This window comes from Myotis daubentonii, chromosome 7, assembly GCF_963259705.1.
Source record: "Myotis daubentonii chromosome 7, mMyoDau2.1, whole genome shotgun sequence".
NCBI lineage: Eukaryota > Metazoa > Chordata > Mammalia > Chiroptera > Vespertilionidae > Myotis > Myotis daubentonii.
The window spans coordinates 73469346-73541434 of NC_081846.1; the positions used below are offsets into that span (position 1 = coordinate 73469346).

Consider the following 72089-nt stretch of genomic DNA (forward strand, 5'->3'; position numbering starts at 1 on the left):
AGTGTTGAGTCCATGTTCCCTATTGAGGAAATCAGGAATCAATGCTGGTTGTGTGGCTCAAGTGAGTTTTTTGCTACTGGTTCCTCAAGGACATTCCACTTACCTAGGTTTCACCAATAATCCCGTAAGCCAGTTACATTTCAAATTCTAAGTGTTTGTATCATAATTGCTTTCAATTTTACTTTTCTGTACCTTCCCCATGTTCTTTCCAACCATTGCAGATTTCTTTACAAACACGTGTTATTTGCAAGCTACTGTCTTAGGAAATCCTTAGAGACAAGGGCCCACAAAATGCATCTGTCATCATGATTTTTTTGTTAAGTCTTTGTACCAAAGAGTCACCCCATGGTGCACACATATTGTTTATTGTATATCCTTGCATATTTTAAATTAGTGCACATCCCCATGAATGTTTCTAAGACAGGCTGAAGTCAGTTTCCTAATCATTTCAAAGCAGATGTAATTTAGAAACACAGAACTTTATTAAAGGAGAAGAATATGAAGATTTCTCCCATTTAAAAAATATATTTGTTATTAATTTCAGAGAGGAAGGGAGAGGGAGAGAGAGAGATAGAAACATCAGTGATGACAGGGAATCATTGATTGGCTGTTTCCTGCATGTCCCCCACTGGGGATCAAGCCCGCAACCCGGGCATGTGCCCCCGACTGGAATTGAATTCAGAACCCTTCAGTCTGCAGGCCACGTTCTATTCACTGAGCCAAATTGGCCAGGACCCCATTTTTTAAGGGTGAAGAAAATATGCTCTAAAAATGGTCTAGGTCTAACATCCTATAGGCTATAATTAAAGGGCCTCAGGAATAGAGGTCGAAGTACCGCTATGCAGGCATACCGCCTGACGTTGTATGCAGCACCTCCACTTATTAGCTGTGCCTCCAGCTAGTTATTCAACCTCTATGTGATTTTGTCTTTTTATCCATAAAATGGGCTTAAAAGCTATATACCTGTTTCACATGGTGATTAAAATAAGAAAATATAAATAAAATACCTAGATATTTTTTAAAATGCTTGGAATGTGGTAAATACTGAAAAGTTAACAATTATCATCGATGTCATTCAAAGCGCTGCTACTGTGTTTAGCGACTCCTCCTAGTTCCTGAATGATAGCTTTCAATGTGCATTCAGAGTGGAGGGGCTCGGGGATGAAGTTTTAGAAACTGAAAAAGTGAGAAGGATTAGAAAATCTTTTGAGAGAGTTATCTATCAATGAGCAAAAAGGATTTGTGTCCCAATACAGTTTATATCCTTCAGCATCCCTTGGGACCCCGGCTATGAAAGCTATGAACCTGTTCAATTTTCCACATGAAACATTATGAGGAGCCAGGCTGGCATGGCTCAGTGGTTGAGCATCCACCTATGAACCAGGAGGTCATGGCTCCATTCCTAGTCAGGGCACATGCATTGGTTGCAGGCTTGATCCCCAGTAGGGGGCATGCAAGAGGCAGCTGGTCAATGATTCTCTCTCATCATTGATTTTTCTATCTCCCTCTCCCTTCCTATCTGAAATCAATAAAAATATATATATTTTAAAAATGTTATGAAGAAATAATAGAATACACAATATTTGCTTCATACTTAGTGTTACAATGTAGTTCTAAATATATTACTCCCTTTGCATCTAATGATATTAAATGAGGTAATACATAAGGGGGTACCTAGCACAGTGCTAGTTACTAAGCACATGATTAGTATGGTGATAGTTTTCTACATCCCTTCCTAGAAGAAATCAGAGCCCAGAGCTCACACAGGAGGCACTGCACTTCAAACAGCTTTTGTGTATGGAGGAAGGATAGCAGGCCCCGATCTGGGGCCTTGGACATTCTAACTGTGCAGACAGGTGCCATAAGTTTATATGTTTCATTAAAAACCTGAAGTTTAAAATTTATTCTATAAAAAAAGTCCCATATGATATTTTTTCAAAGGAAACCCCAAACTGAATTAGAAATGAGGTGGCTTGTGCATACAGCTACCTTATTATATTGTGTTATTTTGCAAGTGAAGCAACCGTGGTCCAGAATAGAGAAACCCAGTAGAGATGAAAGCTGTTGTCGAGAGACACATGCCCTTCATTAGTTATTTGTATATTCAAACTATTTCCATTAATTTTGATGAATTAAAATAATTATCTACTCTTAAAAATATACTGTATATCTGTGGGTATGAAATCCCTTACCTTGTGGATATAAACAACAAATAGTTATGTAGTAACTCAACATAATTCTCAGTGCCACTATCTGTGAATAAAAACAATATTTTCTAACAATGTATTTTTATTTTATTTTTTTATTTTATTTTATTTTATTTTATTTTATTTTATTTTATTTTATTTTATTTTATTTTTGACAGTGTTACAGATGTCCCCAAATTTCCTCCCCCCCCCCCTTCAGCTCCCTCCTTCCAGCTCCTGCCCCACCCCAGGCCTTCCCTATTTCTGTGTCCATTGGTTATGCATATAGGTATATGGTTCTTTGGTCAGTCTCTTCCAGTCTCCCCTCATTCCCTCTAAGATATGTCAGTCTGTTCCACGCCTCCATGCCTCTGGGCCTCTTGTGTTTGTTAGTTTATTATGTTCATTAGGTTCTATTTATAAGTGAGTTCATGTTCTAAAGATGTATTCTTAATTGTTATCAACAACAAACACCAATGATTTTGGGTACTGAAAAAGTTTCATTGTGTGCCCTAACTTTGGGTGGTGGGCACACAGTGCAATATGAATCATGTATCATAGAAGTGTACACTTGAAACCTATATAATCTTATTAACCAATGTCACCCCAATCAATTTAATTAAAAATTTATCCAAAAAGAAAAATTATTTTGATTAACAATTATCTCTTTAATGTATTTACAGCTTCAAAACACTGGTCATATTTCCATATAGTCCTGCTACCATAAGATGTATCATAATTGTGCTTTGTTTCATCATAATGTAGGCTGAATTCCCAATTCTTGAAAAGTGTTCATACATTCATTTATCTGGTTCACATTCTTTGACTCTTCACCTTATACCAGACACAGTCTTTCTTGAAAATGTTTAGTCATTCAGGTCAGAGCCTTTAAAATCCTATTTCAGTAAAGTTATTTCACAGAATAAATTTGTTCACTGCTGTCTTCTAGAGAGTGTTTGCCAGTAATATCAGGTCTTATCAAGTTAGTGCCTAAACTTTCATATCAGCACACCAGTGTATCTGATAGCAGGTAATGAGGGGCTGACCTTGTTCTGCTAAGACTTCCTGAGGCGCCTTTGCTGAAATAAACCATAGCCTTGGATACACATTTCCTTTAGGCAAAAAAACCCAACAACAACACAAAAACAACCCAACCTAAAAACAGACCTAAGTCTCTGAAGGCATGAAAGGAAAACAACTTGAAAATAGAGGTCAAAGGACAGATGAAATATCATGAGAAAGACCTGACAGAGTCGCAAAGATCAAGTGATTCCGTAAGACCTGACCTATGGCTAGGTAGATTTTTGAGTCTTGGGGTATCTAACACAGCTATATGAAGTTGAGGGCCATTTCCAAACAATGTCTCTCACAAGATTTTACTGTAAAGTTGAAATTTAGAATTTCAGGGGAATTCAAGCTATTATTACATTGAACAATTGCTCAAATCCTGCTTACTGGTATATACAAAAAGTAGTGTTGTTAATCCTATGTCCTATTTATTCCACAAAGATTTATGATGAAGCAGTAGTTCTCAAAAGTTACCATGCATGAGAATCAAAGAACTTGGTAAATGCAGATTTCTGAGCCCCATTCTGAGATTCTCTGACTCAGTAGGTCTGGGGAAATAGGGAATTTGACTTTCTAGCAAGTTCACAGGCTATGCTGATTCTGCTGGTTCGGGGAGGGCACTGAGAACTACCAAAGTAAAGTGACAAATAGATTTCACTAGAAATTGATTTCACAAGAGCAGGGAGAGTGGACATCATTGTCTTGTTCCTGATTTTAGAGGAAAAGCTTTCAGTTTTTCACCATAAAGTATGATATTGGCTGAGGGTTTGTTATATATGGTCTTTACTATGTTGAGGTACTTTCCTTTATACCTATTTTATTAAGTGCTGTAATCATAAATGGATGTTGTATCTTATCAAATGCTTTGTTTGCACCTATTAAGACCATATGCTTTTTATCTTTTGATTTGTTAATCTTCTCTATTACATTGTTTGATTTGCTTATGTTGAACCATCCTTGTGCCCCTGGAAAGAACTCCACTTGATTGTGATGTATTATTTTTTAATGTGTTGTTGTATTTGATTTGCTAGTATTTTGTTTAAGATTTTTGCATCCGTATGCATCAGATATATTGGTCTATAGTTTTCTTTTTTGTGTGTTATCTTTGCCAGGTTTTGGTATCAGGATTATGTTGGCCTCATAAAATGTGTTGGTAAGTATTGCCTCTTCATCAATATTTTGGAAGAGTTTGAGAAGAATGAGTATTAAATCTTAAATGTTTATAGAATTCACTAGTGAAGCCATCCGGTTCTGGACTTTTATTTTATAGGAGGTTTTTGATGGTTGCTTTAATATTCTCACTGTTTATCAGTCCATTTAGATTTCCCATTCCTTCATGATTCAGTCCAGGAAGGTTATATATTTCTAGGAACTTATCTATTTCTTCAAGGTTATTGAATTATAGTTTTTGATAGTATTCTAGTATGATCCTTTGTATATCTGTGATGTCTGTGGTAACTTTTCTTTCATTTCTAATTTTGTTTATATGAGTTTTTTTCTCTTTTTTTCCTTAGTGAGACTAGCCAGGAAATTGCCAATTTTATTAAATTTTTAGAGAACAAACTATTTGTTGTATTATTATTTTTTATATAGTGGAAAGTAGTAAAGGGTAAAAGGGGCCAAATAAATAAAGACAGAAGATGATTGGTGGTGGGCACACAATGCAGTATACAGATCATGTATCATAGAAATGTACACTTGTAAGTTATATAATCTTACTAACCAATGTCACCCCAATACATTTACTAAATAAATAAAAATAAAATTTTAAAAGAAGAAGTTAATTTTTGCCATAGTAGAAATCAATCTGAAAGATTGGAAAGATCATTTATTCTGAAGCCAGAAGAACCTGAACTAGACTTCTAGATTTGTCATGTTTCAGTTGCTGATGACCTTGACCTCAAAGAATGACAGTTACCTCACTGAAAATTAAAATTACAGCGCAGGCAAACCATGAAGATATTGCAGGTTTAGTTACAGACCACCGTAATAAAGCAAATGCCCCAATAAAACAAATCACTCAAATGTTTTGGTTTTCTAGTTCATATAAAAGTTATGTTTATAATATATTATAGTCTATTAAGTGGGCAATATCATGATGTCTAAAAAAATGTACATACATTAATTTAAAATTATTATATTGCTAAAAAATGCTAACTGTCATCTGAGCCTTCTCTTATTGCTGATAGAGGCCCTTTCCTTCAGTTTGTAAAAACGTGCAGTATCTGTGAAGCACTATAAAGCAAAGCACAATAAACTGAGGTAAGTGGGTATTGTAAGAATTAATTAAATATTATGTGCAAAATGCCTGACATATATCAAGTGCTTAATACATAGTAGTTATGATTATCATGGTTGTCATACTATTATTTTTATAAAATATGTATGCATTAATCAGTTTGAAAATAGGTGGATCTTATCCTATATAATAAAAGCCCAGTGATCCAAATGGTGGAATGACCAGAACAACTAGAGACCAGAATAACTGCAGTCCCTTGCCCCTGGCCAGCCTGCCCCCCAGCGGAGACCCCCATCCTTATCCGGGGCCCCCATCAGGGCAGGCTGACCAGCACCCACCCATGCACTGGGCCTCTATCTTATATAATAAAAGGCTAATATGCAAATTGACCCTAATGGCAGAATGACACTGATGTGGGAGAGAAACATCCAATGGTTGCCCCCAGAACTTACCCCAACCTGGGATCAAACCCACAACCTGGCTATGTGCTCTGACCAAGAATAGAACCCATGACCTTTCGGTGTATAGTACAATGCTCCAACCAACTGGACCACACAGGCCAGGGCTGTATATCTTGACTGCCTTAGAAATAAGGATTATTTCTTCTTTTCCCACCAAGTCACCTGCTCACACGATGGCAACCTGGATCTTGTCAACACCAACAATGGCACCACATACAGAAAGTGTTTCCACCTTTTTTATTTACCACCTTATCCTCATCCTCTCTATTCTGTGCTGTCCATTTATGCTCATTCCTACCCAGCATTGAAGTTCTGTAAAAATAAATTTTATAAAAAACACTAAAGCTTTCTGAAGATAGAGCCTGTCCCATCTTCTTACTTAATGTTCCAACTGTGGAAGGAATTTGGAGAAAAAGCTCAATTAACATGCAATGAGCTGACTTTACACAACCCTTCTTAGTATTTTATGGGAGAGGTTTGGAAATCAGAAAATTTGTTTATGTTTTCAACAACAGAAATCAGGAAATTAGATAGTTTTGTCTCTGGCTGTATGTCCCTGCCTTATTAAAAAATTGCTGGCCAATTTTAGAACTTCTAGGGGAAAACAAGCAAAATAAATATGACCCATTAATTCTATATCTCTCCCTCCTTCTAACCCCAAATAGTAATAGGTCCTGGCTGAATTAGATCAGAAATATCAATCACATAGATGACTTTTAAAGGAAAGGAAAAATAAATATTTTAGTTTCTATAATCTCCACTTGTTTTTGTTGTTGTTGTTTTCTTTTTTTAAATGCTTACCCAAGGATGTGTTTTTTATTAAGTATTTGTCCTGACCAGGAATCAAACCGGTGACCTTTTGGTGTAAATGATACTTGAACTAACTGAGCCACACCAGCCAGGTTTCCACAACTTGCTTTTTTATACAAAGCTCTCAAGACTAACCATGGATATGATGGAAATCTTTACTGCTTTAACTCAGCAATTAGATCTTTAAATCATATAATTTCTTAATTTCTGTGACTAAATTAAACCATTCTGCACATGGAAATGAGTTTCAGGGCTCACAGAGGAAGATGATCTTTCTCTTTCTGTTTGTGCCAACTATAGGTCCCATAGCCTTGAGCCAGAGTAAGTGGTCACAAAGATTTGCCAGAGAAAATGACAATGACTTTTCCTTTGTTTGAATCATGTGGTTGAGACCACACACATGACCAAAGAAGAGACCAGCACTGCTTCTGAGGTTGCTGTGGAAGGAGGCTTTGGCACATCCCGGAGGGTGATTGACTGGACCACAGCCTCTCTTATTACCACCTAACCCCTTTCCACTTTTTGTCAAGAAAACAAACAAGAATAAAGACTACCATTTTAAAGCTGTCTAGTTTCCTCAGGAAAAATTATTGGGGGAAAAAATAAAGTTGTTTCTTCTTTATAAGAAGGGGTAGATCTGGGAACAGAGTTTAAAGTGACCTCACAGAAATACCCAGGAGGACAGGTTCCTGGTGGGAAACCACAAACCGCAGCTCTGTCAGGGATTATAGACCAGGAGGGGTGTGTGTGGGGTGGTGGGGGTGGGGGCCTTGCCCCAGAAAGTCATGGTCAGGAGTGAATCTTTTTTTCTCTCTCCACTCCCCCAAAAAACACCCCTAAACCCCTAAACTTGGCTCCAACAGGGGAAAAGCAAATATGCACCACATCATAGGATACATCACACACTCCTCCCCTACTCCAGCTTCCCCGTGCCATACCCTTTGGCCACCATAAAGATTTCTTCCCACTCCTCCCCCTGCTCAGGTTTGAGTCTCTGCCAAGTGCCAGCAGCGGGGCGGGGCTGTGGCCTACTACAGAGCCTTGCAGTCAATCAGTAGTTCTTGTTCTCCTGTGGGTGACCTTTTAACTCCACACAGGCTATTTTTTTGTGTACGTGGTGTTCAGGGAAAACAAATAAAAAACACTTGGAATAAAAAAAAAGAAAGAAAGAAAGAAAGAAAGAAAGAAAGAAAGAAAGAAAGAAAGAAAGAAAGAAAGAAAGGAAGGAAGGAAGGAAGGAAGGAAGGAAGAAAGAAAGAAAGAAAGAAAGAAAGAAAGAAAGAAAGAAAGAAAGAAAGAAAGAAAGAAAGAAAGAAAGAAAGAAAGAAAGAAAGAAAGAAAGAAAGAAAGAAAGAAAGAAAAGAATACCTAGTAAGACATATGCGTGGTGATCAGATTTGGTTTTCCGGACAATAGATTGTTCGAAAATGTGCTAGGAATACAAAGTAGAACTCAGTGCTGCTCAATAACGATCAAATACTTCACTGGACTGAGGGAAACAGCACTGAAGAAATTCCTGAATCTATTAGAGCTCATCTTAGGTCTTCTAAAATAACCCATTCTTGAATTTAGCTGAGAGCAACGAAGAACTGTGCACCTGGATTGTATGACATCGCTTTTGCAACCTCCCTCCCACCACACTGCCACCACCACACTGCCTGGGAGAGCAGCCATTACCTACTCATGACTTGGTACATTGCCCTTTTTCTATGTTGAAAAATGTGAAAAGATGTAACCCAAAGAAACATAGAATAATGCCTAGTGTGAGGACACTGTTCATAGTGCTAATTAAGAATATCCTTGGGAAATAAAAATCTTTTATCTCAGTGCTGAGAAAAAGTTTGCTTGTGTTGAGTCACTTACATTGTTTTTATATTTTGGATGTTATGGATCATGCAATGGATTTTATTTTCCTTTTTACATAGCCTGCTAAAAAGCTTAGAATTAACTTTGATGTTTACCTGTAACAAGCATTGCAGAATTGCCTTATTTATTTAAAACATCTTCCTTGTGGTCAATAATCTGTTTCTGGTTCAAAAGAGAATAAAAGTATACTAATATTTTAAAATAAGATAAACTGTTTATATTGATAACGAAAGTATTTCAGGGTGCTATGCAATGAGATGAGATGATCTCCCATCCCCCTTTGTATTTCTACACAATCTCATAGGAGGTGGTCTGGCCTAATAGTTCAGAAATGTGCCTGGAATTGGACAGGATTTTGATTCCCAGATTCTTGATGTTTTAGCTGTGTTACCTTGGATTGGTGTCCTATTTTCTTTAAGTATCTGTTTCACAATACACTCAGCCACGCCACAATCTCCTTTCCTCTACTCAACAGATAAAGCTCTGCCAAAGGTGATTAGTGGCCTTCTAATGGACATATTTAAAACTTCAATTCTTAAAATTATAATCTTCACTATTAGGAGATAGTGCAGATTATAATTTGATTAAATGAGGATCTGATTCAATGAGATTTTTAACAAGTACAGTTTCAGGGCAAAAGTAAGTTACAGTTGTTTGTATGAAAATAATGCAATAATTAATAAGTAATAATACAAGAATAAACTGTTTTGCATACTCACAAATGTAAACCTACTTTGCCACATCCTATATTCAGTATCCCCTTCATTTATACTTATATGTAACACAGTGACTGATACACACACACCATAGATTTAAATTATGAGATGATATAGGGTAACATAATACTATAAAAATTATTCAACAAATAATAGCTTCATTACATTATTCCTCTTCCTTGCCATTGTCACTCTTCCATGCATGAGCACTGGGTGAGTTGAATCCATTCCCAACTCATCCAGATGGAGCCCCCTAAGGAAATTCAATCTTCATTGATGGGCAATTGTATTTATGTATTTATTAATTTTTTATTGATTTCAGAAAGGAAGGGAGAGGGAGAGAGAGAGAGATAGAAGCATTAATGATGAGAGAGAATAACATTGATCAGTTGCCTCCTGCAAGTCCCACACTGGGGATCGAGCCTGCAACTTGGGCATGTACCCTGACCAGGAATTGAACCCATGACCTTTTTGGTTCAGAGGTGGATGCTCAACTACTGAGCTATGCCAGCTGGGTGATGGCCAATTTTATATACAAGATAATAAGACATGTTTTATGGGGAAACCACAGGTTATGAGATCAGATATTTTGAAAAACACTATACAAAACAAAGTAAAAACTAGTCTATTTTTAAAAAATATATTTTTAAAAATATATTTCAGAGAGGATGGGAGAGGGAGAGAGAACTAGAAACATCAATGATGGGAGAGAATTATTGATCAGCTTCCTCCTGCACACCCCTAACTGGGATTGAGACCACCTGTGCCCTGACCTGGAATCGAGCCATGACTTTCTGGTTCATAGGTCAATGCTCAACCACTGAGCCATGCTGGCCAGGCAGAGTAATTTATTTAAGAAAATGTCAGTGCTTTTAATATGTTAGTATGTACATGAATTCTTCAAACCAGGGACATAGAATACAGCTTTTAACAAATTTATTTTATCATAATAATATTTTCCCCTTCCTAGAATCATTTGGGAGGCTGGATTTCTGGAGAATCAGTTTTGGGAAATGCTACACTATTCTAAAATTTCTCTTTTATTGACTTATTAAGGTGCTTAAAATTCTCACTTTATTATGAGAAATTGCTACTTGAAGAACTGATGAATCACACCTATTTATATCAAAGCTCTTAGGCATCAAGTGTAATCACCTAAGCAGTTTACAAGCTTCTATGTAGGAGAAAAAATAGACTCAAGCAGATGGAAACGCCCCATGTTGTCCAGGATAGGGACCATGGTCAAGAGAGCAGATCCAGATGGAGGAACTGCAGAAGTTGAAGCACAGCATGAGGGCACCCTGGGAGGAGGTGGTTGAAAGAGGGATGGGGAGGAGGTACTGAAGAAAGCAGTAGATAAGAGTGTCTTGGGCAAACTTGATGAGTCTGCATGGTAGGTCATGGACAGATGTGAAAGCTAATATATCCCATATTAGATGGTAAGAAAATGGCTAAACATCTATCCTTCATCTTTTGAGAACTCCTCATGGCATTAGTTTGAACTACAGATGTTAGGTGACTAGTAGGGAGAGTCTAAGATAGCAGTATTGAAGCCAATGTTTGTTACCTCATGCTGCACATCAACATCACCCAGGGCATGCTGGGAAAGAACCAACTCCTGGCTCCAGTTCAAGTCATTTACACCAAGATTTGGAAGGTCAAGGCCGTGACACTGGTAATTCTTTAAGCTTCTTAGAAAATTGTAATGTGCATGCAGGGTTAGAACTACTGCCTTAGAGAAAGACCATTCAGGCAATAGTGGGAAACAGAAGATAGTTTCTTAAGCTACTGCTTAGGGGCGAAGTTTTCTTCCCACAAAAAGCAGTTCCTAAAATACATTAAGGATAAAGTTACCATATGACCCAGCAATCCTCTTCTGGGTATCTACCCAAAATACTCAAAAACATTTATTTGAAAAGATATACGCATTCCTAAGTTCATTTTAGCATTATTCACAGTAGGCAAGACATGGAGACAACCAAGGCGTCCTATGACAGAGGACTGGACAAAGAATGTGTGGTACATATGTCTGGGTGTGGGCCTCTTTGGGGAGTATTATGCTAAGCAAAATAAGCCACATCTATACGATCTTTTAACGAATGTTATTCCAATATATTAAATTTAAAACAAAGCCTATCTATGATTGATAAATCCTTACCTAGGGCCAGGGAGAATTATGAAATTCTTTGAACTTATTCCATAAGCCTTTAGCTAGTTATATCTTACTTTTATTCTCTTACTATTGTCAAGGGCAATTTCTCGGTTGAGATTAACTATTTCCAGTCTCATGCTCTGCAATTAGGGATCCTACTTGCCTTGAGACTAGTTGCTGGAATACAGATAGAATTTCTCTCCAGAATTTTGTCATCAGCCTTGCATGAGTCAGCTTGTTTGATTACTCAAGTTGATTACCAAGTAGCTTCAGTTTTATTTCAGATCTTGCTGGATTTTCTCTTTCCTTCTCCAGATAATGTTCAGGTTTCCACTAAGAGCACCTTAATGGATTTGGGGACAGTATTCAAGTTAAGGTAATAGGCACATCTAAGAGGAATGGGAATCTCTGTCAAATATAGGACCCTTTTTGCAAGTGTGCCTAAGGCTGTCATCAGGGCTGATTTGATGATAGTGAGACTTTTACTGAGATTTACATGGCTGAGTTTCTTTGACACCTGGAGTGTTGGCCCATCTGTGTAACTTCACCTTCCTCCAGTGAACTTTCTCCAGCTAAATGATTACTTTGTTTATCAAACAATCCAAGGGGAAAGAGGAAAAAAATATTCCCAAAGCTAAAGGCAATGAAATAGTCTGCACCATGATGACAGTCTTATGCCTATTATCTAGATCAAGCATGTCAAACTCAAGGGCTAACATGGGCCAAATGAACAAGGTTTAAGTTTATATGGGCTGCAAAAAACCAAAAGCTTCAATTTTCATAGAAATGTTGGGGTTTTTTAGATAGAGACCTGCTGAATACAAAGGGCTGAAATAAATGAGTAATCGTTAACATAAAATAATAGAACATTTTAATAAAAATTACTTTTTTTCTTGAACATGAACTTATAAGACACTGAATAACTGCACAAATTAGTAAGTGTAATGCAAATCAGCCTATTTTTTTTTTGTTCCTCAAAAGTGAAATATTTCCTGTTGTGCACAGCAAACAAGTCAGTACAAGACTAATGACATGGCAATTGGCTGCTAAAATAGTCGCTGCTAGTATTAGTGGAGAGAAATGTTGCACCTGCGCATAAGGGAAATAAATGCAACACGATTATAGTAACCAGTCATTAGCAAACGTTGGAAGTTTGTTATTAATAATTATGTATAACAGGATATTATGAAAATTGTTATGAAATTTTTATTAAAACGTTTCTTACATACCGTTATATTGGCAGGGCTGAAAAAAATATTCATTACCGGCCACATGCGGCCCGCAGGCTGTGAGTTTGACATGCTTGATCTAGATGAATTTTGATGTGCTGGGTTTCCAGCCAACTGTAGTGGAATCTGTTCTCCCTGCACCTCCCCCTTAGGCCCCCAAAAAGAGAAACATAGCAAAGAGATAACTATACAGAATTCTATTACTCAACATTTTGAATAAGAGAAGTATATTTTTTCCACTTCAGATAGTCATGGAACTTTATAGAGGCAGAATACTCATCAATTTACATCACTGAAAGTTTGCACCATGTCTTTTTATGTTTCTTCTGAGTGATTCCTACCATGGCAAGTATTTCTCTTTGGGAAATGGACAGAATGTCAGTATAAATACTACATTAGTTGAGATTAAAAACATTTTTAGTTGGTATTAACATAAATGACAATCAAGTGCAGAATGGCTCCTTTGATAATTCCTAAGTAGCCATGCAAACACAGAAACTCCAGTGACTTGTTTTCCCCTTTAGAATTATCTTCACATCTTCCTTATTTTAACATATGACCTCTTTAGTCTCTTGGCAGCAAAGTGGCATGTTCTATATTAATAAGATGTGGCCAAGCGAACCATTTCATTAGTATGCTCAGACAATTCAAATAGCATTTCTATCTAGGCTTCTCATTTTTAATTTTTATCTTAGTACTAGCATCCATTTTATCGGACTGACAAGATACTCCCATCATTTCACTAGCTGTGATTTTTAAATAATAAACATTTTTCTCTTTCTGTTAACAAAAGGAGAAACATAAAAGGAGAGAGAAGCATGATGATACAATTGCTTTCTCATCTTTCATTACAAAGCACTGAAATGGTATAAATCAATTCAGAAATATTTATTAAGAGCCTATGATATACTTGGTACCATTTAAAGTCCTGGTTTCAAAGCAGTGAACACAATTGAGCAAAAATGCCTACCTTTGAAACTTACTTCCTGGTAGTATTTTTTTTAATGGGCGATCAAGTTAAAGGAGTTGAAGATAACAGGTCTCAAGAGAAGTGTTGAAGTTAAAAGTATGATGCTAATGGTATGATCCCACATTTTAAAGGATAATAGCATTGTCAATAATAGTCAACTGTTATTTAGTACTTACTGCGGGCCGTGAATTATTGAATGAAGTTTCTTACTTAATACTCACAACTTCTTATGAATTTGGTACTTTTAAATTCCCATATTACAGATAAGAAATGTGAGAGAGTTTTAGTAACTTGCCCACAGGCACACAACTGAGAAGTGGTAAAGCTAGGACCCAATGCCCTGGAGACTGGTCTCCAGATCAGTGCTCCTCACCCCTTCGCTTCATGCATCTCTTGTACACAAGATCATGACCAAGATACAAAACTAAGTATTTTAAAATTAGGTGTGTTTCATCTTCAGTGCCAGATCTCAGTTATTTAAGAAGTTAACAGCAGAGTTCTTAAAAATTTGATGACAGATGAGGATATGGGCAATTAGATAAAGGGTTCATATATTTTACCCCTAAACATCAAAGAAATGCCTGAATTATTGTCATTATTTTTTGGAGTCCAATAACATGACAGAGAGGACAAGCTTTTTTATATAACTTAGTATCATATGAAATAGGATTACTCTGTTTTTTCATTGTTATTCAACTTATAATCCAAATATTGAGACTGTGAACTAAAATTGATTAGTATTTATATTGCCACTTTGCACCTTTCAGAAGAGATTGTTTCTTCCTGCTATTTACTTGCAGAATGAAGTGAGGGAAAAATTATAGAATGATTATGATTTATGCAATAAGTTGCCTATGCTGGGCAGCCCTGCTGTTAGCCAATTCTAGTATTTAGCTCAAATTAAACCCCATTTCATTTTTCCTACTGGAAATTCCAAACACTCCCACACTTATTTAGCTCTCAGTCTAATTTTTATCATTGTTGTTCTCCCCAACATCATTAATTGAAGTCATTTGACATAAATCATAATCTATTTATTTTTAAACTGTTTTCATGGTTTTTAAACACATCACCTTGCATCATCTTCTGTTTGACACCACATTCTAACTATTCTCAATTATTTTCCCCTAATTCCTTTTTCTTTCTTTCTTTCTTTCTTTCTTTCTTTCTTTCTTTCTTTCTTTCTTTCTTTCTTTCTTTCTTTCTTTCTTCTCTCTCTCTCTCTCTCTCTCTCTCTCTCTCTCTCTCTCTCTCTCTCTCTCTCTCTCTCTCTCTCTCTCCCTCCCTTTCTCTCCCTCTCCCTCTCTTTCTTTTTCCTGATATTGAAACAGATTTTGGTGGAGTTACTCTTATTAAAGTAAAGTAAACAGATATTGGTGGTTCTGCCTCCCTGGACACTTTCTTGGACACCCTCTTGCATCTTTCATACTAATCACATGCCCTTGAGTCAGTCTTGTAGAACCCTCTCATGCTGAGGGCCAGAGTTTGAACACCACTGCATCAGACCACATTCAGAGGTAATCCAATAGGCTTGCTCTAGCTTTCCAGAGGAGCACAGTACGCAGTAAATGCATTATAAAGGGCACAGTGACAAATTCTGGGGATGAACAGGAGTCCAATCCAATTTCCCGGGAGAGAGCATCCTAAAACAATCCTTTCAACAAAAGTACTCTATTTAGGATGCTCAGTCTTTCTATTTCTCTACTATGTGCCATTTGATTTTCAGAGATGAAATTCTGCATGGATCTTCTCCATTAGGATGATCATTTAGAAACCAAGTTGAAGTCCCCTCAAAATAGCTGGAAAAGGTATACATGAACACAGCAGGGGGAGGCACTGTTTAAATTATGTTTGCCTCTTGACCTTTATTCTGAATTTTCTGCAAACTTGATTGCTACAATCCCCTGCATTTGTACAAACCACTTCAGTTAACCAAGTGGATTTTCAGCTGCTGCTTAAACTAACTGATCCTGTGAGATAAGTAAAGCAGAGTACGAAGCCAACATAAAGTCAGTACATATTACCAGCTAACTTGAAACCAAGATTCTGTGTTTATCCAACTCAGTGGTTCTGCCTCCACAAGAAAGAATTGTTTTTGTTGGCACTTGCTCATCTCCACAGTGATGTTCTTCTTGCTCACTGTCAATTTTCTGGTGCCTGGACTTTCCTGGGACATCCTATAAGCAAGTATTCTCATTAGAGTAGAATACCATTATACATCATTGATGGTTTCAAAATGAGACTAAATCATTAGAGAGGATAAATATGTTTTTTCTTTATTCTCAAGAAAGGAAAAATTATATGTTACATATTTTAAAAATTAACATTTTAGCATTTCAAAAGGAAATCCTCTCTTCCTTGAAATTCATTTATATGAACTTCTATATTTCCTAATAGCATGTAAATGAATTACATCCTTTTTCATATTAATGATACGAATAATAGTTGCCATTAACCACCAAGCCTTACAATAGGTCCAGAATTAAGTATTAATGTCCTTGACTTACAGATGGAGCTTGTATTTTTCTTAATGTTTTCCACAAAGTTTTTGTTGGTTTTATTTTGTTGTTGTTGTTGTTTTCTTCATTTTTCTCCAGTTTATCTTCCATAAACTCTTTACTACTTGGCCTAAGACACAAAGCTTTTAAAATCGGACTTCTCTATGCTAAAAGATCCTTTTCCTGATTCTACTTCACTTTCAAATGACTTCCTCCTTTATTGCCAGTATTTCAAAACAGGACCATTTCACTGTGGTTTTACAATACACCCAGCCACACCACAATCTCCTTTTCCACAGACAGAGCTCTGCCAAAGGTGACCAGTGGCCTTCTAATGGACATATTTAAGACTTCAATTCTGAGAATTATTGAAACCACCTTATTCTTTTCTTTCTTAATACCCATACTAGTCGGCATCAAATTGTTCTACTTGTATGACTATTCTTTTGAAGATGCCTTTGTTGCTTCTTCCTCTAATTGCTTAAGTGTAAGTTCATTCATTAGTTGAATACCAATCTTGTCTATTTTTGCTTAACACTTTCCCCTTGAAAGTATTTACCTTCAAAGTTTCAACTTTCACCTTTAAGTTCATGACTCTCAAGTCCGTACTATCAAGCCTTGATGCTTAGCTAGTTTCTAAATATCTCAGTAACCATGCTGCCCGCTCCACAGTCAGCCCAGGAGTGACCTCATTATCTCCCTTTCCCATGCTGCTTTCTGCCTTTACTTCGTTTTGAGTCACCATCAGCTTTTCTTTCTAACCCACTTCTTAAACTCTGTCACTTCTATCTTAACCATGCTGCTTGTTTCCATGATTTTTCATCTGTTCCCCATGCTGCTGAACCAACGGTCCTGAACTGTGTGCTAGGACTATTGCAATACTTCCTGATTGGCATATTGATTTCCAATCTCTTGTCTTTTTCAGTCTATGATTCCTATCACCATCACCCTTCCCTTCCTAAACAAAGACTGCATAACAATTTCCTTTATGTAATGCCTACACTGCCCTCTATTATAAAGAGAGTGAAATACAAACTCTTTAGCCTGGCATTTTACTTACCAAGTCACCATAAACCTCGATACATATCTAACTGCAGTCATCAGAGTCTTTAACCATTATCCCTTATATTGCACTTTCCTACTTTGCTGATTTCATTTACAGACATGCCCTGGGTAACGACATTTTGGTCAATGATAGGCCATGCGTATGACAATGGTCCCATAAGATTATAAAGGAGCCGAATTTCCTGTAAGAAATGGAATGATGTGTGGCTCAGGAAATTGTGTTTTTCTTGCTGATGGGAACAATATCTATGGGACTCGGCAATGGATTATCTCTCACTCATGGCACCTCAGCTTTGAGTACACAAATCACAGGTCAGTCAGCCACCAACCTGCTCCAGCACAGAGGAACCTGCTCTCTGAGTGCCACCTATTCAGAGGGGGCTCCAGCCCTCCCAGATCTCGCCTATGGTCTTCAGAGTACATGGCCGTAAATTTTTCATTGAGGGACCAAGATCCTATGCAATAAACAGGTTCCCAGAAAGCCACCTTTACAAGCATTAAGGGTCACTGTCATTTCAGTAAAAGCTTTCTGTGGTAGTGTGATGCTTGCCTGTCCCTGTACTTTGGAAATATTTTTAGATTGTAATGATGTAAAACACTTAGTTTATTTCATCCATCAATTTAAAACCAGAGAGAGCCCTTTGTGCCAGATAGGGTTAATGGAACAAAAAACCAATTTTCAGAGACATAATATTGGGCCCTCAGTGCTATACCTTTTCCATGTTTAATGCTCTCTTTTTAAATACCACGAATGTCCTTAATCTGACCACTACTCCAACATGTAATAGCTAAAACCAAATTGCCCTGCCAATCCCCTATGTTTCTTTGTCTCTCCATCTTGATTATTTTTATTCCTACTGAGCCTCAGGCCACCTTTCACTTTCTCTTGACAGTCTCGATTACAGTGACCTATGCCTATCCATCCATCCAGTGTCTCCTAGCTATTTCCATTCAACCCAGTCTACATCCCTGTGAACAGAATCATATCGACAGTTTTGATGGTCTTTTTCTGATCTTCTCAGAAAGAAGCCATGGGGAAGGTTTGTGGGATAGTGTTTTTAAAGTCCTCAGCAGTGTCCAGCAATGTCCTAGGCCTTCACATTCATTCACCACTCACTCAGTAACTCCCTCAGAGCAACTTCCAGTCCTGCAAGCTCCATTCTTGGTAAGTGCCCTACCTTTTATACTGTATTTTTACTGCATGTTTCTATGTTTAGATATTTTTAAATATAAAAATACTTTTGTGTTATAATTGCCTAAGTATTGAGTACAGTAACATGCTGTACAGGTGTATAGCCTGGGAGCCATAGACTATGCCTATAGCCTAGGTGTATAGAAAGCTAGACCATGTTGGCTTGTGTCAGTGCACTGTACGATGTTTGCACAGTGCTGAAACTGCTTAACAACATATTTCTCAGAACAATCCTCATCATTAAGAGACACGTGAATGTATGTTATTTTCTCATATGGTTTTATTCCCTTAGCTCTTCTCAATTTTCTGTCATACCTTTCTCATCTTTTAAGACCTAGTTAAAGCTCTTTGACATTAACTCACTTTTGACCTCATTATATTTCATATTTTGTTGAATGAAATTGAACTAAAAAATTCTTGAATACATTTTGAACAGTGAAATATTTTTTGTCACAGTGATAAAATTAGCTAGAGGTTAGTTGTCAATGAAACAGTTGTGATTTTAAAAGCACTTTAACAGTAACTGTAGTTGCTCTCCACTTGAAGCCTTATATTACTACAAATAATAGTTCATAACAAATAATTATTGCAAATGTATTAATTTTAGATACTGTTGTGAAAAATGCAGAGAATGAAATTTAAAAATTATATATATGCAATTAAATACTTCTATATATAGTCGTGATATATTTAAGATTAATAATAAAATTGCTTTATTATAAAACCTAAATTTATATGTTAAAAAGATTGTTTTCTACACTTTATTTTATATGTATATATTTTTGTTAATATCAGAGAGTAAGGGAGAGGCAGAGAGAGATAGAAACATCAATTATGAGAGAGACTCATTGATCGTCTGCCTCCTGCATGACCCACGGGGCCAACAACCTGGACACGTGCCCTTACCAGGATTCAAACCTTGACATCCTGGTTCATAGGTAGATGCTCAATCACTGAGCCATGCCAGTCAGGCTGTTTTCTGCACTTTAAAACTGAATTTGAATTTTCAAAATGCTAGTAATTATATGCTGAGATAGAGTATACTCTGAAGCAAAGTTTTGTTTTGCCATAAAAATTCAGTCTATCTTAAGTTTCAGTAGTGCTAACTCTGTTGTACTTATGTTCCTCACAAATCACAGAAATACATGCAGTACTTTTATTATTACAAATGTAGATAGATATCACAAAAAATAATTAAGTACAAGTAATCAGCACAACTGGAAATTTATTCACCCGCCTTCCTTTTCCCCTTACCATTAGGCAATTAAAATTAATAACACCAAATAAATAATTCTTTCCCTTAAATTTTATCTCCATGAATAGAGATTCTCTGTTTACCACTTTAATCTTTTTCCTCTGTCTTGCATTCATTTAATATGCATAGTTTCAGCTTTTTGCATAGCAGTCGTAGTTTACAAGCTTGGGTTCTAATTTTAGATTTGTCACCAAGTTATTCTGAACAAAGCATGTCTTTAGTCTGTATGTAGGTTGGTTGCCTCATCTATGGTAAGTCAAATGTGAATATGAGGCTATGAAGAATAAACTAACTTCAATAAAAGTCTTTAAAATATTTAGTCAAATCGTGTGTGTGTGTGTGTGTGTGTGTGTGTGTGTGTATCAAAGACAGAGACAGAGAGAGATAGTCTGGTGGAGACAGAGAGATAGAAATAGATGTTAGATGATAGATAGATAGGTAGGTAGATAGATAAATAGATAGATAGATAGATAGATAGATAGATAGATAGATAGAGGTAGATATCAGTGAGAAAGTTATAATAAAAATGAGGTGTTTATAAAAGGAGATTAATCAGGTAAATTAAAAATACATATCTAACAAGAAACACCTATTAGTATATCTTAGACATTCTCCCAGTATTTTATATAGTTATGCAAAGTCACACTCAAGCATCTACTCTGTCACATCTATCCATAGCTTGCCTTCTCATATAAATCATCACGTGCCCATTTTACACAGACTCCCAGTCACAGTGAGATGAAGTGCTAGAAGTTGAGTTTCATTCCTCATTTACTTTCTACAAGGACTGAACCCACTACTTTTATGAAGCAGGTTCTGTTTCTTAGTAGGAGGACTTGCATGTAGCTATAAGTAATGCAGCGTTAGCTGACATTAAAAGGCACTCTGTGTGTTGTCTAAGCACAGTTTAAGTTGAAAGAGGGCTTAGGGAATAATCACTGTATGGACTATGTTTTCAGGACATTACATTAAAAACTTTATTAGTACTTTAAGGCCAGAATCATGTTTCCATTTGTCTTTGTAGTTCTAGTCTCATTTATGGGAAGTATAATAACAATTTCCAGCATGATCACTTTCAAAGAGCATTTTTAGATTCCTCCTATGCTAGTTCTACTCACAATCTCTTCAATAGCTCTGTTTGCCATTTCACAGGCCTTTCATGTTTTAAGGAAGTCATAACCCCATATTCTCAATTGGAAGTCAAGGATTGAGAATAGAGAAAATGAAGCTAAAAGAATTAGAAATGCATTCTCCACAGTCTAATTTATACAATTGAAATGATTTCTTCCTCTAGTCATTATGTTTTTAAACCCAGAGTCATATATTCTGTTTTCTACCACAGAGTCATCAGAATTCCTTCCTTGTTGTATGCACTTACTTCTAACAATCTCCTGTCCCCATTCCCTCAGACAATGGTAAATTTTATTTGAGCTCTATGCTCCCATTTTTTGTGTGCCAATTAATGGCTAACAGCAAAGGATCACCCAGGTCTTTTTATTCCCAGATAAGGCCCACTTTCATACCTGAATAACTCATCTACATCCATTTTCATGACTCCCATGACATTTATAGATGGATCACTTTTTAGAAATATATTATTTACTAATTTCAGAGAGGAAGGGAGAGGGAGAGAGGAATAGAAACATCAATTATGAGAAAGAATCATTGATTGGCTGCCCCCCCCCCCCTCATTGGGGATCAAACCTGCAACCTGGTCATGTGCCCTGATGGGAATCAAACTTAGACATCCTGTTTCATAGGTTGGCACCAAACCACTGAGCCACCCAGCTGGGCAAATGGCTCACTTTTTATCTGCTTTTCTATAACTCTGGGTCTCTGTTTTTGTTGTTGTTGATATGTTCCTCATTAATAAGTGTTTTCTATATTGCAATAGTCTGAATTACTAAGTGCGGCATTTGATTTTTTATAGCTGCAACAAAGACAGATTTTTTTTCAAAAATAATTTTTAAAAAAAGGTTGTCTAAACACATCTATAGGCAAAAAGATCTTTGTCTTTTGTCTTCATGAAACTTATCAGGCTGCTCTAATGGCATAAGAAAAAATGTCATTGAACCAGTAAAATATAGACATATGGGAAAACATACATATTTTTGCATATATATTTGTGGCATTAGATAATATAAAAATAAGTAGATGAGAAAGTGGAAAGAGTGAGCAAAATTCACATATTAAACTACTACACTATTGTTTGAAAGATACATGCTATTTTTCTGAAATTAATGAGCTTTAGCAAGTTTTAATGCACCTTGAACAGGAAAATTAGATGAAAATCTTGCTAACTATAGGGGGTTTATGACTTCTTATTCAATTCCTTTGTAGATTTCTGAAGCCCATCACAAATGTGAACGTTTATTAGACATTTTTTAAACCTAATATGGAAGAGATGATTTTGTTGTTAATCCTTATTTGAGGATATTTTTCCATTGATTTTTTTCATTTCACTATTTTTATTTTACACTATAAAAACAGCAACAACAACCAATAACATACTGTTTTTCTTCACATTTGTATGATTTTGGGAAATTATTGCCTTTTTCCCCCAGAGAAATACAACCTACAGACAAAATATAAAGTAATACCACACTGCAAAATGTACAAACCCTAGAAGTCAGCATCTTGAAGACAATCTCTAGAGGTAAGGGGGAAAAAACGCATGTCACAAGAGATGAGACAAGCACATATAAGGACAGCCAGCAGGGGGGCCGGGGCGGGGGAGACCCAGATAGTAGGTACCCTTTTCTCCTGGCTACCACCCCAAACGGGTTTTTTGGTCTATGGTCTAAGGAACTCTCTTCAAAATGATACAAGAATTGTTTTTGAATAAAGGTGTAACAATACAGGTTCAAGTATGAGTAAGAGTCGTGCCAAAGTCAAGTCATAGCCCACAGTGGAAAGGCAACCCAGAGTGTCAACATCTGGCTACTTCAACAAACTGCCTCTGCAGGACCCAAGAGGGAATCTCAAAAAGATATGAGGGTTCAAATCAGCATGTACATTGGGTCCCTACGAACCCTGTAGGGCTGCTTTCCTAACTAGAGGATCAGCTTAGTCCCCGAAGTGACTGAGACAGACGCGGAGACTGCCAAAGTTAAGAAAGTAAGATGGAAATTGTGCTTCCTTCAGAATGAATGGCTTCTTACTTGCCTTTTCTCCAGGTCTGGCAACTGCTTTCTCCCCTGTTGCTGCAGGTGTTTACTGCCTTACGCTTGAAATGAAAGGTGAACTTTGAGGTGCCAGGAACTTTGAGCAGTCCTGAGAGGGCAGGGGGTCTGGAAGTGTAGTCATCAGCACAGGCTGTGCTCTCATAATGGCTTCACCTTCCTTCGGTCTGAGAACCTACCCTGAGGTCAATCTGAAGTTTGTTTGCAAGCCTGGGGACCCCTCACTATCCCACGGGGGCAGCGGGACAGAAGGGGGTCTTCAGGATTGCCCAGGTCTGAAATGTCCACATGTTTAAAAAAGAAAATCACAGCTGTTCTTGGGGCTGGGCGGGTTTCCCACCCAGTTTTAGCAGGATGTGGCTGCGGCCACAGGGCCCCTGCTGAGCTCTGAGCCCATGGAGTGGGTGGGCACTGGCACCAGCACCCAGGTAGGGAATGTGCAGTAGGAACCCTGCACATCAGGGCTCAGTGTCTGCAAATGGGCTCTGAAGGAAGAGCTGGCTGCCTCCTCTTGGCAGGAGGGAACCTGGGGAGTGGGCTGGAAGGCAGGATCTCAGATTCATATGCAGGAGCTGGCCCAGGAAGCCAGAGCTGGGCGAGACCACACTCACTCCTCCTCTGCTTGATGCAATGGGACATGTCCTTCAGGCGCAACTGCCTGGTCTTCAGGAGGTAAGCCTTGTAGATGGCGGGTGACCGGGAGATCCTAGCCTCCCGGTGGACCAGGACCTTGCCTCCCTTTTCCCTGACACAGTCAATGAAGTCTATTGCTTCTGGAAAGTGGAATTCATGTCAGCCGTGTGGCTGTCTTCCACGGGGATCCGTTTGTAGTGTAGGTGGCGCGGCAGGCCTCGGAGGTCCGAGACATCCAGCAGCAGGGCCTGATGTGCAGCTTGGAGAGGAGCTTGCACTTGGATGCACGGTAGGCACTTCCAAGGCAGAGGAACAGAAGGATTTCATATGGGCCGCCCTGGTCACAGGCTGGCCTGGAGCTGATGCTGAGCACGGGTTTCCCACACTGGCTGACCAGGGCCCTCTCGGGTTCAATCTTCTCTTAGAAATGGGTGCCCGCTGGCGACATACAGGAGACCCGGCCTCCTGAGCCGGGAGTCAGAGGAGTTTCTCTACTCTTCTTTCTCACCCCTAACACTTGCTGCCCCTGAAGCCAGGCTCCATTGATTTTTAGAGAGAGTGAAAGAAGGAGGGAAAGACACACAGAAAATTGATGTGAGAGAGACACAGGGATTGGTTGCCTCCCGCACGGCCCCAGGGCCGGGGATTGAGCCTGCAAGGAGGTATGTGCCCTTGACCTGAATGGAACCTGGGACCCTTCAGTCAGTTCACAGTCTGGTGCTCTATCCACTGAGACAAACCAGCTAGGCTGGAAGAGATGATTTTATATTTAAAGCATATATCATTAGTACTTGATAAAGAATAGCGGTTAATTCAATTGAAATAACAAAGTGCTGTAGAAATCCATTAACTTCAGTAAATGTCAAGAAATATGAAATGCTCTTATTTCTCTTCCTAAAAAGGTGTATCTAATTTGTCAAGTGAAAACAGCCACCTGAGAATAGATTGTGTTTGAAGTGGCCTCGCTGGAATTATAAAATCCCTAACAAAATTAAATTGCATTACATCATCTAACCACCTGATTGATATAATGAAAAGAGCCAATGTTTGAAGCTATCTATAAATTCTAATAGTCTTTGGCTGATTGTTTTTGATATAATGTTATTGGTCACCTATTATGTTCAGTTCCCTATATAAATGTTCTAGAAACACCAAGGAAAATAAGAGAAACAAAATCCTTGTCCTTCATATTGAGCATTTAAAGAAACAATAATGGTAAAAAGATAAACAATACAGAAGGGTAAGATGTGGCAATTGCCAAATGGTTGGCATAGAATAAATTTGAGGAAGTGAACTGATATATGATATTGAATTTAAAGAAATGAGCAGAATGCCTGGCAATAGGTGAGTAGTCAATGTATGATATCTGAGAAAATCATCTCCTCATCCTAGAAAGACGAGCTAGGGAGAAGGAATGTAAGTGCTACTTTGCAAAAAAGAATTTGACTCATAAACTAAGAGGAAGCACCAGACGACAGTAACCTAGAAAGTAAGGGTAGGAAAAGCAATGATATTGAGGAACAATGACTATAACATTAACGTTTAGAGGTTTTTAATTAAACCTATGCCCTTCCTTGTAGTTTGAGGTGAGCCATAAACCCATCAGCAACACGGAAAACTAAAGCAGTGCTTCTCCAGGGAGTGCTTGGGTTTGAGGTGGACTCCGCAGAGTAGACATGTGGCATTAAAATGACCCTGGAGATTCTAGTTCTTTTCTCTTGAAATTCACAGGATGTAGTAAACAGTTTGTAAGATTAGTTGGAAATAAATGTGTATGTGGAGGTGAAAGAGCATGAGGTCAGTGAATATCCATCTAAAGATTGTGGGACACGTTGCAGAGATATGTCAGTTGTGTAACTGGGGCAGGGGTGTGTGTGGAGAGGGTCAAGGCAGGACACCAATTAGGAGGCTAGGAACACTAGAAGTGTCTAAGAGTAAACATCCTCGCCTGAATATTTTGACAGTTTATGACTGACAATGTGATTGCAGTTTATAATCCGATTCTGGCGTTCCAGTTGCCAATTTCTGAGTAAGAAACCAGCCCTCTGTACTTAGCGGTTCTGTGGTTGCGAATTCCAAAAGGGCACAGTGAGGCCTCAGCTGGAAGGTTTTGCATGTCTTGGGTTGATAAGATAAAGTTCTCAGATCTCCTTAATTAAACTACAGTGGGCCTGAGAGTGAGAGAAAGAAACAATAGTTAACCAGTTAACAGCTGTGGGCCAACTAACAAAAGACAGCTCACATGCCCGAATGTATGTTAAAGTTTTGAATCAACTTCTGTAGAAACCACTAGAAGCCACCACATTCTGCTTATGCTTGAAGTTTCAAGACTGTCGGCCACCCCAATCAAAAGTAGTAAATATTTCTTCCTAACAGACTGCATCTGTCAAAAATTTGTCCTACTTAAGTTTTTCCCTCCTGCCCTGCTTATCTGTAGCCAATGTAAATTCTTTCAAAATAATTTATATCTTTACTTTTCTTTTCCAAACTTTTAATGCATAGAAGTGCCTGTCAACTCCAGGATGGTGAACATGTTGCCTTTTCCACTTAGCACTGTATTGGTGGGGAGAGGTCCTCGTCCCCACCGGGTGCCGGGCGGAGTGGACTTCTTGCAATACCCCCCAAAAATGATTTTTCTGAGGCTTGAGGATGAAATATGGTAGAAAGCTTTATTTCTGTGGAATTAAACCCCTGAGTTCCCAAGGTCTCATCTCCCTTTGTCCTGCCGAGGAAGAAATCCCATTTGCCTTCCGCAGGGCTAAGGTCAAAGCCAGTGTCGAGAGTTTCTGTTCCCCGTTGGAGCAGTCCAATCCAGCATCCCACTAGCTTACTCAGTGTTCCCCACTGCCGTCCCTCAGTCCATTGCATGTGGGGTCTCCGTAGCTACGGGGCTATAGAAAGAACAGGGCAGAAGCAAAACCAAAGGAACCAGAGGGCCAAGAACTAAGGACCAGGAGTAACAAATGAGATAACTCCTTTATTTTGGGATTATGTATCCCCAAGTTTTCACAGGTTTGTAGTGGCCCCATCCCCTCCGGCCAATGATCTCTGTTCCCAGGTTCGACTGACAGGCAAGTCCCTTCCCTATGCCACTGCACTCACTGTGCATGCTTCTATCTCCCCTTTGTCCAGGCCCTTCCCCCAGTAATCTGCAAGGAATGGGCCAGTGGTTCCCTGGGGAGTGTGAAATTTCAGCTTCCTGGTGAAGCTGCCCAAGTGACATGCCAATAGTGTCAGGCATTCCCTTTGCTCCTTTCCTGTTATTAATAACTAGCTGGTTACAATGGTATCAGTCCTGCTGCTGATGGTTTACCCTTCATGCCCTGGGACCGGGTCTTTCTCAGGCTACCATCAACTCAATAAACCCTTTCTTTTTTAAAAAAAGCTTTTACCTGTGAACATTTTTTTTTTGTTAAACACGGTGATTCAACATCTGGGGACAGGAATTCTTGGAAGATTTTTATTCATTTTGGTACCTAGGCTAGGATAACTGAAAGGCTAGCCTTAGCTGGGACTGTGACCCAGAGAACCTAATCAAGGCCTGACCTCTTCATGCAACTGGGACTTCTCAGGACGTGAGATCCTGTGTACATGAATCCTGCGGGAAGGAAGTGAGCAGGATTCCGAGAGACCAAGGCAAAGCTTCAAGGCTTCTTATGATTTTGTCTTGAAGTCAAAGTCATGCAACATCATTTCTTCTGCATTGTATCAAAGCAATTACCAGATTCAAGAGAAAAGGGCATAGACATCACTTGTCAATGACAATGTTACCAGGACTCCAAAGTTTGCATCTGGCTGCCTGCGTGCACTGGCCCAAAGAAATGCATGAGCAGAAGTTTGCAGTTTAGAAATAAAAATAATTTAATATTGAATTGGCCAATCTGGAGAACAAGGAGCTCATGCTCTAACAACCCCACTCCCGATGGTGTGCAGGTTACCAATTTATTATACAGGGCAAAGTCACTAGGCACCAGGGGTTACAGTTGGAGGTTGTGCTGGGAGCTGATTGGTCAGAGGTGAGATAAGGATAATAAATTATCTTTCAGATCCTGAAGATAGTTCTGAGGTGAGTTCCAGTGTTCCTCTGTCTGGTTTCATGGGAAAGTAGCCAGGAGGTCATTCCATATTAGGCTCAGGAGCTGAAACATAACTTAGGTCAAGATGCTGTCTTTATCCTGCCAGAGGTTTGGACCCCCTCATCATCAGTCAGATCCAGGCAATTGTCCTCTGCTGCCTCCCGGGGGTTGCTGATCACTGGGGGAAAGGTTAGGTCCCTGACGTGAAGATACAGAGGGAAATATGCTTTCTAGATTAGGATTTAGAGCTAAATTTAGTCATAGTCAGAGGACCTTCAGTTTCAGTGCGAACGTCCAAGAATCTGAGGCCATGTTTAAAACTGCCATATATAGATAATAACAGGGGGGAAAAAACCATGTGTCAATAGAAAATAAAAGCAGTTCTAACAACTATTTTCAAAGAACCTACTAAATATTAGATACTAATTATTTTTGAAATTATTCATGCAGTTATGTAACTGTCAGGATTAGGGGGCATATAAAGGACTTGAGATGTTAGCAATGCTGATGGAAAATAAAACCAGAAGCACAATTGTTAATCAACAATGTAAAAACATTTCCAACTCAAAATGAAACTATTAGGAGGTTTAGAGTTAAAAGGGATACCATTTAAAAGGCTGAAAGTTCTTAGAAATGCATGCTTGAAAATATGGCTGGCCCTCAAAAAAATCACAGAGACTAAAAATGATGCAATCAATTATTCAGATGTTTCAAATGTCAGTGTTTGCTATTGCTTTCACAATATCACCAGTCATTTGGTTTAATTTTTTTTCTTTACATTTAGGTGTTCTGAGTTGCAAATTTATATAGCGAGTGTTGATCATCCTTAAGACAGCCCATCACCATATGGTTTGTCTAGGTATGAAAAATGAGAATAACCTAAACCTTTGCCATGAGACAGGTAAAGGATTCCCGTCAACAGCCATTATCCCTGAGTGATGAGGTTTTAAAGAGACAACGTGTAGTGTTGCTCTTTAGGAACCTCAACAGCAATTGTGCTTTAGCTGCAGGTTTCCTGATCCAACAGAGTAGCTTTGGCTCCACTAGGCCCCTCACCTGTGTCACCACTGTTTGAACCCCTCTATGGTATCATCTGTTACCAATTGTCTTTCAAAGACCATCTGCCACCAGTAGAGGCAAGCTTTTAATATGTTGATTTATCATTGTCAGGTACTTGGGGGGTGGGGGAGTTTATTGCTTGCATTTGAATATTGTATTTAAGGTGCTTTTGTGATTACAGATGTTTTACATATAAATTGCTTTACATTAGAAAAACCTTTTTTTTTCAGTATTTTTTAAGGAAACTTCACATTCCTGTGTTTTACATTTTAATATCTTCTGCATTGCTGAGCTCTTTTGAATTGCTTTCTGTCTGCACTAGCAGTCAGCATCTGCCTCTGCTTCTGTTTCAAAGGAGAAAATTAAATGTGGGCATAGTTATTTCCAGGGAGACAGAACTTATTAATTACTAAGGAAGGCTTTGATTCAGGGGTCCTCAGACTTTTTAAACAGGGGGCCAGTTCACTGTCCCTCAGAACGTTGGAGGGCCGGACTATAGTTTTTAAAAAAAACTATGAACAAATTCCTATGCACACTGCACATATCTTATTTTGAAGTAAAAAAACAAAACGGGAACAAATACAATATTTGTATTTGCATGTGGCCCGCGGGCCGTAGTTTGAAGACCCCTGCTTTGATTGTTATTTTACCCCCAAAAGGGACAGAATAGGTCACTGCATGAAAGTAGCTTCCCACTCCATAACCTTTGCAAACCAGAAAACTATGTTAAGGTTTCACACTTTTCTCTCATTTGTTTCTGTAGTTTTAAAAAATTCTGGAAGTTTTTGGAACTGTATAGTCTTTGAAATAATAGCACCATCTACTGTCTGATCCTGGATTCATTTGTCATGCTAAGGAAATAAGGACGACCACAGAGAAATTAGGGGGCATTCGGAGTCATTTAATAATATGGCCCTAAAATAACATATAACTGAAAATTATAAAAATTCTTACCTAATAGGAAAATAAGACTAATTACATCTGGCCTTAGTCACATTAAATACATTGTAAAATACTCATTTTCCTCAAGAAAGTCTATAATGTAGTATTAAAACTTACGAATAAGATAATATTGTTATATTGTCATCATCATCATTCTTATTTTAGTTTCCCAAACTACATTATATCCATTTCTTAAACTTACATTATGTTCATTTAGGTAAAGGGGACAGGTGGGTGAGATAGGCTTAAAAAGAAATATTTAAAAACTATTCCCCTCCTCTCAGCAGTGCATGATGATGTAAGTATAATTGCTTCATCTCTGCCTGGAGTGCCAGCCAGCTCACAGGGAACACCTCTCATAGTGGGCGTTGCTAGGAGGCCTGATTGCTTCCTGTCCTCAAATTTCTTTCCCAAAGGAGTCATGTTATTTCATTAAAGAAACTCAACTGTCTGGATAAATGATCAGTGAAAGTAGGTCTCGGGGCTCTCATAAAATAAGCTACCAGCTATTTGAAGAACATAGTGTGAAATTTAGGACATTCTCCAAACCTCCTTCATGCTGATTCCTTTCAATGAGCAAGAGAGGTCAGTTGTCACTCTGCCTCATGCACAATTATCCCCTTAACTTTACAGCTCCCAGGGGACGGTTTTGCCTCCCACACATCCATTACAGGCTGGATATGGCTCTTCCTTCCTCTGGAATTGTCATCTAGCTATTCCACCTACAGCAGGACTTTTATGCTTTCTGTCCTGTTTATCATCTTTTCTTAAATCAATTTGGAAGGTTTATTTTCTATATCTTGCTTCCCACTACCTTTCATTCTACTTCCAGGTTTTTATTTCAAAATGAGGCCTCAATTTAAATTTCTTACATTAAAAAGGTTTTATTTCTACAGTTCATCGTTGTTAATCCTCACCAAAGGATATTTTTCCATTGATTTTTAGAGAATGGAAGGAAGGGGGAGAGACACACAGAAAGAGAAACATAAATGTGAGAGAAGCACATCAATTGGTTGCCTCTCACACGTGCCCTGACCAGGGTAGGGGATCGAATCTGCAAACAAGGTAGTGCCCTTGACCAGAAATTGAACCCTGGACCCTTCTGTCGGTGGGCAGACTCTCTATCCACTGAGCCAAACTAGTGAGGGCTACAATTTCTTTAAGTACAATTTCCATTTATTTTTTTCCTCCATAGAACTCTTCTTCGGGCCTTAAAGCTCAACTCCTTACATGGGCTTTGGTGGAGGTTGTGGGGCAGCACCCACAGGTCTAAAGCTGGGTGGGGGTGTTCAGACATTCAGGCTTCACAAGAACGATTCCTGACCACCTTGCTGTGAGTGGCACAGCTCACACAGTCATGTGGTTTCACATACAGCTTGGGAAGCACATATGCCTCGAAGATACTTGCTTCAGAAATGCCCCTAATGGCTGAGGCCTCTACTATGTTTCAAATGACAAATTTCTTTTTTCTTCTTCTAAATACAGTTTATTTTTTAATTTTTATTGGTTTGTCAAATTTCTCAATATGTTTTATTCTCCAAGTGATCTTCAGATTTATTTATTTCAATCACAGTTGCATTACAATATTATAGTTTCAGGTGTACAACCTATCTTATGAAGTGAAGTGATCACCCTTATAAGTCTAATGCTCATTACAATATTATTGACTACTAGATGCATGAAATTCGTGCAAGAGTAGGCCTTCACAGCCACGGCAGCTGCCTGGATCCCTCCCTTGCAGCTGTGGTGGCTCCCCCCCCCCCATCTTTATCTGGAAGGTCATCCGGAAGGATGTTCAGAAGGACATCCGGTCTAATGAGCATATTATGCTTTTATTATCATAGATAATCTTTTTGTTGTACTTATATCCTCATGATTATTTTTATAACTGGCAATTTGGGTTTCTTAATCCCTTTCAATTTTTTCATTACCTCCCCTCCTTCCCCCGCAATACCCTCTCCCAGGGAATGACCATCAATTTGTTCCCTATATCTATGTTTCTTTTCTTTTGTTCATTTATTTTGTTTTTTGATTCCACATATAAGTAAAACCATATCGAATGACAAACTTCTTAATGGCCTTGTCCTTGGGCACATACTGGGCGCAGCTGGTGCAACGAATAGAATGAATAGGCTGCACATGGCCACGGCCTTTTTTTGGCATGACCTTTGCTCCTTCTTTTCTTGGTCATCTTGTAAATGAGGCCCCAAGAGCTATTTCTGCAGTTGTTAATAACCAACAGCCTTTGCATAAAATAGTTGGAGAAACATGTTTTCTTATGATTCACTTTTCTTATTTTGGCCAACTTTTTTAGATGCCACAAATGTAGTAGATAGGAAATAGACAATGCATCGTTAAATGTGAACTATGATCCTATTCTTATTAGCTGAATATGTGTTAACTCTCCCTCTCTACCAAAATACATGAAATACAATCCCTACCTTCATAAGAGCTAACATTCAACTAAATATTTTCGCATCTTCATGTCTTTTTAAAAGGGTACTATTATCTGTTCATCTCCATTGTAGCAGCTAAATACTGGCAAAGTGCTCAATTTTCTACCTGCCCAACCTTATCTTAGTTATTATTGTAAAAGTATAGAAGGCAGTATTTTGAGATATCAATTGTGTTTTTAGTCACTAGGCAAAAAATCATGGCTTTATTTTTGCAATATATATATATATGGAGAATGCATGAAGGTGGCAAATAATAGTTGCAGTAATCATAATAATAATCTTTAATCTCATGGAAGAAAACAACAGTCACGAAAGTCAGTACATTTAATTCACAAGAGAAGGACATCTCTTTTTTCCTCCTTTTTTTCTTTCCTGAATGAGGAAAAAGCATTTGCATCAAAAAAACAAAAACAAACAAACAAACAAACAAAAAACAAGCTCCAAAGGAAGGGGAGTAGTAAGACATCTATAACAAATGCAGCTAATGATTAGGCATGGTAATGCAAGTGCTGGTTTCCCACTCAAATGGGGTTACAGTTCACTGCCTTTGGGGAGGGAGGAGAAAATAGGCCATATGGCTGGGATTAGAGTGAGGTGAGCAAGGCCCTCACATTGGGTGTAAAATGTAAGGGGGTATAAAAAAATCAGTTAGTGCCCTAACCAGTTTGGCTCAGTGGATAGAGCATCGGCCTGCTGACTGAAGGGTCCCAGGTTCGATTCTGGTCAAGGGCATGTACCTTGGTTGTGGGCACATCCCCAGTAGGGGGCGTGCAGGAGGCAGCTGATTGATGTTTCTCTCTCATTGATGTTTCTAACTCTATCCCTCTCTCTTCTTCTCTGTAAAAAATCAATAAAATATATTTAAAAAATCAGTAAGCACGATAAGTAATATTTTAATGCAATTCTTTTAAAATAAAAAGAAATGCAAAAATAAAAAGTCCAGGATGGAACATGTAGAAAAATTTTAAATAAAGACAGGACTATATGAGTTCATGAATGTCTCTGAAAGGACCATAAGTCATGACTTTATCCTAGATGAGTCTAGGAGAGGGATGGTCATAATGGAATTTGTAGTTTGGCCTAGACTGGGCTTGGCAGCAGTTCACTTTTCATTTCCTTACAGCCCCTTCTCGTTCCCATCACAGTCCAGGATACGGAACTGGTTTTGGAGAAGCCATGCATGGTGTGAAGGGCTAGTGTGTTGATTTCACAGGAAGCCTCCACAAGATCCTAGCTACATCATCAGGAGGTTACACATCTGGGGCTTGATAAGGTACAAAAGGGTGAGAAAGACCAGATGAAACAAAGGTTCTGAGCCTGGGATAAGGAGGCCTTCGGTAGGGTGGACTAAGCAACTGGCCTCGCTGCAAGGACACCAGCCTCAGCAGCAGAAGCCCAAGCAAGTCAAACCTGAGCAAACGTCATCAGGATACAGAGAAAGGCGCGCAAGCAACACGGAGACACATGTAAATTTCCCCTAACCTCAGAAGTGAAAACCCCTTTGCAAAGAGAGAGAGAGAGAGAGAGAGAGAGAGAGAGAGAGAGAGAGAGAAGAAAAGGGAGCTATGCATTTGACTCAGTTGTTTCTGAAGGGTGGTGCTACTTGTATATGTCACCACACATATCCCTCTTTGGCTTAAGGATTGTTTTGAGCTGATTATTTTGAGAAACAGCAGACACAGGAGAAATTTTAAAAACAAAGTAGAAGTTACCCTTTTATAAGGAAACTAGAGGCCAGTTGCATGAAATTCACGCATGGGTAGGGTCCCTAGACCTGGCTGGCAATCAGGGTTGATCTATGGGGTGACCGGCAGGGTGATCAGGGGGCCCCCACTGGCACCTGCCTTGGCTGGCCTGGGGCCTGTGGGCTGGGGGCAGCTCCTGCGTTGAACATCTGCCCCCTTGTGGTCAGTGTGCATTATAGCAACCAGCCATTCTTCCATTCGGTTGATTTGCATATTAGGTTTTTATTATATAGGATTTCACACTTATAAAGGAAATCTCCATTGGTAAGGATGCCTCCTTTTCCTTACCAGGAAGAGAGGGGTGGCTACATCAAGAAAAACTCCTACCAATGGAGAAGGCATGGGCTTAAACCTGAATGAGAAAGCTTATTTTCATACTTTGCCTGGTCACCTTCCCATGACTGGACTCCCTCATTTGCCTGTAGTTGAAGATGGTATTTAAGCCTGAATTTTAAGCCACTTCTGAGACTTATTAATTTGTTCCCTGTTAATAAATTTCTGTTTGTTTTCCTCATACTAATTTTTTTTATTACAGTATTTCCAGCTGCAAACTTAGAAGGGTAGAGGTAAAATAATATTTCCTCCACTACATTACCCAAAAAGAGACTGAATTTTAAATTGCAAGTGGCTGTGAATAGAAATGGGGTTTGACAAGCTACATTTAGTTTAGGTTTAGAAAATCTAAAGATAATTTTTCTATTTGCATTTAGTTACTCAAACGTGTGGTCCTTGTAGCATCAGCACATGCATCACCTGGATGCTTATGAGGAAGGCAGAATCTTGGCTGCCACGTGAAACCTGAAAAGAAGAATCTGCATCTTAGTCAGTTTCCTTCTGTAAGAAAAATAAAACCTTCTCATAAAAGAATGCTCCATACTAATATAAAACAAGAAAGAAAGAGAGAACATCATTTTAATATCGGTTCAGCATTATTAGAGTTTCACTCAACTAAAGTAGGGTGTATGTACATAAGAGGAAAAATAACTTTTTCTTTACCTTTCTAGGTTCTTGGCTGATACCCCCTTGAAATAAAAAGACAGATTAACAAGAGTAAACAAACAGATGTTTAATAACATGTATACCTCACATACACATGAAAGATACCCAGATAAAATGAGTAAACTCCCAGAAATGGTTCAAGCTACCACTTTAAATACCATCTACAGCTAAAGAGGAAAGAAAGATGTTGGGGCGTGGGGAAGCCAGTTAAGGGAGCTACACACACACACACACACACACACACACACACACGCACACACACACCTACCCAGGAAGTGAGACTATGGTCTGCTATGCATATGTATGCTTATGTCATGCCTTCTCCAATGAAAAATGTTTCTTCTGCCCTAGCCGGTTTGGCTCAGTGGGTAGAGTGTCAGCCCACAGACTGAAGGATCCCAGATTTGATTCTAGTCAGGGGCCTCTCTCACATCGATGTTTCTCTCTCTGTCTCGCCCCCCTCCCTTCTACTCTCTCTAAAAATCAATGGAAAAATATCCTCAGGTGAGGCTTAACAAACAAATAAAAAATCCCATTTCTTCCGACTTAGCCATCCTTCCTGCTACAGAGAGGGAGACACCCTTAAAGTGGACATTTCCCTTATAAAAGTATTTTTTTCTTTAGCTTCTATCCTGTTTTCAGAGATTCTCTTATGTCTGCTTTTTTAAAAAAGTAATCAGCTGAAAATAATTCTTATGCCAAAGAACCATATTTTGGCATATTCTGCTACCTTTCATATAAAAGTGACTATAGCCCTGGCCAGTATGTCTCAGTTAGTTGAGCTCCCTCTTATGCACAGAAAGGTTGCTGGTTTAATTCCCAGTCAGGGCACATGCCCAGGTTTCTGAGTTGATCCCTGGCAGGAGGCAGCCAATCTATGTTTCACTCTCACATCGATGTTCCTCTCTCTTTTTCCCCTCCCTTCCCATTTCCCTAAAAATCAGCACCCCCCTACCCCCCAAAAAGTGGCTAGAGAAGACGGAATTTTACACACATTTGTATAAAAAGCAGAAGAGAGAACAATTAAAATGTTTTTACTGCATGGAGAAATAAGAGGACAAACTTATTAATGATGTCACCTTGCCTGTGGGAGACCCTGGAGGTAAATGTTCGTAGCTCTAAGGTTCAAAAAGCTAACCCTGTTTTATCACACCTCTTGTGTTTCAGGGAAACGCCCTACAGCAGCAACTCCCTTCTCAAAAAGAGTTTCATCATCCTCCCCTTACACTACACAGGTAGTGTTCATATTCCCCTTTGAGAGATATTATGTTATATCAGCAAACTAAGTCAGCATCCAAGTGTATGCATGACTATAAATATGAGTTTGTGGTTCTATCATTCTTCTCACACAACTTCTGGGAGGTTTCTAATTACATCAATGAGACAGTGATCTAGGTCCCAGTCAACTAAATTTTTTTGGCCCAGATAATAAATATTACATGCCACAAAGTCTATTTTGCAGCTACCCAACTGTGCTATTTCAATACAAAAATAGCCACAAGAATGAACATAATTATCCTATATAATAAAAGGCTAATATGCAAATCGACCAAATGGCAGAACGACCAGTTGCTATGATGCACACTGACCACCAGGGGGTAGACGCTCAACACAGGAGCTGCCTCCTGGTGGTCACTGCTCAGCCAGAAGCCTGGATCATGGCTGGCGAGTACAGCGGTAGTGGCGGGAGCCTCTCCCACCTCCACGGAAGCGCTAAGGATGTCCAACTGACAGCTTAGGCCTGCTCCCCATAGGGCTCCTGGACATCCCCTGAGGGCTCCCGGACTGTGAGAAGGCACAGGCCTGGCTGATGGACCCCCCTCCCCGCAAGTGCACTAATTTTGTCCACCAGGCCTCTAGTGTTTCAATAAAACTTCATTTACAAAAATAGGCAGCATGCCAGATTTGGCCCCCAGGCCATAGTTTCCCAAATCTTGTTCTAGAATGTTCTACAGAATGGCTCTTTTAACTATAGGGCAATAGTAGCTAAGGAATAAGGTTTGTAGCTCCTCTAAGATCATTTCTTCATAATTCATATATTCTCTCTCAGTCTTTTGGCACATGGCCTCTGCTCCTATGGGGTCATTCATCTCTGTGTTGTGCAGTCTTAGCACACAAGGGCATGGTTTCCTCTTTTCAACCCTAGACCAAGTGCCCTTTTGCTTATGCTGATAATGAAATTCCTTGCTGTCAGATTTTTTCATGTTACTGATGGATTTGTGGCATCTTTAAAATCAATATAGATATATTTCAGGTGTTAAAGTGTGCCAATTGTAGAACACTTGAAAAAAATATGAGCTTAATAATGTTAAATAATAAAGTAATAGTAGTGCTACTATCTTTTAAATATAAATAATTTTTTATCTCTCCTTTGTTCCTTTGTCCTTTGATTGTTAAACAATTCGGCCAGCTAGATAGGAAAAATATTTCTGGAGCTTTGAAATATTAAATAAGATGTTCAAGGTCACATAGCAAATGAAAGTTGGATCTTGGCTCAAGCCTACATTTCTACTTTTCTGCTTCCTGATCTCAAGCACTTTTCACCACAATATAATGTCTTCAACTAGCAATAAGACTATATGTTAATATGGTTGAAAAATCTGTTGAAAAATTTATCAATTTTTTGAGGAATTGGAAAACTGCTTTTGAAAGTGGCTATACTATTTTAAATTCCCACCAGCAATGTATAAGAATTCTGATTTTTTATTTCACTACTAGGTATATACCCAAGAAAAATGAAAACACACATCCATGCAAAAACTTGTATATTAATGTCCATAACAACATTATTTAGAATAGCCATAAAAGGGAACAACTTAAATATCTATCAACTGATAAAAGGATAAACAAGATGTAATATGAGATATTATTCACAATGAAAAAAAGAAATGAAATACTGATCCATGCTACAACATGGATAAACTTTGAAACATTAAGATAAGTGAAAGAATGCAGATGCAAAAGTCACTTCTTGCCACATATTTGAAATTTCCAGTAACAAATTCTGGAGACAGAATGTAGTTAGTGGCTGCTTAGGACTGGTTCAGGTGTAGGGGAATAGTAAAAAATGATTGCTTATGGGACCAAGTTCCTTCATACTTTGGGGAGGTTGCAGGCCAGAATGTTCTAAAATTGATTGTGATGACTGCACAATTCTGTAAAGAGACTTAAAAAAACATTGAGTTTTACAGTTTTAAATGGTTGAATTATATGGAATATAAATGATATCTCAAACAAGTTGTTAAAATAATGCTATATAGAATATCTAAAAAATTTATATTAAAAGTTAGCTGTAATTTCAACAAGACACAAGTAATCACTGTTTATAACTAGTCTCATTTTTGCATACATAGATTTTTTTTTTTTAATTTAGATTATAACACACAAAACATTTTTAGCTTTTCTTTTCTTTTTTATGAATATACCAAAAGAATTTCTGATACCATTCTTCTGCAGAAATTTATGGGGAATGCTTCAAAGACATAAAAGAATCATTTGGGGGGAGGGAGGGGGAAAAGAGACATATGTAATACCCTTTGTAATACTTTAAGTAATAAAACAAAATTTAAAAAAAAAGAATCATTCTAGCAATTCATACTAGCTCTCCATATTAAGAACTTAATTTCCTTACTCTCTGGGAATCTTTTTCTATATGTATTTTTATTGATTTCAGAGAAAAATAGAGATAGAAACATCAATGATGAGAATCATCGATTGGCTGCCTCCTGCATGCCCCTCTTAAGGGATCAAGCCCAAAATCCTGTGCATATGCCCTGGCTGGGATTCAAACCAGGATCTTCTGGTTCATAGGTTGACACTCAACCACTGAGCCACACCAGTCGGGCTCTCTAGGAATCTTGTTAAGTGGGCTATGGTTACTAAGGGAAGTGTCAGATCTTTTGGGAATACTTAGAAAAAAGCTTGAGAACCACTAAAGAGTAATTAGAGAGCATGGTTATTTTGATCAGTCTGTCTAGAGGCGCTCATGGAATTTATTTGGGTGTCCAGACAGATGACATAATACACTCAACAATAAATATGAATAACATGTATTTAATATTCAGTAAGCTGGATGTTGTCAGAAAGGAAGGAAGGAAGGAAGGAAGGAAGGAAGGAAGGAAGGAAGGCAGGGAAGGAGGCAGGAAGGGAAGAGAGGAAGAAAGAAAGGAAGGAAGCTCAACCTCACCAAAGGTTAAATCTGATTTCTTTTTTGATAAAAATAGAACCCTTTACACTTATAATATAAATTTACTCTTTTCTTCCAAATTTAATTCTTATCCTCAAGTCCATTCTACATCCAACTAAATAAATAAAGGTGACCTAAAACACTCTTGCTATTTGCCCCTCGTACTTTGTAAATTTCTACCTTTTCCATCCCTCTATTACCACCATTTGCTCATTTGCTAAAGGTCCTCAGGTCCCTCAAACAATTCACAGGTAATTTGGGGTCCACCGTGCCTTCTTTGGGGATTGAGCTCTCTGTGGATTAAATATCTCTTTGTCTTTTCTTCATTTCTTCCCCATCAATCAAAGCTTGCTTTTCTGCTGACATATATTTGAAGGGGTCATCTCTGAGCACCTTATCTTGGTGAGAAATGCTCTAACTTTAAACCTCTTCATACAACATACTGCCTTTGCCTGAAACAAAGAAAAGGATTTTAAAGGAGGCATAAGCTCAGTGCCCTTAATCATGCAATAGGAGATATTTTCCAAATTTGTAATATTATCTGCATGGGGTATAATCTATAATGCTGCTTTGCTATACAATAATCTTATAATAATAGCCATTATTTATTGAGTATGAACACATAATAATACTATGTGTGTGAAAAATAATGAGTACATTTATATATCAACGAGGGGCCCAGTGCATGAACATTTGTGCACGGGGGTTGGGGGTGGTCCCTCAGCTTGACCTGCACCCTCTCCAATCTGGGAGTTTCTGTCTGCCTTTGCAATCATATGAGCAAATTGTCTGAGACCCCAACCCAGTTTGGGATGTTGCTCACAGAAAAATAGAGGCTTTTTTTTTTCTTTGCTTCTTTGGTGGAGATTTCCTGGAAGTTTTAGGATTTCTTTCCTAGACACTCTGATTCTACTTATGTCTCTCACCTTTGCTTTCCCTCCATCCCCCACCACAACAGTATCTTGCTCCAGGCTCACTTTGCTCTAGTGCAGTGATGGCGAACCTATGACACGCATGTCAGAGGTGACACACGAACTCATCTTTTGGTTGATTTTTCTTTGTTAAGTGGCATTTAAATATATAAAATTAATATCAAAAATATGTCTTTGTTTTACTATGGTTGCAAATATCAAAAAATTTCTATATGTGACAAGGCACCAGAGTTAAGTTAGGGTTTTTCAAAATGCTGACACGCTGAACTCAAAAGGTTCGCCATCACTGCTCTAGTGTCTAGAAGATCTGTCTGCCACCAGAGCTATGATTCCCAGCATTCCTGGTGCTCCCTGCACTCTGGGCTTCCGCTTCTGGTCCTGGGGCTGTCACCAGAACTACTATTCCCAGAATTCCTGGTGCTCCCTGCGCTCTTGGTTTTCCCCTCCTGCTCTGTCTCTGTCCCACGGCCTCCCACTCTGCCAAGTCCTCTAAGCCGACAGCTCTCCCTCTCTGCTCTCCGTCTGGCGGTTTGGGGAGCCTATTTCCCCAAGCCGCTTCACACTCTGCCTGCTCTCCTGCTCTGCTCTCTGCCCAGCGCCTGTGTATACAAATTAACCCACCATCTTTGTTGAGTTAATTTGCATGCTCACTCCTGATTGGCTGGTGGGCATCGTGGAGGTATGGTCAATTTACATATTTCTCTTTTATTACATAGGATAATTGCAATTAGCTATTCTATGCTAGCATTTAGGGTAAGTCCTTCATGACTATTAACTCATTTAAAGTTCACAACAACCATGAAAGATAAGAACTCTTCATCCCCACTTTATGTCTCTAGAAACCAAGGCTGGCAGAGATTAATAGTTTGTTTTAACTCACATAGCTAATAAGTGGCAGTACTGGTATTTAAACCAGGGCCTTTCTGGTGCCAAAGCCCTATGCAATACCAATGCAGAAATTTTAAGAAATCATTGGCCGAAGGGCAGTAAACTCATTGGCAAGCCTCAACACTTCCAATGTGTGGTACCCTCTCATAAAATATCTCAACTCTTACCGAAACCGGTTTGGCTCAGTGGATAGAGCGTCGCCCTGCGGACTGAAGGGTCCCGGGTTCGATTCCGGTCAAGGGCATGTGCCTGGGTTGCGGGCGCATCCCCGGTGGGGGATGTGCAGGAGGCGGCTGGTCGATGTTTCTCTCTCGTCGATGTTTCTGACTCTCTATCTCTCTCCCTTCCTCTCTGTAAAATATCAATAAAATATATTTAAAAAAAAAAATAAAAAAAAAAATAAAATATCTCAACTCTTTATTTTCCCCAGGCATTAGTCTAAACGTATTTGACCTCCTTCAAAGCTTCTTTTTATTTTTTTTAAATATATTTTTAGATTTCAGAGAGGAAAGGCGAGGGAGAGAGGTAGAAACATCAACGATGAAAATTATTGATTGGCTGCCTCCTGCATGCCCCACACTGGGAATCAAGGTTGCAATCCAGGCATGTGCCTAATCGAGAATTGAACCATGACCTCCTGGTTTATAGGCAAATGCTCAACCACTGAGCCACACCAGCTGGGTGACTTCTCTTATTTTTTTGAGCAGGGATGTTCTGTTTACAAGCTAGACATTTCCACCCATGCATCACTGTGGCTGTGACACTAGCCTTGGTTGGCTGTAGCTTATTTTATACAATTTGCTGCTGAGATGGTTCACTCTTTCAATTTATGTAAATCCACTTCATTGTAAATTTTCATTAATCTATAGTTATGTAGCCCTTAATTAAAAAAATATAAAATTGGAAGTCTGCTTCTAGAGATCATTACAAGTTATATTATTATGAGTTTAAATTACTATTTCTTGTGAACACAATACTTATGATTAAGAATAGTTCTAACTTGAAAAACTTTAGTAAAAATTTTTTGGTCAATAATATTTGGCCCAAGTTTGTTAGATTCTCATTAATTTTCTAAGGTTTTCTTAGTTATTGTTTTGTTTTGTTTTTTTTCCTGAATTGTGTTTTGTTTTGATATTTGTTTGGGGACAGAAATGTTTAAGTTATGCTAAATACATATGCTAACATTGATATATACATATGTTTTTCCTTAGGTTATGTTTGATACTTTGAAACATTTTGAATTGGTTTTAACTGTTTATTCATTTTTTTTTCCTGCATTTGCTAGCAAAGTCGCTATTTTGTCACTTCAGTGCAGAAACCAAACTAGGTGGTGTGTTTTATAATCTTCTCTTGATCTATCTATTAATATACCAGTACTAAGTCATTAAAATATAGGTTCTTTACTCTGTTTAGTATTTGATGTTAGTTTCCTTCCCCCATTTCTCTCACTTTTCAGAGTTTTCTTATCTCTTCTTGGATGTTTACTTTTCTATATTAACTTTGGAATTGAATTTTCTACCTCCAGGAAATAAAAAGAAATCTTGCTGAAATTTTTATTGAGATCAAATTAATGTTATGTACTGATTTGGGAAAACTGGGATACAAGTTAGCCTCTTAATCATAAAAACAGTGCCATAATATCTTTTACTGTTTCAGAGGTAAGAATTCCCCAGCTAGTTCAAAATTGATGCTTTCACTGATAATCATAAAGAAGCCAATGCTAAGCAAGGTATTAACATTTGTTCTTATCATCATCAAAACTAGAGAGCACTATATACTGAATTCCCTAGAACTCACCACCCAGCTTTGACACTAATTAGCAATGATTTCTTCTCCTCTGCCCTCATAGTCTGTGTCCCTTGGATGTTTTTTGTTGTTGTTGTTTCACTTCCGTGCTATAAACATGTGATCTAGCTTTGCTAAAATATCATCTCTTCAAAAATCATCTAGGTTTTAGTCTTCTCATTTAAACTATGGCTGTACTAGTCAAAATTAAAGTGCAAATCAGAGCATTAAATTAAACTAAAAAGTAACTGATTTATTGAATAAATAGTTCTTTCCACATAGTAGATTAAAATGACCAGGTATTGGGATAGATAATCCATTATTTCAAATCCTTCTTAGAGATCAAATAAAATACAGATTACAAAGGGAGGTTATGTTGGAACCTTTCATAGATGTGACCACATTTTGCTTAGAGAAATGATTTTAATAGCAGGATGCCAAAAGGGAAGCAAAGACATTTTTAAGAATGTCATTGGCATCTATCTGAAATTTTGCATTTAAGCCAACACTGGGTGTCTAAACTCGTATTCTGAATTAATGGTGCTCATTGTTCTCAGAACAAAGTAAAACTAACCCATTCCCCTTTGTGACCTCCACTTAACTTTCCAGCCCATCTTATGCTACTGCCTCCTCACATTCTGCGGTCCTGCTGTTCTGAGCTGCCCATGGTTCGCCAAACATGTTGGTCTCTATTTGCCTCTAGGCATTTAAGTGTATCCTCACTCTCCTCCCGCTCCTTCTTTTCCTCCACTTCTCTCATTTAATTTGACTGACAAGTTTCTCACACAAATGTCTAGATTGATATAATTCCTCTTGGAAATCATCCCTAACCCTGATATTCTGATTTAGCACATTTCAAGTGTCATTACTTGATATATATTTATATGTTTTCTTTTTCTGTCTTCTCCTTGAAGGAAGAAGATGTATTCTAGGTTATCTTTTTATTTTCATAGTCTAAGTAAATTTTCATTATAAAATAGAGTTTATAAGTATATGTGTATAAACACTATAATGAAAACATTTTCTCTCTATGGAAATACAATGCAGAGACTGATTCAGAGACTCTTGGCTGTAGCTTTGTCTGCCAAGAATAAATCCGGTTATTTGCAAGGCATTTTTCTATGTGTTTGTAGTAGCTCTAAAATGAGAATCCTAATATCAGTGATATATAACATAAAATTGCTGTGAGAGTTGGATGTATGATAAAATACAAATGTAAGAATTTTAGAAAACTGTAGGAGGAATCGTATTAACCTTAACCTGGAACCTCTGGCCCATTATACTATAATAAACAAACACAGCACCCAACATATATGCCAATTCATGTCCCTCATGTAATACCGCACAGCTAAATCAATGTATTTTGAGAGGAAGTCATTGAACTTGCAATTATTGCAATATGTCTAAAAAGCTCTGCTCCAATGAGCACATTTTATATGAAGGCTTTTCAAGGATAAACTTTAAGAGGTAACCCCATAATATAAATTAGCACAAAGAAGCAGCATTAAGTTTCAAACATCTTTGAATAATTATCTAATTTATTTATACACATATAAATTATTTTGGGGGAAAAAGTGGGGGGAAGGGAGCTTGGCATATATCTTTTGGAAAAGCAAAGTGTTTCATGGCTGTAGGTTTACTCTGTAGCTCGAGGAACTGGAAGAGCATTATCATGCTTGATGAAACAGTACTGTCTCCTGCTCAAACAAATGTAAATCAAAATGAAAGTAAGTGGAGAGATTACTGCTTTTTAGATGAGTCTCTATTATCAATAAGTAGAGCGCTTCAAGTGCTCTAGCTAATGTGATTTCTTTTCCATTAAGGATAATTTATTGTTCTATTGTATGAATAGTTGTCAAATCTTTATACAATGAGTCAGATAATTCTTTGCACAATATTTAGTACCTCTGTAAAAAATGAGATTTGAAATGTATTGAGCAAGGGACTACCTTTTAACATTTCTTGTCAGATAAAATGCTTGCTGCTGGAACATTTGATACAGACATAATCAGGTAGTGTCTGCATGTGGCAGAGTGCCCAGCAGCTATTTACATGTGGCTGCCATCTTGTGAATTAATCAGTCTTGATTTCCATGAACTAATGCAGCTGATATGACCAAATTGGTCATGTCACCATTACTACTATGAAAAAACAGGTTCAACAAATTCAAGTATTTAATTCTGGAGCTGGCTACACACACATTTTTCTGGCAATGAGTAAGATCAATGGGTTGTGTTAGTATGTCTGTGAGGGTGATGCAGTGAGGGTGGGCGAACCACAGAGATGCAACAGAACCACATAGCAGACCATGACAGCAGCTTCTGGCTAACACTTGGTAAGAATGGTCCAGGCAAGAGGTGCTAGAGTCAGGGAGATAGAGAATGCGTAACAGACTGTTATCTCAGAAGGCTGGCTGAGAATTAGGAATGCATGATGCAGAGATTCTAGCAGGATCCGTCACAGAGCTTAAATTTTGGGTTAAACTTCTGAATCAAAAGCAAGGTTATCATGAGTAAGGCAAACCACAGTCTTATAGGAAATATACATGGCTTGATACCATGGTATATATCCATGAATAGAAAACACAAGTTTAGAGACCGATTAGCAGCCCTAGGAATGGGGCAGGATCTTCATGCATTTCAAGGAATTTCTTAGGGAAAAATTGACCCGATGCATCAAAATCTGAACTATGGACAATGGCTTCTAACATAATCCTGAACTAAGAAAGAGATTTTCCCAGGGATCTAAGCTTAGATGAATAAATCTAGATGTAAGATTTAGAAAAATATAGGGAACCAGGTAAGATAAGCACAATGTTGAAGATACCCTAGTGGAAGTTTGCTGATAAATGTTTAACATTTGTAACATTTCTGGTGTAAATACTCCCCTCATGACTGATTTCCCACTATCATCATGTCATCAACTTGCTCACAAAATTCCTGAAAATATTAGCAATTGGCTATTGTGATCCAGTAAATCTAGTTCCACACTTTCCATGGATGGGTCTTTAACAGACTAAACTTATCAATTTATTGAACTTTTAAAAACTAAAATCACAATATTCTTGTGCTTAACCTATTTTGACATAGCATAGATACTGTAAACTCAAATTCTCTTCTACTCCTTTCTTTGAATGTAGAAGTTGGTTCTGCTTTCCTTATATCTAGTCTGGCATCAGTACGTGGTTGACCTAACTTGGGCCTGGTATGTCATAAACATTTAATAAATCACTGGTAAAAATGTTTGTTTATTTTTGTTTTGTTTTACTTGGGTCTCTAATAACATGCAACTCATCTCCAAATACTATGTAACTATTCATAAATTTATTCGTGTATATGATTATGTACATTTTTTCACATAGACAAGACATCCTGTTTATCAGGTTTTCATATTGGAATAAATAAAAAACAAAGTTTACTTTTATCCCCTTCATAGCATAAAAGCTGAAAGTAGTCTTCCATTTTTTACATTTTCAAAGCATTGCATTTGCAATTTTATTGTAACCTCACTGTTTTAGAGCTGTGTCGGCCTGTCTTTTTCTCTCCAGGGTCCCCTTACTTTTTGGAGAGCAGTTTCCGTGTGTTATTGCCGCTGGGATCTCAAGCCTCAGCTTTTATTGGGGAGCCTCATACATGGTGTGTACGAAATAGCTTTGTCAAATTGACTTATAACTGCATGTGTACTACATTCTAATCCCTAACCAATAAAAAAATAAAATATAAAATGAGTAATTGTGGTTGTCTGATGGATGTGCATTATTGTCTTAGAATTTCCACCACTTCAAATTATATTAATTTGATGGTGGTGTTCATACTCTGCTTGGAACACTTCTAACAGTTGCATATCTAAGATGTAAGCTTCTATCAAATTAATCTAAAGTTTTCAGGTAAGTTATTTAAGGAAATTGCCTAAGAAAAACTTCCTGAGAACAACTTGAAAATTATGACAAAGTAATAGGTAGACTTATTTGTATAAAGTTGGACCATGGATTCAGTGAGAATCTGTTACAGTGGAGACTCACTGATATGATCAAATCAACTTTACCAGAAGAACACAGGTCACCAGCAAGAGGGAAGCTCTGGCCTTCATAGTCTTTCTGTAGCTCCACACACTATCTCTGCTAATGTTATTGAACTTTTGGTTACAGATTGATATAACCTCTCCCCCAGCAAAGTACCTTCATGTTATACATCAGGACATTCTTTAAAGTCTAATTCTTCACATTGGTCATTTTCACACATAGCTCTTTCAACTTCGGTCGAACAGGAGAGTCAATATCTACATATTGGAAACGACATTTTCCCTGAAGAGGTGATGACGGAAGGAGAGGATATAAAGGAACACCCCATCTTACAATTCTATACTTATTTTGTAAAAGGTTAGATCAACATTTAGATCTTGAAGCTCTAGAGTTCAATTTTAATTTAAGCATTCTTTTTCAGTGACCTTTCCCTTTTACCACCAAAAGACAGTGTTCAGTTTGACACTTTTGTTCTTCAAAATCTACCTGCCTCTTTGACTTTTAAGAGAGATTCTGTTATAAGGCAGTCATTTCTTTTTCTTTCCTCAAGAGCTTTTCCATTGTCTTTATTAGAGTAGGCATTATTCGGCCTGAGGCAAGAACGTCCTAAGAGGAGTGTTTAAGGGAGTTAGATTATTAATGAAGAGAAAAGGGAATGGCACCTTGTCAGTGATGGGTCTACAATCTCACACTCCCTACTCCTTTCAAAGCCTGTCAGGTACCATCAGCCTGTTAAGCATAAGCTCTGATAAAAATAGATGTTAATTTTAACTAACACATATTTATTTCTCGAAGGGGTGGAGATGAGTGACAAATTACTCAGTAATAGTTACAGCATGTATATCAAATTTATGTTTTCCAACGTATTGGGAATTTTCAGCAATTCAATAATATACACCATTAATTCTAAGGTAGACTGATTGGAAAATTGAGTGCTTCAATGCAACTACTACCGGTATACTTAGTTAATACCTAGTCTAATAATGGTAATTCAATGTAGTTTGGGTTATCATAATGTGTTTTTCAAATGACCTCTGTATAAAATACCATAAAATTAAAAAAAATTCAAGAGTTTTACCAACAATATTAATATTTATTTGAGTACAAAAATGATCCAAGATGATACTGATAAAAAAATCACAATAAATATGATTGACATGACAGATACTTTCAAGGAAAAGCTGTAACAAAGCCATGTGTCTCTGATGCCAAAATAAGTTTATTTATCTGAACCAATTATATTCCAAGAGGAGTAGTTTTGTTTAATTTGGGAGAAGGCTGATTGGCCAAAACAAAACAAAAAAAACTACATAGCATTTTTCTTATGGTGATCATTTTCTAGCAGTCTGTAAACATTCTTTCCCTCACACTTCCTCTCCTTTTCTTCCCTCCCTTTAACAAATATTTAATCAACACCTAATGTGTTTTAGGCATTATGCTAAATACCTGGGATTTAAAAATACAGCTCCTGGCCTTATGGATCTACTATCAAGTTGAGATGGGATGGTGAGACCTCTTTGAAAATAAAATGTACTTGATTAAAATAATTACTTATATTAACCTCATTATAAGGATTTGAAGTGGAACAGTGGGGAAGTGAAGGACTCTGCATGTGAAATTGGAGAAAGCTCTATAATGGTGTTTTCACTAATGTGTTCTGAGAGATATATGGGAATATTCTTTCTCATCAGCATTGGGTCCCATCAGGACTTGTCTGGAGCTTTATCTCTGCCCACTCCCTCAAACCCTTACACACACAGAAACCCCACAATTGCTGGAAACATGCTTCTCCCCTGCAGCAACTTAACTACAGCCCATATTTATTTTTTATTTATTTATTTCTTAATATATTTTAATTGATATCAGAGAGGGAGAGAGAGAAACATCACTGATGAGAGGGAATCATTGATCAGCTGCCTCCTGCACACTCCTTATTGGGGATCAAGCCCACAACCCAAGCACATGCACTTGACTGGAATCGAACCCAAGACCCTTCAGTCTGCAGACCGACGCTCTATCCACTGAGCCAAACTGTCTATAGTCAAAGTTGCAGTTCAATTCTAATTAAGAGTTCTCTAAAGCTCACAGAAAATGCTGCCTCCATCTCTGTAGTTTCCTCTTAGATATAGCCAATACAATCTCACACTACTTTTCTAGTTGTTTGTCTCATCAATTAGACAAGAAACTGAGTACATGGTGTATCTCCATGGAGTCTCCTGGCTCTCCCAACAGGAAATGTAGTAGTTGGTAACTACATGCAACTAGTTTCTTTTCCCCGAGAGTTTGACAGATTCCTAATAATTTCTACTGATTCATTCCCTGTTCCCAATCATTACCACACATGTTCTGACATTTTATTTTAGGCGTAAGTAATAAGATTTCCAACCAATTAAAGAGTGCCATATATCTTTTTTTTTTCCATGAGAAGATGTACAAAGAAAAAAGATGGAAACACACTGGTTGTTATATCACCAATTAAGAGTATGGTCTTGGTCGTTTGTAATTTAAATGCCTTAAAAAACATTTTAGTGGAATTCATTCTCAGTGATAATAGAGCTTGTTTTGAATTTAATAGGATTCTTTGAGAATGAAATGTTAAAGACAGTCTGAAAGAAAGGTGATTCATACACAAAAAATACTGTTTGTATATAGTCATTAGACATCCCTCATGCTTACTGGTTTGCCGAAGGACACGGAAAATGTCCCCTTTCTGATGTATTTTCAATTTTTTATTTGGGCTTTTAATCAATGTCTTTCTAAAGTACAAGGAAGAAAAATTGTGAACGATGTTTAAAAGGATGAAAAAAATGACTTCGGGTCTCCTTCTCTCCTAAACTTGCAAGTCTTTTAATGATCTTGTTTTAAAATAGATGCACATATATTCTGCTAGGAAAACCATGACATTTTGATATTATGTCCTTCCCACAGCTATTTACTTCCCTAAGGAGAAAGTAAAAAAGGATTTTTGGACTTCAGGGGTCGGTTTATGATAGTGCCTTTATCTCCCCCTCCTTCCTTCTGCCTACACTGAACACAAAGACATTTCCTCAGAAGTTGAGGAGGAAAATGACATTTCCTCTGGGTTGTCCTTGAGCTCACAGCTTCAGACTTCTGATTTTCAAGATAACTCAGGCGGCAGCACATGTAAGAGAACAGGTCCTGCCCTCACTTAAAAGTTCAAAACTGTGGTAGAAAATGTGCCTGTATCAAGTGGCTTCTGAGCATGCGGAACCTATGCTGAGCTAACAAGGTTAAAGGTTGGCAAATATTAGGAGGTTAGGGTGAAAAGACTCAATAAAGATCTACTGTAAAAGCCGCACAAAAGAGAGATGATCTAGGGAAGGTAAAAGAATAGAAGACTTGATGAAACATACACAATGATCCCAAATCAAAAAAGAGAGAGGAATTGCTGAATGAGATGTCAGTTGATTTCCCCCCTCAAGGTGTTAAAATGTAGGTATTTTAATGGGAATAACATATTTTTAAAGCCATGTAACAATTACCGATGTGAGTTCAATTTGTGTATGATTCAGGTCTGTTTTGCGCTAAGAAAAACCATCAGGAAAATGCAGCATCTTTAAGGTGGGATCCAGATCTTAGGGCTGCCTTTTGAAGCGCCCACATTATTGCTTTTCTTTCACTGCTTAGACAATATTACCCCTGAAACACAAAAAAATAAACCTACACATCAATTTGTATTATGTCACCTCATAACATATTTTCAGCTTAATAAAGAGGTGTTCATTTCTTACAGCCCTCCAGGCACACTAATTACGTTATCATGTTGCTGTAAATTATATTAAACATATTTTTAATCCTCCTCCCACATTAGAGAAACTAAGCCATGTGGAGCATTGAGGGAGGCCAAAAATAGTTCTTCAATAGCTTTCAAAATGACCTCTCTAAAATTATAGTTCTTATTACATTATTGTTAACTAGAGGCCCAGTGCACAAAAATTTGTGCACTCGGGGGGGAGGGGGGGTCCCTCAGGCCCTCCATGTCTTTCTAAAGTACAGGCACTATCATAAGCCGACCCCTTAAGTCCAAAAATCCTTTTTTACTTTCTCCTTAGGGAAGTAAATATCTGTGGGAAGGACATAATATCAAAATGTCATGGTTTTCCTAGCAGAATATATGTGCATCTATTGTAAAACAAGATCATTAAAAGACTTGTAAGTTTAGGAGAGAAGGAGCCGTGAGCCAGGGCCATGAGCCCTCGTGGCTCTGCTGATCCCAGGCCCATGAGGCCTCGTGGCTCCACTGATCCCAAGGCCATGAGGCCTCGCTGCTCAGCCAGGTTCGTGGCTGTTTTGCTTCGCTCCACCGCTTGGAGCCTACATATGCAAATTAACTGCCATCTTTGTTGGTGGATAATTTGCATATCACCCTGATTAGCCAATGGGAAACATAGCAGAGGTACGGTGAATTACCCTTTTTGTCTTTTATTAAATAGGACTAGAGGCCCGGTGCACAAAAATTTGTGCACTCAGGGGGGAGGTGGGGTCCCTCAGCCTGACCTGTGCCCTCTCGCAGTCTGGGACCCCTCTGGAGATAATGACCTTCTGGTTTAGGCCTGCTCCCAGGTGGCAGAGGGCAGGCCCAATCCCTAGGTGCAGCCCCTGGTCGGGCTCAGAGCAGGTCCGATTAGGGAGTTGGGGTGCCGCCCCCAGTCATGCACAGAGCAGGGCGGATTGGGAGGTTCTGATGAAACCCTCAGTCACGCTCAGGGTAGGGACAATTGGGGGGTTGGGGCACCGCCCCCTGTCACACTCAAGGCAGGGTAGATAGGAAGGTTGCGGCACCACCCCCTGTCATGCACAGAGCAGGGCCAATCAGGGGGTTGGGGTGCTGCCCCCTGTCACGCACAGAGCAGGGCCCATCAGGGGGTTGGGGGGCTCCCCCCTGTCACTCACAGAGTAGGGCCGATAGGGGAGTTGGGGCACCGCCCCCTGTCACCCACAAAGCAGGGCCGATCAGGGGGTTGGGGCGCTGCATGCTGTCACACACAGAACCACAGGAAGATCAGGGGGTTGGGGAGTTCCCCCCTATCAGGCACAGAGCAGGGCCTATCAGGGGGCTGGTGCGCCGCCCCCTGTCACTCACAGAGCAGGGCCTATCAGGGGGTTGGGGCGCCACACCCTGTCACACACAGAGCCGCAGGGCGATCAGGGTGTTGGGGAGCTCCCCCCATCAGGCACAGAGCAGGGCTAATCAGGGGTTTGGGGCGCCTTCCCCTGTCATGAACAGAGCAGGGCAGATAGGGAGGTTATGGCCCCGCCCCCTGTCACACACAGAGACGCAGGGCGATCAGGGGGTTTGGGCGCTGCCCCCTGTCACGTTGATCCCTGTGCCAGGAGGCCTCACAGCTACACTGATCCCGTTGCTGGGAGGCATATTACCCTTTTACTATATAGGATAGAGGCCTGGTGCATGGGTTGGTTTGCCCTGAAGGGTGTCCTGGATCAGGTTGGGGGTCCCCACTGGGGTGCCTGGCCAGCCTGGGTGAGAGGATGATGGCTGTTTGTAGCTGGTCACACACCCTTCAGTGTGGGGGTCCCCACTGGGGTGCCTGGCCAGCCTGGGTGAGGAGCTGAGGGCTGTTTTCAGGCTGGCGGGTGACTGAAGCTCCCAACTGCTCCTTTTTTTCTTTTTGTTTATTCTGGGCCAGCTTCAGCTTTGAGGCTTGGCTCCAGCTCTTAAGCCTCTGCTGCTGAAAGCAGGTTTCTGGCCTTTGTTTACCTTCTGTAGTTGAAACAATGTTGTGATCCTGCTGGCTGAAGCCCGGTGACTAAAGCAGGTTTCTGGGTTTTGTTTAGCTTCTATATTTGTAACATAGTTGCTTAGATTTGCAGCTCTGAGGCCTGCAGCGACAGGTGGTGAACGTTGGTTTCCTCCGTCACTGAAGCAAGCAAGCCTCATGTTCACTTTAAGCTGCCTGACTTCTGGCAGCCATCTTGGCTGGCAGTTAATTTGCATATTGCCCTGATTAGCCAATGGGAAGGGTAGCGGTCGTACGCTAATTACCATCTTTCTCTTTTATTAGGTAGGACCAGAAGCCTGTTGCACAAAGATTTGCGCAATAGGCCTTTCTTCCCCTGGCTGCTGGCACAGGTTTTCCTCTGGAACCCGGGACCCAGGCCTTTGGTCAGGATGCAGCGGCCACAGCGAGGCTTGGCTTCCCCCTCCAGCTGCAGCGGAGAAGTCAAGTTTCTTCAGTCTTCAGTCTTCACTCCACGCCTGCGTATGCAAATTAACTGCCATCTTTGTTGGGTTAATTTGCATACTCATCTGATTGGCTGGTGGGTGTAGTGGAGTGACACCAATTTGCATGTTTCCCTTTTATTAGTGTGGATACTAATAAAACAGTAATATGCAAATTGGTCAGGACACCCTCACATACCAACCGAACAGCAGACTGAGTGGGGCAACCAGGCCCGCAAGGGGTTTAGTGAGGGATGAGCCAAATGATTGAACAGCAGGTTGTGTGGGGCAACCAGGTTGGCAGGGGGTCCAGTGAGGGACGACCAGGCCATCGGGGGGAGGGAGCAGTGAGGGATGAGCAAATGACTGAACAGCAGGCTGCGTGGGGCAACCACGCCAGCATGGGGGGGCGGGGCGGAGGGCAGTGAGGGTTGACCAAATGATTGAACAGCAGGCTGTGTGGGGCTACCAGGTTGGTGGGGGGGTCCATTGAGGGGCAACCAGGCCAGCAGAGAGGGTCAGTGAGGGGTGACCAGGCCATCAGGGCAGGCCATGAGGGATGACTAGGCTGGCAGGGGGGTCAGTTGGGGGTGACCAGGCCGGCAGAGGGGCCAGTGAGGGGTGACCAGGCTGGCGGGGGGGGGGGGCAGTTGGGGAGAACAGGCTGACCGGGGGCACAGTTAGGGGCGATCATGCAGGCAGACAGGTGAACAGTTAGGAGCTAGCAGTCCTGGATTGTGAGAGGGATCCTGGATTGGAGAGGGTGCAGGCTGGGCTGAGAGGATCCCCTCCCTATGCATGAATTTCTTGCACCAGGCCTCTAGTTATGGATAGAAAAGCCTAAGCGACCGGCCGGTAGGTATGACATGCACTGACCACCAGGGGGCAGACATTCCATGAAAGAGCTGCTAAGTGACAACAACTATGCAGAGTGCCCTCTTGCACTCTGGGACCCCTCAGGGGATGTCTGACTGCCAGTTTTGGCCCAATCCCCGCAGTCCAGGCTGAGGGACCTCACCTGCCAGAGTGACCCCACTCACTCCACAGATGCCCTTCGAGCCCTGGTGCTGCCCCAGGTGCAGCCAGCCTGCGAGGGACCAGGGGAGGTTTGCTCCAGAGCATGTTCAACCTGTCTCACGCAGTTCTGCCCTGCTGGCCACCTTCTAATTAATTTCCTTTGAATGTGCACGAATCTGTGCACCAGGCCTCTAGTGTGTAAATAAAATTGCATGGGAATAAGAGCTAGAACCTTCAGAATGATGGTATTCCTGGGCAGTAGTGGAGGGCAATGGAACAGGTAGAAGATTTTAAAAATTTTAAACCATTTCGTGTGTTTTTTTCTAAAGGATCTCAAGTAAACACAGGAAAGTGCTTTATTATGTGTGATGGGATCTTTGAATGTCTATTACACTATTTCTAAGCTTTTTATATTGAAACATTATTTTAATTTTGAAATTTAGTAACAGCAACAACATCAATAATAAATGTAAGGTTGGTACAGAATTCCTGGGTTTTAGTATCTTAACATCTTAAGGTTGAAGGCATTGATTAATAAAGGCTACAAAATTCTGAATTCTCTTGTTATTAAAACAATAGAAATTCTATGACTAGCTGTTTTCAAGTTGTAAAAAGTTATGATATTTATATGCATTCCAGAGTTTTAAAACATCAAATCTTTTATGTAACCTCCACTAAATATATTTTAATTTTTTTCTTACTTTAAAGATGCAAAGCTTCTACTGAGATTTCTTGTGGGCTATTTTCACTCTCAATTGTATCATTTGACTTTATGAAAAAAAATAGTTATTATTAAAAGTTAGCTAGCAATTTGAATTTTATGAGAAACTCCAATATTTGGCTAAATATTCTAGCAAAGTGAAAATGTATCTAAATAAAGGAAAGAATGTAATGAAAGGTTTTTTTTTTTTTTACATATAATCAATTCAACCAATTAGGAATGATGATATTAACATTTCAGTAGTTCATTTTCCTCATATAGAGACATTTTATTCAATTCAAGCAATATTAATGGGATGGGGAACTTCAAAGTAAGTAGTGATTGAACATATACAGCTAAATTTATTCCAATCTTAACTCTCACTAAAAGAACTATGAAGAGATTCTTCTAAAGTTGCATTAACCTGTAAAAAAAGCAAAGGGAGAATATGAAAGAAAGTAGTAACAAGAAAATTTTGGAAACTTGCAAAAAGATAGGGAATTACAACTAACTTTACAGATTCAAGGAAGCTTAATCCAAAACCAATAGTGGAGAAAGCTGAGAATTAACCCAGTTTACATCATAAAATCTTCAAAAACATCAAAAATGAAGTGGAGGGCTGAAAGAAAGATGATAGGTAAAAAAATGTTTGTGGCCCTAGCCAGTTTGGCTCAGAGGATAAAGCGTTGGCCTGTGGACTGAAGGGTCGCAGGTTCGATTCCAGTCAAGGGCATGTACCTTGGTTGCGGGCACATCCCCAGACGGGGGGTGCGCAGGAGGCAGCTAATCGATGTTTCTCTCTCATCGATGTTTCGAACTCTCTATCCCTCTCCCTTCCTCTCTGTAAAGAGTCAATAAAATATATTTTAAAAAAATGTTTGTGGAACAGATTCTTACACCCTATTTTCTTTACTTAATTGAACACCACATTAGATGATTGGATGTTTGCCCTCTGAAGATAATAAAAGAGAAGAGCTTTTATATGAGGACACGGGTCAGTTGTATGAATAGGTACAATATCACAAAGAAAGGTTTAAGTTGTTGTATATATTCTGACTGTTGAATGAATGGTAAGGCCCCACAGTTTTCTTCCTTGACTTGGATTCCCAATATGCTTAATATTGGAGATATTTGACTGACTCAAGAATATGCCTAATATTGGAGATATCTGACTAACTCAAGAAGACGTAAAGATGTTAATATTGTGACATTTTAAAAAATGGTCCAAGTGATTGTCAGAATTTGTAATGAACCTTTTACTTCCCCACTGGTGAACATGAGTGGACAGCCAAGATTCCTCTAATATGAATACCAGAAACTAAAACAATAGACAAAAATCAGGAGAAACAATTATTTGTGGAGAAAAAAATTATATATGTATGTGTGTGTGTGTGTGTGTGTGTGTGTGTGTATATATATATATATATATATATATATGCATATAGATGTGCATATAGGTAAATATATATGTGTATATATGATTTTGATGTGTAATATATATTTACTAGGGGCCCGGTGCACAAAATTCGTGCACTGGGTGTGTGTGGGGGGGGAGTGTCCCTCAGCCCAGCCTGCCCCCTCTCACATACTGGGAGCCCTCAGGCGTTGACCCCCATCACCCTCCAATTGCAGGATCGGCCCCTTGCCCAGGCCTGACACCTCTGACAGAGGTGTCAGGCCTGGGCAGGGGACCCTCATTTCCCCCCATCACTGGTTCTGCCCCCAGCCCAGGCCTGATGCCTCTGGCCCAGGCATCAGGCCTGGGCAGGGGACCCCCAGACCTCTCCGATTGCTGGCTCTGCCCCTTGCCCAGGCCTGATGCCTCAGCCAGAGGCGTAGACCCCCATCACCCTCCGATCGCCTGATTGGCCCCTTGCCCAGGCCTGACGCCTCCGCCAGAGGTGTCAGGCTTGGACAGGGGACCCCCATCTCCCCCCGATCACTGGCTCTGGCCCCTGCCCACGCCTGAGGCCTCTGGCCCAGGAATCATGCCTGGGCAGGGGACCCCCATCTCCCTCTGACCGCTTGCTCCACCCCCCGTCCAAGCCTGACGCCTCTGACCCAGGCTTCAGGCCTGGGCAAGGGGACCATCATATCCCCCCAATCCCCGGCTCCGCCCCCCACCCAGGCCTGATGCCTCGGCCAGAGGAGTTGACCCTCATCACCCTCCGATCACCAATCACCGGATCGGCCCCTTGACCAGGCCTGAGGCCTCCGGCAGAGGTGTCAGGCCTGGGCAGGGGACCCCCAGTTCCCCGCAGTTGCAGGCTCCGCCCCTGCCCAGGCCTAACGCCTCTGGCTGAGGCGTCCAGCTCAGGCAGCGGGGACCCGCAGCTGCAGCGGCCCCGCGATCGTGGGCTCCGCTTTAGGCCCAGGCAAGGGACCCCTAGCTCCTGGGACTGCCAGCTTCGACCGTGCTCAGCTCCCATCGCTGGCTCCACCCCTACTTCCTGCTATCACTGGCCAGGGCGGCAAAGGCTCCTGATTCTCTGATCATGGCTGGGGGCAGGGCAAAGGCGGCCCCAGGGCCACCTTTGCCCTGCCCCCAAGCTCTTAGCTCCCCCCTGGGTTTCCGATCACTGTCAGTGGCAGGGGGCTTCTTCCTGCTTTCCCTTTCGCCTCCCTGCATTGTGCCTACATATGCAAATTAACCGCCATCTTGTTGGCAGTTAACTGCCAATCATAGTTGGCAGTTAATTTGCATATAGCCCTGATTAGCCAATGAAAAGGGTATCGTCGTAGGCCAATTACCATTTTTCTCTTTTATTAGTGTTGATGTATAAGCTTACATACTTATATGTATATTGCATATATAAAATTACCATTAATCTCCCCAGAAAGATAAAATTAGATATATCCATTACAAAGAAAAAGGTGCTAAAATATTCAGAAAACAAAATGACTTTTTAGAAATTAAAACTATGATAGCAATAATGTTCATTATAAGACAAAAAAATATAATTGAGAGTGAGTCAGAAAATTAAATAATGGATAAGAGGAAAGTGATAGATTAAATATGGTTACCAGTATTTTGGGCACTTTTCTCATTGAAAATGCAGTCTAATTTCCCTTGAATCTGGGCTGCATATAATGACTGTTTGACAAATAGTACAGCAGAAGTGATGTGGGAAGAAAAGATGAACAGAGCTCACTGTGATCTATTAACTTTCTTTACTAGCGGCATGTTCCTGGGGGAACAAGTGAATGCATTGTACTTGGTCTAATGTCCTGCACCTCTAGGTTCAGACCTACTATTATTTGCTGAGAGGAGGAGACCTTGTGTATTGAAAGTCTTCAGTAGAATGTTCTCTAACTAAAGATAACTTTTTTAAAAAAGACAAACTTTCAAATCTATGAGGTATGGTTTCTGGGAGAATGTCACATAAATACAACTCTCTGAAATGTAAGTTGGCTAAAACTCAAAAATGATTCAACATTCTGGGAATGAATCAAAGATAAACAACAAGCCAAGATATTCATGGAAAGTACTGAATTTTAGATAAGAACAGCATGAATCCATTGTATTTTTGCCCAAGACTGCTCCTATGAAGAGATTACAACTATTATTCTGAATTACAGGTGCATTTCTGATTCAGGAATGATTCAGAGGTGACCCTTGATGCCTCAGACCTCTCCATATACTGCATGAGCCTTTGGATTGCCTATACTTTTGCATGACTAGCGAAGCTCAGCGTTGGGTGAGATGTTTGACTTATGTGAGTCTCAGTTAACAATTTGATCCTGAGCATTAGTGGTTTTCAGGCCCAAGGCATAAGCAACAGACAGCTTCCCATTCCTATCTATTGGAGCAATCTCTGCACAGTAGTGAAGGGGGTCAAAAGGGAAAAAATAACGTAAATACTTAAAAGCATGCATACATGCAGATGCATATAAATGTAAGCAGATTGTCATCAGCTGGCATCCCCTTTTCCTTCCTGTCCCAAACCAGCTCTCAGCACAGCCAGTCTCATCAGGGGAAATTCCCAGCTGCTGAAATAACTGTTTATTGCAGGAACCTTCAAGATTTGGGCTTCACTGGGTGGGACTAAGAATATGTTTGACTGGCATCGCTGGACAGAACGCACTCCTAGACTTGGGATGATCTGGGCCATGTCTGAGAGAGCCAGTGTCTCATCTGCCAGAGGGCTGAGGGGTTTTATCTGGGCTCTGACTTCTTTACATTCACTTTGAAGTACCTGTTTGGAACCAGGCCCTGGCCTTGTCTCAGTTCTGAGACTCCAGGTGGAGAGCCCTTGAGGATTTATTCCTGCAGAATGTTCTCCTTGCTTCTCTTGATCTATTCTTCAAAGAGAAGCTAGTGATTGCAAACTAAAAAAAAAAAAAAAAAAAAAAATTCAACATGGGAAAGGGGACACCATGACATTTTTGGATTTGGCAATGGTTTGTGGCCCCCAAATTCAACCCTACAGAAAAAGGTCTTATTCCTGAGTGTTCAATTTCTTCTAATGTTTCTCCCTTGAGGGGAGTGATAATAATAATTAAAAAAAGATGGTTAGATGGTTGAGGAAATAAATGTCTAACATACTAGAGGGGAGTGAACACTCATTCGGGTACTAGCAGTTGGGTTTTGATAGGGTGCAATGGCCCCAGGTCAAGCTGACCAGCTTGACCAGCCTCCCCATTCCGCTCCCCGGGAACCCCTCCCAGCCCTTATCAAAGACTGCTCAGTCTGTGGAATTGAGAAAAAACAGTGTTCAAACTGATCTTTGGAAATTGATGACTAAGGGGACAATTTATTTGAGAATAAAATGAAAGATTCTTGAGAAAATTTCCTTGAGAAAGTTTCAGCATAAGTAGCCAAATAGTATTAATTATGAATTTAAGAGTGTTAATGATGAATTTATAGTATTATTGTAGCTGAATTGAATATAAATTGAAACTTTCTTGTCAGTCATAGTTGAAAATGCAGTCTGAGGCACCACCGCATGAATGAGCAAAAGGTAAGCAAGTCAAGGTTTAGAAAAGAAAGCTGATAAAAAGTTTAAGGTGATAATTTCTTCTAATACTCGCTTTAGCTAGTGTCTTTTATACTTTAAACGCAGTCTGAAAAATTTAAATCATATGTTATTGTCTATTTAAATAGTATATTTTATTTCATTTTAAAGGAGAAAAGTGTGTTCAATTAAGTGAATTATCCTCTTAAAAAACCCATACCTAATTAAAACACACACACACACACACACACACATATGTGCGTGCATACTTGTGCACATATGCACACACACACATACACACACACACACACACACACACCACTGTAGGGACATATTATGTAAATGTGGAAGCAACTTTTATTTCAGTTAAAATCCAGAAATATTACCTTTTAGCATAATAAATTCTAGGACATCAGTTTCCCTTGGAGACTGTGTGTGGATTGGATAGAAATACTGTACTACTGTTAAACACTCCCACCCTTTTATGAACAGGGTATAAAAATATAGCAGACTCAATCACTATACCTCTGGGAATACTGCCCTACATTTAGAATGTGAACAGGTGAACAGGTCCCACACCGATCCACTTGTGAAGGATATTTTTACCTGAAACAGAATAGCAATTTGGTTACCATGAGTGAACTTTTCCTGCAAGATGTTAGCAGAGTACCTGAAAAGACAGAGAGCTGACACTCCACTGAGCTGAAGGGAGAGTTTTATGAATAAATTTGCATGTACTTACTGATCAATGCCTGTAAGTAAGAACTTATTCTAAGACTTGCCTTTTTGCTCCCTACTTGATTGTGAAGTTGAAGACAGGAGATATTAATCCCCACCTATCTTTAACTATATTGGAAGAGTCTCAGATTATACCAAAATCTCCCAAACATAATCCAGAAATTGTAAATGACTAAGTTTATGAACATGCAACATGATTCTACCCTTACATCCCCAATCATTGGCCGTCACAGGTATTGCTATCCTGGAACCCACAGGGTGGCACTTATTACAGAAATACACCTTTCTCCACAGTAATCTATATTTTCCCCAAACTTTCTGGCTCTCACTGATATTTGTTTGATCTTTTTTATTTACTTCACTTTCTTAAGTTTTCTCACCATCAAACTATAGCAGAAAGCATAGTGTGGGTTAAAATAGTATAAACATTAAGACACTTGGTAATAGATTCAAATCCTGACTACACAATTTCCTAGATATGTGACCTTGGGAAATGTACTTACAGTACTTTGGTTATATTATATGTAAAATGGACATAACTATGTCCAACTTACTTGAGCTTTCTGAGAAATAAATGCAAAGGGGTATGCAAAGTGCCTAGCATAATGATTGATAAACAGTATGTTCTCTAAAATTATTGTTTACCTTCCCTTTTACTTAAGCACAAAGTAAAAACTCAGTAAATACTTGCTGACTGATCGATATATGCAAAAAATTTGTTCATTATAGATTAAATAGTATTTTAAGTTTGGTTAAACACATTTCATTATTACCTCCAATGTCTTGTCACAATTTTCATGTCAAATGATATGGCCTCTATGTGAATAAACATAGATCTGTGATTATTTAATATCCAATTAATATTTTAGAAGAAGACATTGCCACCATTGCAAGCCAAGTAATAAGAAAAACACAAAAACACACACACACACAGAGATATAAATGACCAGTTTTATTTTTTTTTTCAAACACTTAATACATTCAATAATGATGTGCTTGCCCTAACCAGTTTGGCTCAGTGGACAGAGCATTGGCCTGCGGACGGAAGGGTCCCAGCTTCGATTCTGGTCAAGGGCATGTGCTTTGGTTGCGGGCACATCCCCAGTAGGGGGTGTGCAGAAGGCAGCTGATAGATGTTTCTTTCTCATTGATGTTTCTAACTATCCCTCCCCTTCCTCTTTGTAAAAAAATCAATTAAATATATTTTTTAAAAAGAATGATGTGCTTGTCCTGGCTGGTGCTCTCAGTGGTTAGAGCATAGACCCACTCATCAGAAGGTGACAGGTTTGATTCCTGGTCAAGGGCATGTACCTGGGTTGCAGGTTCCTTCCCTGGGCCCAGTCAGGATGCGTGCAGGAGGCAACCAATCAATGTGTCTCTTTCGCATCGATGTTTCTCTCTCTCTTTCCCTTCCTCCCCACCCCTCCCTCTCTTTCACTCCCTAAAAATCAATGAGAAAACATCCTCAGGTGAGGATCAAAAACAACAACAAAAAGCATAATGTAGGGTCATAATCACTAACAATAGTCAATATATTCTTTCTTCAAGGGAATATTCTCCTCTTGGCTGTTGTCATTATGTTTCTCAGCTAATTTCAAAAATGCAATAAAACTCTAGATATAAAATTGAACAATGAATCTATGTTAATTATACTAAGAAAATCAATTAAAAGAAAAAATAGATAATTCATATAGAATCAACTAGTTTAAATCACGCATCATTTATGAGAAGACAAAAGAAAGAAAATGTGGACAATTTTTACATTAACACCAACCTAATGTTCAAGTACATACAAACATACAAATCTAATGTCAAAAGACCAAAAAAAAAAAAAACTTAAACACAGATTAGCAAAGTACACCACATTTCCAATTTCATTTCTTGTTTAGTGGACCACCAGTCAATTATAGGCTACAGTCTACATCTAGCATCAGGCCAAAGGTTGTTATCTTCAGAGCTAAAACGTCTTTAGCCCTGACTGTTTCATATTCCCTCACTCAACTTTCTCTGTTTGTCATTCAGGCCCAAATTTGGGGAAACTGTAGCTGGGCATCACACCAGGAATGATAAGTTTGTGTCACTGTGGTGTGTGCTATTTCATCTGTTTGTGGCTACATCTTTGGAACTGACATCTTGGGCTGAGAACATTTATGTATGCATGCAGAAATGAATCACTTATTTGTCTTCTTTTTTATATATGTCTAAGCCATTTTTTAATTTTAATATTTTGCATACAGGCACTACATATCAGAAACGTTTAATTTTAAAAATTCCTTGAAATGAACCATGTCTTTGCTATTGATATCAATGATAGAATTGTATTAAAATTTTCAAACATAGGATATGTTGATTATAATTTTCACTGTAGTTGAAGTTTCTATCAATTTTGCACTCTGAAATACAGAATGCTGTGACAATCAGCATACTGCAAAAATATTGGCATTGATAAAGCTATACTCAGTACACAGAAAGCAAACGGGCCAAGACCAAACACACAGTTGGTGTAGAAAATAAAATTTTGATTTATTGTCTATAGACCAAGAACAGACTCTGTGTGCATGTGTGTGTATGTTAGTTGGTTTTTAGGCAGTATTAAGAATGGTACTTTAGTTGGTATGCTAAAATCTAAAATAATTCTCAGATCTTGTTAATGTGCCACCTCCCACAGAATTTAATGTAGAAAAAAATATATTAAAGTATACCAGATAAGAATCTATTTCAGTATTAAAGAATTCCTAAATGTATTTGCCTGGCTATTCATGACACCGGGTCAATGGATCAAAACACTCTGGTTTCAGCCTGGTCCCTTTGGCTCAGTAGTTGAGAATCAACCTATGAACCAGGAGGCAGCCAATCAATGATTCTCTCTCATCACTGATATTTCTATCTCTCTCTCCCCCTCTGGGTTCAAATCCCAATTTCTCCTTTAGTAGCTGAGTGATGTAGCAAACACTACTAAAATCTCTCTCTTTTTCACTGTCGAGTAAGACTCCCTCCACGTTCTGCGTGGAGTAGGGTTCGGTATCTGAAAGAGGAGCCGCACAACAAATGAGAGAAAAAGACACGAGATAATTTTGCAATATTGGGGGACCAGGTGGGCAAGTCCCGAAGGACTTCCACTGATGCTCAGGCCACTCCAACCTTTTATTTGGTCTAGGGTAGCCCTAGGGTAAGGAGGTTTGTTTGGGGTAGCCCTAGGGTAAGGAGGTCTGTCTGGGGTAGCCCTAGGGTAAGGAGGTCTGTCTGGGGTAGCCCTAGGGTAAGGAGGTCTGTCTGGGGTAGCCCTAGGGTAAGGAGGTTTGTCTGGGGTAGCCCTAGGGTAAGGAGGTTTGTCTGGGGTAGCCCTAGGGTAAGGAGGTTTGTCTGGGGTAGCCCTAGGGTAAGGAGGTCTGTCTGGGGTAGCCCTAGGGTAAGGAGGTTTGTCTGGGGTAGCCCTAGGGTAAGGAGGTCTGTCTGGGGTAGCCCTAGGGTAAGGAGGTTTGTTTGGGGTAGCCCTAGGGTAAGGAGGTCTGTCTGGGGTAGCCCTAGGGTAAGGAGGTTTGTTTGGGGTAGCCCTAGGGTAAGGAGGTCTGTCTGGGGTAGCCCTAGGGTAAGGAGGTCTGTCTGGGGTAGCCCTAGGGTAAGGAGGTCTGTCTGGGGTAGCCCTAGGGTAAGGAGGTCTGTCTGGGGTAGCCCTAGGGTAAGGAGGTCTGTCTGGGGTAGCCCTAGGGTAAGGAGGTCTGTCTGGGGTAGCCCTAGGGTAAGGAGGTCTGTCTGGGGTAGCCCTAGGGTAAGGAGGTCTGTCTGGGGTAGCCCTAGGGTAAGGAGGTTTGTTTGGGGTAGCCCTAGGGTAAGGAGGTCTGTCTGGGGTAGCCCTAGGGTAAGGAGGTTTGTTTGGGGTAGCCCTAGGGTAAGGAGGTCTGTCTGGGGTAGCCCTAGGGTAAGGAGGTCTGTCTGGGGTAGCCCTAGGGTAAGGAGGTCTGTCTGGGGTAGCCCTAGGGTAAGGAGGTCTGTCTGGGGTAGCCCTAGGGTAAGGAGGTCTGTCTGGGGTAGCCCTAGGGTAAGGAGGTCTGTCTGGGGTAGCCCTAGGGTAAGGAGGTCTGTCTGGGGTAGCCCTAGGGTAAGGAGGTTTGTTTGGGGTAGCCCTAGGGTAAGGAGGTCTGTCTGGGGTAGCCCTAGGGTAAGGAGGTCTGTCTGGGGTAGCCCTAGGGTAAGGAGGTCTGTCTGGGGTAGCCCTAGGGTAAGGAGGTTTGTTTGGGGTAGCCCTAGGGTAAGGAGGTCTGTCTGGGGTAGCCCTAGGGTAAGGAGGTTTGTCTGGGGTAGCCCTAGGGTAAGGAGGTCTGTCTGGGGTAGCCCTAGGGTAAGGAGGTTTCAATGACACACAGATTAGGTCATAACATCACCCTTAGGCAATTTACATGATTAAAGGTAGGGAGGTTGCTTCAGCTATCATTATCTAGATTAACTGGGTAGTACCTAGATTAACTGGGTGGTACACACCCCTGACCTTTGCTAGGGCTTTCAAATGTTACTAGCTTTTGGGGGTCTCTGTCTATACTCAGCTAGTGAAGACAGTAAATGGTTTCCGGCATTCACATGTAAAATAAGCATAAGAGGAACATGTGCCTCATGGAGTTTTTGTGTAGATTAGATGAGTCAATACATGTGAAGTACTTATAACAGAAATGTAATATAGTAGATGCTCAACAATTATTGGCTATTATAAACATTTCTCCTTATTCAAGTTAATTTGGTTTTTAGAGTAGTTGCAAAACAACTTCTTTCTAGGCCAATAGAATATGGCATTCCATATGAGTTGCTTTCAATCTAATATAGAAAAAAATATATTTTATTAAGTATTCAATGTGTACCAACCAAGAGACTGTCTATGTACACATATATTAGACTAATACCCCTTTAATTCACTAAATTAGGTGCTGTTATATCTCTCACATTATAAAGGAAATGTAACATTTTGCCCAAATGAGCCATGACACAGATCTAAGGTCAATACTGTGCTCTTAACTGCAACCATCAGTGAAGTCGTATTCCACTGGAAAAGATATGGCTAACAGTTGACCTGCAAAAATGTATCTTTCTAAATGCTAAGAGTACTTGCTCTATGCCTACACATTTTGCATGTTCTCTCTTATATAAGATATAATCATGGAGAGTGAAAAGTCACACTTAATATATAATTGTGGAATTAAATTATTTACATTAAGTGATATAGTCACTTTGACTTTTTCCTCCAAGTTCTTCATTTATAATTCTTTAATTACTTTTGTGACTTTTCTTGACCCTCTCCTATTTCTCAAAATCTCTTTTAAGGTGTGAAAACCAAAAGTAGATATGGTATTCTAGTAGAAGCATGACTAAAGCACATTCTAATAGATGTTTCCATTTTGAGAAAAAATAAATTTTCACTATTACATTTCAACTTCATTTTTCCTCATTCTGGGAAAGCATAGCCTTGCTTTAACATCTGAAGGAAAGTGATTTCCTACTCTTACCATCCTACACATATTTCTCCTAATTTACAGGCAGCCAGTTTCTAAGGTATGAGAGAATGCTTAATGCCACAAAATGTATTTGAGCACACTAGTCCCTCAAGTTAGGTCTTAGAAATGGGTTTGATGCACAGAAAAATTAAACCAACTGTATAGCTTTATAGTTTGTGGAGTCCCAGTGCAAATTTAGAAATACATACTCCTTGGTGACAGAATTTCCCAGATTGGTAGTCATAGAGACTTTTTTTCTCATAGCACCTACGTTCACCCACTATCATCTCTAGCAAGAAGCATAGCTAATTTTTGGTCTCATCTGCTTTTGCTACCTCCTACCCTGCCAACCCTGCTAACCCTTACATTGCTAAATATGGGCACCTTGCAGAGAAATGGAGGAGTTTTGGGAAAAAGCATATCTAGTTACTTGGCATAAAATATAATTTAATTTGTGACCATACTTGTGAGAACCAACATGGGTTTGGGATTTAAGATCACAGAAGAAAATGAGCTTCTAGTAAGTTATAGGAAGAGGTTTGAGCGTTATCTTTTCTCAGTTTTGACTATTATCATCTAGGACTAGAATCAGTACTAGACTTCATTACAGTTCATTCTTTTAAAAGGGGGGATATCGTGTTAAATCTGAGTGAGTATATTTCATTAATTGTTAAGCACTGAATTGAGTTCTGGGAGGTAAATAAAAATTAATCAGAGAAAACATATGCCTTTATAATGTACACTAGAGGCCCAGTGCACAAAATCTGTGCCCGGGTGGGGTCCCTAAGCCTGGCCAGGGATCAGGGCTGATCAGGTTCCCTGCTTCCCCACCTCCTCCTTCCCTCGACACCCACATCTGCCACCACCCACCCCCGGTTACCCATCCCAGCCAGGGGCCCTGCCCTGATTGGGCGATCGGGGCCTGCAAGCTGGGAGCAGCTCCTGTGTTGGGCATCTGCCCCCTGGTGGTCAGTGTGTATTAAGGCGACCAGTTATTCTGGCCATTCCAGTCGTTCTGTTGTAAAGGTTGCTTAGGCTTTTATATAGAGAGATAGTAATCTATCTGCATATTAATAACTAATGTATTAAAAATGCAATATGAATCATAAGAACAGTGTAAATAAAGTGCTGAGATAGTTTAAGAAGAAAAGTCATTATTTTATCTTGTTTTTCAGTATCAAAGTTGTATTCAGTTGTATTCTAGTAGGCACTTGAGAGAGAAGGTTATAACCAAGCTTGAGCTGATTTCCAGCTGCCAATGATAAAACAAAAAGATCCCTTTTTGCTATTGAATGTTGCTAGGGAACGAAGGAAGTTGGTCATGTTGGCAGGATGGTCAGGGAGGTTGCTGATCGCTTTCACTGCCTCGTTTTTCACCACAGCCAACCAAAGAGTTGCCTTGGTGATGCAGGAGCTAATGCCCCCAAGAGAGTCTTTAAGTTAGCAAAGAGTCCTTGCCCAAACCAAAACTTTTGAATAGTCCTCATGAACTCTCAGTACTTGCAGTCTAACTGTTCCCTTGCCCTAGCTGCTTTTCCACATCATTTCTCATGGTAAGCCTCCAGTGGAGCCCTCGGCAGCTGGCTGCTGACTGCGTATCAATGGACAATAGAGGATGACATCTTGACACAGCTTACTTCATTCTTATAGAGAACAACTTTACTTCTAAAAACAACATTGCTTGTCTTTGTTCAAACAAGTGGATAAAGACAACTTCACTTAAGTCATAAATTAGTGGATTCGACATCATGTTAAACTAATAAGCACAGTAATGCTGTTGCTGGAGAGATCAATGGGTTCAATTTCCCTGACACTAGTGAGAGTAGGGTGGCTCTTGGGATAACTTCAAAAATGAATTTTCTAAGACTTGCATGAGAGAATGAATGGTTTTTATTGGTGTGGAATTAGATTTCTTGGGTTGTAAGTTCCCGTTGTCTTTAAACTAGTCCTGGAAAATACGTAGCTGAGGCTCCAGCAAAGCCAAAAGTAGGGCCAGTGTCCAGAGCTCCCGTTCCACGGTGGAGTTGAGTCCGGTGCAGCATCAGGCTAGTTAAAAGTCCATCAATCCATTCTGTGGGTCTCACATGGCCGGCAGCCATGTGGGTCCATGTAGGGGAGTGTGCCCCAACAGGAGTCCCCGGAGCACAGGCAAGCAGAGAGCCAAGAGAGAGAGCCAAGAGAGTATGCATTTCCTTTGTTCAGGAGTTTAAATTGAAAGGGCGAGTCGTCTCGGGGCCTGACCACGCTGCTGGCGGCCTCGGGCACTGACTCCCCAGCCCACGGCGGGAGCCCGGCACAGGCTGCCACCCGCCCGCTGCCCCCGGACCGGACCCACGCGGCAGCAGCGGCGGCGGGGCGCGTGCCCTCGCCCGAGGAGATGGAGGAGGAGGCGATCGCCGACGCCCCTGGGAACGAGACGGAGGACGTGGACTTCCTGCCTGGGCTGGAACTGGTCGATCTACTCGACCCCCAGCAACCGGACTGGCCCCTGGAGCCCGGGCTCAGCTCGCCCTGGGGGGGGGGGGGGGGCTAAGACTGCGCCCTCCATCTTGCCCTGGGTCCTCCATTTTTGGGGCGGCCTCCATGTGCTCAGGAGATTGCCTTCTTCCCGGAAGCCCAGGCCCCTGCTGGCCACACCCAGGATTTCTTTAAACTAACCAATGACAATCAAGGGACGTGCACACCATAGAGATGACCCGACTCGCGCCTGGCCAATCGGCGGGGCCCACAGTCCCCTCTCCTGCCCTCACTCCACCCCCCTATAAAACCCCCTGTCCCATCAGGCCTCTCTCTCTCGGCCACTGGAGCTTACCGTTGCATCGGTGAGTGTGGCAGGGGAGCCAAACCCGGGTTTGAAATAGATGACTCTTTGCTTTTGCATCAGACTGACGGGCTCCCTGGGGGTCTTGGGAACTTTGAAATCTGGGCACAACAAAATATCTCAGATTTCGTGCCCTTGCAGTGGCCATGCCTATTCTGGCCACTGACTTGCTCCCAGGTGTGACTGACATATAAGCACTTGACCTTATTGGGCATGCATTTATTGTCCAGACCCTTCCCCCAGTGACCTGTGGGGAACAGACTTGGAAAATATTAACTGCAGCTTCCTGGCAAAACTGTAAAAATGGCATGTCTATATTAAGTAGTCTTCTTTTTACTTCTCTCCTGTTTAATAATAATAAGGTTATTAATGCTTTTAATACCAATAATTGATAAGAGATATAATTTCAACCAGCTTATAAAAGATGGATAGAATTTAGATACACCAAAATAAAAATAACTTACTTTAGCTAGTAGAGAGGTGTTTCAGATAGTAAGGGTGAAATACAAGTAAAGATATAGAAACAAGCTATTAATTGTAACTAATGAAGAACAGTACATTAATGAACTATTCATACAGTTGAAATTAAGATTAAAGTAGATAATAATGGGGACTTCTGCTTTAAGTAATATCAGACAATGTAATTTGGGTTGACCATTCCACTTCAATGAAACAAATTAGAAAAATATTTTTTAAAAAGTATAAATTATTTTGTTAACTCCTTATTTCTGATCTCACATGTACGGAGCTTAGAAGTTATCAACAACAAGCAAAAAGCTAGACACACAAAAAATCAACAACTATTCTTACATTTAAATCACAGGGTAAACTGCTGTCTTCAAAATTCAAGGAACAAGCTAATACAAGAAATCACAGTTTACCAGACGGAAATTTACACCCACCAGCAGCTCTCTGCTGCTAGGAGCAGTGAGGGATCAAAGGGAATGTGGAACTGATGAACTGCCGGAGGGCTCAGGGTGAGTAAGCTGGAGAGTTAAAAACTTTCCTTAGTTCTACCTCCAGGAGCCCCTCCAGGTCCTCAGGGTCAAGTCAAAGAAGCATCCCCTGTACTCTGGTGGGGAGCTGGTTGTGAGGAGAGGGAGTAACCTTCCTGAAAAATGTTAGAGCATTCTGTTCCCTTTAACAAAAGCTTATCCTCAAGGAAAATTATTTGCCGAAGTTTTGGGCACTGTTGGGTTTTATCAGAGCTTAAGCATCCTCAGGGAAGGTAAAGACCCGACTCCAGCCCCCCAGCCTTCCACCTGGAGGCGAGGCGCTCTGAAGGACTGAGGCATTCTGGAAAATGCAAACTAAAGGGGCTGCAAAAAGACTGTAGTTTTAGGTGTTTCTAGGATAGAAGGGAGGAAAAGAAAGAAGAGCACGGGGACTCTTAGGGTAGTGAAATTATTTCAGTATGAGACTGTAATGGTTGGTACATGTCAATATATATGGCTAACACCCATAGTATGCAAGGTATCAAGAGTGAGCCCAAATGTACACAATGAACTTTAGTTAAAAATACTGTATCAATATTGCTTCACCAATTATAATGAACTTAGCTCATTAATTCAAGATGTCAATAAAAGGAAAGACTGTATATGGGGTGAAGGGGTATTATATGAGAGTTCTCTATATTATCTGTTAAATTTGTCTGCAAATGTAAAACTTTTCTAAAATAGAAAGTTTATTAATTTTAAAAATAGCTAAATTGTATGCTAAAAATCATCAAACTGCACATTTTTAGAAGGTTCAATTAGTTATATGTAATTTACAATTCAATAATGTTGATTTTTCAAAAAAATAGCTTTATATATAAAATACTTAAAACAACATTTAACAAAAACAACAAAAAACCTGTATACCAAACACATGAAAACATTTGTGAAAAAAATAAATGAAATGTAAATATATGGAGAAATATGCCATTTTTATTTTCTTTCTTTTTTTTTTTTTTTTTTTTTTTAAAGTATAGTTTTACTGATTTCAGAGAAGGAGAGTGCCGGGGTCCAACCCCAGCAGGTCCAGGGGTTCCCAAAGGCGTAGACGGAGTCGGCGAAGAAGGAAGGACACGGAGACAGCGTTCAGTTGATCAGCAGCCTAGCCAGGATCTCTAGCCCGGATCTCCAGCCAAGTTCTGGTCTGGATCTCCAGAGAGGTTCTGCTGCTCCCATTTTTATTTTCTAAAATTAAAATACTGAATATTTAAGATGCAAATGCTCTTTAAATTGATCTATAGGTTCAATGCAATTATAATAATCCTAGCAGGTTTTTTTTAGAAATAGAAAAACATTCAAATGTTTGTGTGGAAATACAAAGGAAATGTAAATGTCTCTATTAAAATATACATACAACCTTGAGTTTAAAAAAAGTTGAAGAAAACAGTATAATGCCACTGTAATTAAGACAGAATGATTCTGGCATAAAGATAGACAAATAGATCAATAGAGCTAAAAAGAGAACTGAGAAAGAATCCCTCAATAGTATGTTCAACTAATTCTCAATAAAGTTGCTAAAACAATCCAATGGGAGAATGAAAGTCTATTTAATAAATCATGTAGAAATACTTAGAGCACGAGATAAAAAATACAATAATTTCAACCCAGCCATATACAAAAAATTAATGTTAGATTGATTATAGACTTTAGCATTTAAAATAAATGTTAACCCTTTGAGTGCCAACCAATATCCTAGGAACTATGCTAAAATTGCCAAGGCATTTTTGCTGATTTTACAGCAGTTTAGGAAAAGAATTATGAATTGCAAGTAAATGAAGTTACATATTCAAAAACTTAAGGAAACCTTTACTACATTTGTTTTCATCTTTGACATATATTGTTTGCTGATTGTAGTATAAAATACTAGTAGAAAAAAATTTTGAACAAAACATATAATGTTAAAATAGAGGGACACCCTTCTCCAATATCTTCCACAAAATTATCATCTTCACAGCAAGAATTGACATATTTAGCAATATCATCATCACTAATAAAAACAGACTTAGAACTGGACGCCATTTCAAAGCTTTAGGGCTACAAAATCTGAGTAAACTTCATAAAATCATAGTATCTGTAAAAAATTAGGCAGATAAATGCCAGTGGTCAATTTTAGAACTACAAACATTCGGCATCATAAGTAATCTGCACTTAGGTGCCATCTGTCAATGAAGAGTGAGCTACTAGCATCTAATAGTGACACTGCAAGAGGAGCGCGATCGTGCTCCCGGCACATTTGGCGAAAGACAGGAAGAGCAGGATCAAGCTCCCCGCACTCTAGTGGTTAAGCACTGGCTAGTGTTGCTCAGTGGTTAGAGGGCTGGCCCACTCAGCAAAGGGTTGCAGGTTCAATTTATGGTCAAGGACATGTACCTGGTTGCAGGTTTGATCCCCGCCCCAGTTGGGATGCCTGTGGGAGGCAGCCAATTGATGTGTATGTCTCTCATCTCTCTCTCTCTCTCTCTCTCTCTCTCTCTCTCTCTCTCTCTCCCTCTCTCCCTCCCTTCCACTCTTTCTAAAAATCAATAGAAAAATATCCTTGGGTGAGGATTAACAAAAACAGGAACAAAAAA

At 39.7% G+C, this 72089-nt stretch overlaps 2 pseudogenes; both read right to left on the reverse strand.

Annotated features, from left to right (window-relative positions):
• Nucleotides 1-23235: 23235 nt before the first annotated feature.
• LOC132238777 (dual specificity protein phosphatase 5-like) lies at nucleotides 23236-26055 on the reverse strand (annotated as a pseudogene).
• A 4770-nt stretch (nucleotides 26056-30825) lies between these two features.
• LOC132237997 (small ribosomal subunit protein eS26-like) lies at nucleotides 30826-31790 on the reverse strand (annotated as a pseudogene).
• Nucleotides 31791-72089: the final 40299 nt, after the last annotated feature.